Source organism: Ixodes scapularis, unplaced genomic scaffold (assembly GCF_016920785.2).
Source record: "Ixodes scapularis isolate PalLabHiFi unplaced genomic scaffold, ASM1692078v2 PGA_scaffold2__306_contigs__length_199485367, whole genome shotgun sequence".
NCBI classification, from domain to species: Eukaryota; Metazoa; Arthropoda; class Arachnida; order Ixodida; family Ixodidae; genus Ixodes; species Ixodes scapularis.
The window spans coordinates 18,385,846-18,457,690 of NW_024609857.1; the positions used below are offsets into that span (position 1 = coordinate 18,385,846).

Here is a 71,845-nt window from a genome sequence, read left to right on the forward strand (position 1 = left end):
CTATGGTATGCGACATAATGAATTCATGTCACGAGGCGTCACGTAAATATAGTCTATGTGATATCATAGCCTATAAGAAATACTTGCTCACGTAGCCATTGGTATACCTACGTGATAACGTGACCCCACATAACACCTGCGTACGCTGGAACAACATATCGTCTTGCGGAAACAAACAGCTCTGACCAGTAGTCATCCTATTCGCTCAATTGGTCAGGTGAAGAGTTTCAGACAACAGAGCCTCAGGTTCGTAGTGCGATTCCTGGAGAGGCACAAACTGTTTTTCTAAAGAAGCCCGGTGGAACCACAATGGGAGACCATAGTTTCGTCAGGTTTTATATCGTTAGACATGGAAAATAACCCTAGAACGTTTTCTCTAAAATTAAATGCTCATCAAGAGTTTTCTTCTTTAGACTTCACGGCGGACGTAATTCTGGCTCCCTACCCCAAGTGCTCGTTCATGTGTTCCATTATTCTACGCGAAGTAAGAAATATTAATACCCCCAAACATTCGTGTCTTTTTTTGTGTTGATGTATATACCTATAGCCTTCCAAGGCAGCGACTTGCTCGGCACGGTCTGTCCAATCGATGGCATCTTCGCTTTTGTTCAGCCACTTCTCCAGCTCCTTCCTGTTGTCTTCGACCAAGTCACTGAGCACGATGTCCTTGTATCGATTAGAGGACATGAAAGAATACCAGACCAACGGTCCGACGCCCACCTCCAGGAGAGTCTTGCCCTGAGCCAAATCTGTGGAAGGCACATGAGAGTTACTTTTTGCTCCAGCTCACTTCTGAACACACACCGATTTAACATTTCTTAAGAATTTTTTGAAAAATGCTCCCTCTATTTTGCGGTTATGATTCCTGAATCTTCATATTCATTCTCTTCTTCAGGACAGACACTGGACACTTCGCGCAATCCAAATTCATTTAAGAAAACAGGTTTTCGCTCCTATCGCTTTGACGAGAGCTATCGCTGACGTCACATGGGGAACTTTGGTTATTTTAAAGAATCTGCATTTGAACGGAGCGTGAACTATCACAAAAAGATTATGTTGTTTCCGTCTCGTGTATTTGAGCTTTTATTTAGCGAACTAGCAAAAACGTTTTAATTACTCGTCTTTTTTAGAGCGCAGCTCTTAATCGCCGGTTTCCGGCTTGAGCGGCGTCGCCATCGGCGTCGGCGTCGGCGTAACCGCGCGGTGCATTGTGAGAAACGTCCCATAATTTACCGCGCCGAAACGTCACGCGACATTTCGGCATGGTGATGTTTCCGCACCGTGCCGAAACGTCACGGGTGAAGCTTCCGCATGTGATTTCCACCGATACGTCCCGGTGCCGAAACGTCGCGAGTGACGTTCCGGCACGGTGAGGTTTCGGCACGGTGAAGTTTCCGCACGGTGCCGAAACGTCACGGGTGAAGCTTCCGCATGTGATTTCCACCGATACGTCACGGTGCCGAAACGTCGCGAGTGACGTTCCGGCACAGTGGTTTCGGCGCGGTGAGGTTTCCGCATTAGGCCGAAACGTCGCGAGTGACGTTCCGGCACAGTGGTTTCGGCACGGTGAGGTTTCCGCACGGTGCCGAAACGTCGCGTGACTTCACCGAAACGTCGTGTGACGTTTCGGCACCTCGCCGAAACTTCGGATGACGAAACGCGTTTCGCGTGTGAAAGAAGGAGAAGGAGAGGGTACTGATGAGGAGAAGGGGTATACCACCCCTCAGTACCCTTCCCTCCTCCTCCCCAAGAGCTGCGCTCTAATTCGGCGTTACAGGGAGTTGTAAACGTCTGTCTTTTTTATTTCTTTTGCCTTACAACGAATATTTTATTTATAGATTTAAAGGTAGACCGGGATGCGGTCTGACCCCGTCATGAAATATTGATTTGAAAAAAAAAATTATTAATAGGTGTTACGGGACGAGAAGTGTCACCCTTGCGCATGGCTTAGATTGGGGTCAAAGCCGGCCAAGTGCGATATGTGATGTATCCCTCCACCCTCTGCCGGCTGCGATAACGGCACCATTTTCAACCTAAATTTCGGTTTGAAACCGTGTACATGGGCGACATTTCTCGTCAATTAGCATGCACCACAATATTTTCATCAAACTTTCACGGTATTGAGCTCCAGCGTCAATTCCTCATACACATTATATCACTCAAAATTGAAAATAAAGAAAGAAGAAACATTTAACGGGTGAAAATTATTGTGCCTATAATAAATATTTGGTCCAAAAACATATATGATTAGATAAGATCATATAGGAGCATTAAGAACATTATAAAAAATAGGAATGATAAAATATTACATATGACGTTACAAAAAACTTGGGACCAGTTTCTTATAACTTCTTACATACTCTTAAATTATTCTCGTATATACTCATATGATGTTATTTAATCATGTGCGTTTATTGAACCAATAGCTTTCTTGGACCAATATAGGTATTGCAACAGGGTTTATTGAATTCGCCAAACAATTAACCAATTTTTCCCTCTTTTTATCGATCCCTATAGCCAACAACTTGTCTAGAGGGCTAAGAAACAGTAACTAGAAGTTCTCTTTCTACTTCATAATATATCGACTAGAAAACTCTATAAAAGGCGCAACACTAATGCGAAGAAGAGATGATTTGTTTTTGTTCTTCTCTTTAAATATGAAGAGTGGCGTAAACCTCCTGGCTTGCTGGCAGATTAGTGCTCACGGAGAGCACTAACCCAAAAATTGATTATGCGTTTGAACTAACAATCTCGCGCAATGACCGCTCGACACTTTCCACGCGAACACGACATGGGCACTTTTATAGTGTGTATTTTACTTTGAAGGGATAACTGCGAGTCACGCATGCACACGTGACTGAAATAAAGTAACTGGAAACCGTTACTCGCTACTCCCTCAAAAAGTAACTAAATAAATTACTCATTGACGCGATTAAAACGGAACGCTTTACTTCAACTTGTGTGTAAAGTGGTATTTTCTCGCCACTTGAAATCTGTCATTTTTTATTAAGCAGTAGCTGTGTCGTCGTTCATAATTCCTTAATTTTAACGCTTTCACTCACGTGGTTAAAGCGACATGCATGGTGGACATCTTTCTGCGGTCTATCTATCGTTCCCTTGCAATTCAAACTACAGGCGCGAGGTGGGTTGTAACAAGGTTGCCCTCCAGAGGTAACTAAATGCCATTACCTACTTGTTACCTCATTAAAGGAAACAGAAATTATTTAACCATTCCTTTCCTTAAAATGTAACTAGGTCGCTACTTTGTTAACAAAAAAGTAACGAGGTACGAGTAACACGTTGCCCGTAATACGTTACGTAAGGGTTCGTTGCGATAGCCACATTTCACCTCTTGCGCTTGAGTTCGAAATAAGCAGTTATAATCCTAGCAGTATTTTCGATGTTAGCCTGTAGAATCTAAAAGAAAGGTCACACATTATACGACGATTGTCGAGCATTCCAGATACTGCTACGTGAGGGAGCCAACCAAACGATCGTAATGCTTTTGCAGCTGGCTGTCGTAATTACAAAGGTTTGTCGACTCAATTAACGATTGATCATGCGTCTGCTGAAAACTATCAACATTACATCCGTTTTACACGCTCCTTAACATGGTTTCTCTACCTGTATTTAGCGTGTAGAACACAGGATGTTAAGCTCGTTATACAATGTTAAACAAAGAATAAACAGTGTGGTAAAAAAACTCGTTCGTTAAAAAACAACGTCTTCTTTACGGGATTAAAGGAATGTGAAAATGCTTGGTGCGTGTAAAACGTAACGCTTTGCACAAAGTTATCGCGCTATCAAGACCGTTCGCTTTGAAAGCATAACCAACATGGCGATGAGTTCTGTTTTAGCCTGATCCGTTACAGTCGTTTGACCTCAATGCTAAAATGTGCATGGGAATGGTGACATTACAGGGGCTAATAATTGGGATCAATGCGTAACGTTACCAAGGAATCATAAGTATTTATTAAAGAGTAACATTTTATTTTGGTATGTCCTACGAGTCTCACGAACGATAATGCTATCCTCGGGAATATCACGTTGCTTCAATACAGTGAGTAGAAATTAAAATTTTGCAGATGACATCTTTCAGGGGAATGCCAGGAGTTGTGCAGTTGGTCGGATAAAATCGAAGTATGGGACAGCACAGCCGACAACCACCCCTGCGTTACAAATCTTAGGCTTTCCTAAATCAAGGAGAGATCTCATGCTTATGCTTTGTAGGAAATTTATTTCAGCTCATATGCTCTAACCGCTCGGTTTTTGATTGATATGTTAACTCCGGAGACGCACATATATAACACAGGAAGCTCAGTCTTTAGAACGCTGAGCACAGCTTACCTGATTGAAAGATGCGGTGAAGTTCTTCTTGGTGAAAAATATTACCCGGCCCTTTCTTCCGGGCCGCATAAGACTTGCCTACGAAGGTTTTTTTGAAATGAGCAATAAGCTTTTGAGATTCCACGCTTCCCAACATGACCAAGCTTAAATTCCTGCAAGGTCGGATTTCTGTGGTAAAAAATGTAGGCTTGCGATGTAGTGTAGATAAATATATTTTTTTACTGCTTCTTGATTATTTTTTTATTTCTCTCTAAACAAGGGGAGGATGGAGGTAAGTAAAAAAAACTGCCATTTCAGCTTGACAAGGACCTTACCTCCCTGTACAGTACAGCGCGAAAGAGGACATCTGCAAATGCACATGCGGATGCAGTAAAAATGTGGGCTTGCGACGTAGATAGCTTTTTTTCTTTTACCCGCTTCTTGATAATTTTTATTTCTCTCCGAAGAGGGGGAGAAAGGCAGGTAGAGAAAAAAGCTGCCATTTCAGCTTGACAAGGACTCTACGATCCCTTTACAGAGCAGCGAAAAAGAGGATATCTGTAGATGCACATGCAGATGCGGTAAAAATTAGGGCTTTGGACGTATAGTCCGTTGCAACCTAAGAACGAAGGGCGAGGGTAAGACGGGCCGGGGTGGAGGAAGCAGACGGAACGCTAAAGAGAGAAGGAGGTTTCCACCTCTCTTCTCCGGCGTTCTGTCTGCTTCCTCCTCCCAGGCTCTTCTTACCCTCGCCCTTCGTTCTTAGGTTGCAACGGAGTATAGATAACTTTTTTATTTTACTGCTTCTTGATATTTGTTTTTATTCCTCTCCAAAGAAGGGGAGGAAGGGAGGTAGAGAAAAAGCTGTCATTTCAGCTTGACAAGGCATCTACGTCCCTTTGCAGTACAGCCCAAAAAAGGACATCTGCAAATGCACATGCACAACCAAACAAATTCATAATAAACACTTGTACCACGTTTAGCACGATTGAGAAAAGAATACTAGTTACATCAAAAATAATTTTTTTTTTTTTACATTTTGTTCCGCACTCATAAACGATATCACTCTCCACCAGGAGTTTTTTAATATTCCTCTTGAAAATCGGAAAGGAACACTGAAAGTCTACCTTTTCTTTCAATTTTGTTCAGCAAGGAGACAATTAATAATCCAATTGTTGCTTGGCATAATTGGTTCTTACTTTAGGTTTTTTCCACATATTTTTTCTCGATGTATGTTCCAAGCTAACATTCTTTGGGATTAGCTATAGCTTCACTTCTTGAATAAGCTGATGTAATTTGAAGTAATATATTTTATTGCTTGCCAGACCAATCACTCACTTCCCTTTCATCACGTGACCCAGCTCTTCGCGCGTGGGTAAAGCCGGGAGCGTGAGGACGTGACAAAGAGGCGCATGACTGGTCTAACAACGTACTGCAGCTGTCTGACGAAACTCTCGGAAGCCCGTGCGCACGCTGGCGATAACCCGCGGTGTTTAAAGCCAAACTTCCACAGCGAAGGCGTAGGACTTGCTCCACTACTTCGACGAGGTTGTCGCCCGCCATCACAGGCCTGCGAGAGTTTCGTCAGAGACTGTTGCGGTAGGTTGCTTAAACTGTTCGTTGACATTTCATGTTCGAAAGGCGGAAACCACAGCTGCAGCACCATCGCGCACTGCCCGTACAGTTATCTCCAATGCCTCCACCGTGCTTCGATCGGTACCGAGAACGCTTGCCAACATTAAAATTGTGGCGCTCTTAGTGTTGTCAGACCACCATATGGTCGTCGTTAAAATTGTGGCGCTCTTAGTGTTGTCAGACCACCAGACCACCACCAGACCACCATATGCGGTGGTCTGGTGGTGTTGTCAGACCACCAGACCACCGCATAATGTCTAATGAACCTCATTGACTGCTTGCAATCTTTCTTTTTTTGTTTTTAACATGGCATATATCGAAAGCTTTTGGTGCAGTGAATCATATGAGGGGGGATGCAAAAGTAACTGAAATGAATTTCTGAGTGTGGGCAGTTGGTAGTTGAAGCTTCCACCACTAGCAGCGTTCCTTCCGAGCGAGTTTTGCGACATGAATTGTCTGCTATAAATAATTTTTTAAGCGCTTCAAAATCATTCCTTGTTTTTTTTTTTTTTCAATTCCTGATATGAAGGAACATATTGCAGCCGTGAAATCTTGTTTTCTTTTAGTGGAACCGGCAGCGGAAACTGTTGTAACGCATAAGAAAACTTACAAAGAAGATGCTAATAAGAAATCGTAAGTCTACGAGTGGTTTTCTCGCTGGTGAATTATTGATCGACGACCAACCTCGTTCAGGGCGACCCTCAACCTTCTGAACCGATGACAACATCGAAACACTGGGGCATTGTTCAGTCCGAGTTTGTTCCCCTTGGTGGATTTGTTATTCAGGTGTTCTACGTGGGAATTTGGCGACACTTCCAAAACTCGATAACGCAGAAATGCCCCGACATGAGGCAGGCACATAGCCAGGATTTTGTTTCAGGGGGGCCCGCCCATGACAAGATGCTTTATGAGGGGGAGGGGTAGAGGAGTTCCCAGCAAAGGGAAAGATTTTGGGGGGGCCCGGGCACCATGCCCCCCCCCCCCCCCCTCACCCTGGCTATACGTGCCTGACGTGAGGGAAAGCGGGAATTGCAGTCCCATCACGACAATGCCCCAGCACCTTCTGCCCTGTCAGTGGAACAATTTTTGAGCAAAAAGGGTATGACCACCACTTCTCCACCTCCCGCATTTTCAGAACCCCGCCCCGTGTGACTTGTTTTGTTCGCCCATATGAAAGAAGTCTTGAAAGGAAATTGTTTTAGGAATTCGAAAGGTCCTTTAAATCAGATATTGAAGAAAATCGATGAATGATTTTGAAGAGCTTGGGGAAAAAAATTCACATCTTTCCACAAGATCTTTCGCAGACGCTGCCGGTCGGCAAACTGACTCGGGAAGGGTGCAGCTAAGCGCTGCTAGAGGCTGAAAATGGTACCATGAACGCCCCGCCATTATTGTTGAAACTTTGGTTCTATGGCCCTGTATCTTGTTTGGCGTAAATCATATCCCTTTTTGTGTTATACATATTTTCAGATATTTTTTTTAGAATGGTGAAATAACCGCAGGGTTGCATGATTTGATAATTTTATATATGCGTAAAACATAGATAACAATAGCATTATTTGTAGGAGGGGGGGGGTGGTAAATGTTCTTTTTTTTTTTGTTTATGTAAGTTTAGTGCTTTGTTTCATATCTAAAGGTGCCAATAAGAAGGCTGCACGGTTTTTTTTTTTGGCTTCAGAAAGTGCGGTGTCATGCTAAGCCCGCTGTGACGTCATTATCGCGACGGCTGCTGATTAGCTATAAAAGTGGTAGGAGCACGAAGCTCCGTGTTCTTGGTACGGTCACACTTGCCGAATAAACCACTTGACGCTAGTGGCTCTTCCTCTTGTTTCGTACACCGCGGCTACCAACCTATAATTATTATAGTTTGATAGAGCAGTGCTGGAAAAAAACTCCTTTTCAGATTTCCATTTCAACTAGGATTCAGAAGTACCTACAAGGTTGTTTCTAAAGGTTTAATTATTTTTTAAAGGAAAATGTTTTAACTATAAAGTTGTATATCACGCTTTGAAAATAAAATAATAGAAGCAATGGCCACCTGAACACTGTCTCCATTAAAGCAACTTTATATACAAGTTTTTTTTTGTTTTTGTTTTTTTCAGATTTTTTAAAAAAAAAGTCATGATAGCTACACTTATGCGGTTTGTGAGAGAGTGTTATACGGCCAGGGGGACACTCTGTGGGTAGCTAATCTTCGCGATAAGTCGTTCTATAAAGAGTTGATTTAGTGGTTCTCGATGGCCCTCATTAAGTTTAAAACAGGAAGTATGTGTCTATTTTCACTAATTAAAAAGTTAATTAACGTTTTTTAATTAATTTTTCGACTTATCACAAATATTAGCCACCTATGTCATGTCCACCATGCCGTATAACTCACTCGCACAAACAGCATAAGTGTAACTTTCAAGGCTTTGTTTTAAACAAATCTGTAAATAATAAAAAGGACACCCTGTATATATATACAGTATAGTTTTGCTTGTCATGCCCTAATATTTTGAGCTTAACACACTTCTTATATGAAGTGTCCCCATGCTTGAAAAGTACCTAATTTTTTTTTTCTCAACAGAAAACTGAAAGATCTAAATTAATTTGATAAGGGTGTATATGTTCTTCGAATGCAGTAAATAAAAATAAAAGAAAAACTCACCTATGCTAGTTTTGTTTTGTCTAATTGCACCCCAAACCTTTTTTTTTATTTTTACATAAGTGTTAATATTGAATTTAGAGGTTTTTAAAGTCGAGCGAGTGGTGCGACTCATCGGTCACTCGACCACCACGGTAAAGTGTGCAGCTAGCGTTTGCCCGCTACAATTAAGTCGACTATTCTCAAGCACTGAATTTAAAATTGAGCAACACAAGACTACGAATTATGTTACTTTAGACAATTACTGACTACGAATGCAGAGGTTACAAGCGCGGAACGAGCATGGGGCAACATGGCTTAGCAAGCTCATCGCTGCGTGAATCTTAAACCGAAACTGATCGCGAACATGCCGTGCGCTGTTACTTTAGCCGATTACTTTCATATCATGTTGCCCTTCGGAGCGCTAGATTAAGAGAGGTACATAGCCTGCCAATTTAAACACACATAGCACTTGTATACTAATAACACTGGCAAATATTCTTTGTCCTCATCTAGTAAACAGTGGCGCTCACCTACCTAATCGTTGTCAGAAATTGGTAGGGCACATATACGAATCGGGTCGTTAGGGTGCTAGAGTAGGGAGTTGCGGAGGTGTTGTGTTGGTGTTGTTTGTGCCTTGTACTGCTGACATGCTTGTAGATATGTATGTGCCTGTAACAGTGCTCGCTACGTTGGTTGGTAATGTGCAGGTGTATGTGCAGGTGTATGACTGGTTGTCCCGTAGAATGTAGAATAAAGAGAAGACGTTTCTTTCTTTTATCATCAATCGGTTACTACTACTACACTTTCAAGGTAGCGCAAGCTGCCGCCTGATTCAAGAAGTTAAGTGATGAGCAGTCAAGTATATCTTGATTTACAAGCAGCTGACCGCTGACCTGCGGTCCCCTACGGCCGCCGCCGGGCCTCCCTCCCTAGCTCTCAGTCCGATAACAATCGTGATAATTGTACCACATAGCCACCTAAATGCTCGTTCTGTGACCAAGGGCTACGAAGTGCCGGCATACACGCCCACGAATGGATAACCACGTCGGAAGAGGTAGGCACGAACAAAAAGAGCCGTAGCGTCAGTTCGAGCTGAACGCCTCTCGTCGGTGTCGACGAAGGTGCCCAGCGATTCATCGCCGCACACGAAATAAAGTTCGCATGCCCATTACTCGACTAACGATTTCATTTTTGAGCCTTCTCCGCTGGCGGTAAAAATACTGTCAATATAACGAGATGCCGTCGGGGGCAATCACGACGATTTCGGTACACACACTGCCGTCCTTACAGGATATAAGTACGTCACCGGTGTCTGGGGACGGATGTTTAGAGTGTCTGATGGTGCCTGGAAGACGTCGAATATGTGTATGCGCTCTATTCTCTAAAACCCGTGCTGTTCGCTAGGTCTTGCGGGGAAATTCGAGCTTTGCTAACAGGCCGCCAATTTGCTTTAGGCGGTAGTCAGATTTGACTCTCTGCTTTTTGACTGCGTTTGGGGCCGTCACTTTTACCGTAGGGGTCGTTATATTTGGGACAACTTTTACCACACCGAAAGGTAGTCACATATGACAACCTCTTTTCTTAAACTGTTCCTTTTTCTTCGGGTTAAGGCTCAACTTCGAGCACGATGGTGGCACCTGTGATCGACACAGCACCAAGGTAAAACATGAGGTCATCCACTGGCCGCACACACCATCACTCCGCGAAAAAGTTGAGCACGCTACTCCACCGACACCGTGGCCGCCGAGGAGAGACCGAGAGAGAGAGAGAAGTGTTGAAAGGAAAGGAAGCCTGGAACTTATTAACCACACCGTCGATTGGGGGCAAGCCAGTTCCAGGTTGGGGATGGGGAAAGAGGGGATCAAAAGGAAAGATTAGAAAGGTGAAGAGAAGAGAGAGAAGGCATCTTGGATGAAGTCACAGTTACTTGATTAGGTTTGTCCACTACTCTATATCTATTCACAGCACTGTCAGCACTTTTACAAGCGGTCCAGTAGGCAGGTATCTTCCAGGAATACAAGAAGAGAAGAGAATGTTCTTGCGGCATCACGAACGGAGCCGGGGGGGAAAAGAATGTCTTGCGTAGTAGAGCGGGCAACTCCCGCGATCTGCAGTTTGTCGAAGAAGATTTTTCTCTCGTCTGCGTAATTGGGACAGGCCCAAAAGAGATGGTCCACATCCTCAAGAGTGTCACAAGTAGAGCAGTTTGGGCTCATCGTTGCGTCAATTCGGTGGATGGCAGATGCAGTATAGGCACAGCCTGTGCGAAGCCGGTGTAGTACGGAGGCGCTTGCACGTGGTAGCTTCGTAGGGACGCGTGGGGGTGGTCTCCCGTCAGCGACCCGTGGGTCCGGATGATTCTGGATTATCGCTTGGTGAATTAGCAGCTTGGCTTCATGAATCCTCGGCACCACAATAATGGGAGTACCAAGCTGGTGTGCTGCAGCGGCAAGAAGGTCGGCCGTCTCATTACCCAAAATGCCTACATGTGAGGGCAACCATTGGAATGATATTTCCCAGCCCTTCGCTTGGAGGTTTCTTGCAAGGTGTGCAATGTATCGGGCATATTGAGGGGCATCATCAAGATTACCGAGATGTTGTAGCGCTATTTTTGAGTCGGTCAGGAGCAAAGCTTTCCTGCAGTAAGGAAGTTTCTCCAGGACGTCAAGTCCAAGTCTAAGGGCCACCAGCTCAGCGGTTGTTGATGTGGCGTGGAAGCTGAGCTTTCTGGCATGAGACACATTCAGGTCAGGTATATAAACCGCTGCGGTAGATGACTTGCTGCTACGAAGAACTGAGCCGTCGGTGTATATTCGCATCCATCCTTGGTACAGTGTCTCAATATGATCCTCTGTAGTTGTCCGGGCAACGACCTGTGCTGTGTTGCGTTTGCTTTTGAGCATTGGAACAGTCTCATTTATGTTCAGTGGAGGGGCATATGGTGGCGGTGCCGGGTAGTCGGTGTCCGGGTCACCAATAAAGGCCATAAACTCCGTTGCCAGAGAACCAAGGCAAGAAAGGGGGCGTTGGCGAAGGCGATTCAGAAGAGGAGCAGTTGAGCGACAGACAGTTTGCCTCGCTATGTGTCGGAGTGTTAGTTCTCTACCGTGATTTTCCACTAGGTTTACCCTCGCTTCCACTAGTGTTGGAACGTTTGGTGAATATCTGGGTAATCCAAGGCACAGACGAACTGCCACTCTCTGAAAAGTCTCTACTGCTGAACTCTGGGTATTGCCGAGGTTCACCAGTGGCAATGCGTATAGCAACCTTGAAAGAATAAGACCTCTGTAGAGATGCATCATCATTGCCTGTACGGTCCCCCATCTGCTGCCAATGGTCATGCGGATAGCGTTGAGGTGTCGGCGACATCTGATAATGGTTGTCTTGACTGCTGGTCGCCAAGAGACTCGATCATCCAGGAGGAAGCCTAGATAGGAGTATGTTCGAACCCTTGTCACGTTTGTCCCATTGATCGTGTAAGTTCGGTTGATGGAAGACCTGGCCGTTGGGTGGTATTGAAGAGCGGCTGTTTTAGAGGCCGATAACGTAAGACCAAGCCTAGATATCTCGTCAACTATAGCGTCGAGGCCTAGCTGGAGTGTTCGCTGCATGTTACTGTATGAGCTAGTTGGGGCAGTAGCCCAGAGAGCAACATCGTCGGCGTAAATTGCGATGTTTATGACTGGAGAGGGGTTGTTCAAGGGCTGCAGAGCCTCCGGCAGAGCTGCCATTGCTGCATTGAACAAAAATGGGCTAATGACGCTGCCCTGAGGAACACCCTGGGCTACTTGCCGTTGTGAACTGCGCACACCTTCTAAGCGAACGCACATTGTACGCCCTGTCAGGAATGCACGAACGAATGCGAGTGCTCGGCCGGTAACACCAAGTCTGATTAGCTGAGCTAGAATGGTTTCGTGTGGGATAGAGTCAAAGGCCTTTTTGATATCAAGGAATATTGCCGAGGTTGCTTGGCGAGTTGCCTTTGATTGTTCCATGTCTGACACTAGGTCACCAATCGCGTCTGTTGTGCACCGCCGTTTTCGGAAGCCTGATAATTGATGAGGTAGAGCGCCAGATGTCTCAAGCTGCCAGTCAAGGCGTCTTAGGACCATCCGCTCCAGAACCTTGCCGAGACAGCAGGTGAGGGAGATAGGCCTGTAGGAGCTGATGTCACCGGTTGGCTTCCCTGGTTTATGAACGGGAACTACTTCAGATGTGAGCCATGCGCGTGGCAGAACTGCCGAGCGCCAGATGTCATTGAGATATTCCAAAAGGCCCGGAAGGGCCGTTGCATCTAAATTGCGCAAGGCCTGAAAGGTGATCCCATCTGGCCCTGGAGCGGTGCGTTTGCGAGCAGAGCGGCGAAGAGCATGTTGGAGTTCCTTTAGCGTAAAGTCCACGTCGTTCGCGGTCAATGTTGTTGGTAAAGTGATAGTAGTGGTGCTATGCGCGGTATAGCCTTGGGGTGAGACAGGGACAGAGGTGAATTCATCGGCAAGGAATTCTACTGCTTGAGCCACAGTGATGTTCTGGGCGATGACAAGACCAAGAACGGGTGACCGTGGAACAGCGTGCCCGGCAAGGGCACGGGCCATGCGCCACGCTTGTTTTCCTCCACCAGGGGAGTGAAGCGACTCGCAACGCTGCCGCCATTGTCTCCTTTGTAATCGTTTGGTGTGCTTCCGGAATGCTCTGTCTATCTTTCGATATCGCTGAATGTCCTCTTGCTTTGATGTTTTAAGTGCTCGGCGCTGTGCCTGGCGTCGCGAGGCACGTAACTTGAGGTACTTTAGGTCAGGGTTTGGCCGATATATGGGAATGATCACGGTTCTGGTCGCTTTGGATAACGCATTGGAGATGGCTGTGGTGTAATCCAAATTGCCTAGAGACATTATTTCGGCAAACAACACGCGGTAAGCATCCCAGTTAGTCACTTTGCAAGTCTTGTGCGTGGTGGGGCCTCCTTCTAGTGAAGTAATTTTGATTGGTAGGTGGTCACTGCCCCAGCTATCAGGTTCCGCTGACCACAAGGCTCGTACTGGGGACGTAGTGAAGCTAAGGTCTAGTGCACTTCCCTCCACGCCAGGTCGTACGAAGGTGGCCACTCCGTCGTTCAAGCATTGAAGACCAAGGGCAGTTGCGGCATCCTCAAGCAGTCGCCCGCGAGGTGTTGTTTTCTTATCCCCCCAGGTCTCGTTGTGGGCGTTAAAATCCCCAAGAAACAGGGTGGCTGGTGCGCATCGTGAGAGAATTGCACGCAATGAGGAGGGGTCCCACTGAACGTTAGGTCTAATGTAGACTGAGATGACAGTGACGTCTGAGTTCCCTTTTTTGATTGTGACAGCGACATATTCGGCGATGTTGTCGCACAAGTCCGACAGGTCCACTTGTAATTGAGGTAGATCTCGGTGTACGTACAAGGATGCCTTTGGAGGATCTGTTGATGTGAGAGTCGTCCGAGGCGTACTATTGTAGATAACATAGGGCGACAGACGAATCGATTGTGGTTGGCAGTTTGTCTCCTGGAGGGCTAGTACTTCAATTTGGTGCCTTTGTAAATATTGCCGTAAGTCGTCTATCCGATTTCGTAGTCCATTAACATTCCACTGAAGAATCTGAGGTATTAAACAGCGTCTTGCGCAGCGAGGAAGATGATTTTGCGTCGATTGCAGTCCGGCCTTATTAAGGCGAGACTACCTAGACCAGGAGCTGGCAAGTGGCAGGAGCATGTCGATTACTGTAACCAGTGCCTGAGCGAATGGAAAATTTAGAGACGTGAGAAAGGTACGTAGCTGTATGGCTAACGTACAAATCGCACTTCCGAAGCTTTGAGGCTTAGGTGTTGCATTAGGTATTGGTTTAGGATCACCAGGTGGCTCACTGTGCTTTCGGGTTGGCCGGGTCAGACCTCTTGAAGGGCCTTTTTTGGCGGTAGCTGCTGAAGCACTAGATGGCTGAGTGCTTGGTCCAGATTGTACTGGGGGAGCTGCTGAGGAGTCTGGAGCAGTTTTGCCTGTCAAGTTTTCCAAAGGAGGGAAGTTATCCTCGCTCTGGAGTGGAATGCATGATTGCTTATCTTCTTTTGAGCCTTGTGATCGTTTTCGAGGTGTCCAGTGTCTTCCAGTTCCACACGCCTCTTGGTCGTTTTCGATAGCAGATTTAGCGGAAGTGTAGTTCACATTTTTCGAGCTTTTGTAGTTGCTGATTTGTCTTTCTACTTTGTAGATGGCACAGACTTTTGATGTCGCATCATGGCGCTTCTTACAGTTGGCACATTTAGGCTGCTCCGCTGCACACTCATTTACTCCGTGGTCGCCGCCACAACGACTGCAGCGCTGCGCCTTAAGACAGGTGCTTGCAATGTGGCCGAAGCGATTGCACTTCGGACACTGCCTTGGCTTTTCAAGGTAGGGAAGAACTTTGTAACGTGTATGCCCGGCAGTGACATATTCAGGTGAGGATTTTGTTGCGAAGACCAGTTTGACAATTTCTGACTTTCCAAGTCTTCTCACCTGGATTACTGAAGCTTTTTCTCGCATGGCTGCCAAGAGATCAGCGTCCTCGATGTCTGCAGATACTCCTCGAATAATACCCACAGATGCCGATGGTGGAGGAGGTTCGTAAGTTTGAACTTGAACTGTTCCCAGGTTCTTCAGTTGCAGGAGTGCTTTTGTGGATTCTACATTTCTAGCATCGATGGCCAGAAGATTCAATCGGTAGTTGGGCCGAATCTGGATGACACCGTCTGGGGCCAGACTGTCCAGCTTTTGTTTTAGTACCAGAGGGTTCATGTTGGTGATGATCGTGGTTGGGTCGTTAGGCTTAACAATGACTGTGAGATTATAACCCGGCTGAGTTATGATTGTGTCCTCACTTGACTTTGAGCCGTGACGTCTCTTCTTCGACGTTTGGGTTTGCCACCCAGCTTCGTCCTCGAAGTCATCCATGACGCTATCATGAGAGTCTTCAGGCTTGTGATGTGGTTCGGCAGATCCAGATTCATCCTGGATAGGCTGTGGTGGATTCGGGAGGCTCATATTACGTGGCCCCCGTTGGGCGGAGTCGTAGCTCCTAATTGGGTGTGGACAGGAGACGTCTTCTTGAAAAACCAGGGAAATATTCGGTCAATAAACCAGGAAATAACCATAAAATAACGTAGTCTTCCTAGAGCGACAAATTCGATCGTCCTGGCTGGAGCGTCGTCGTCGTCGTTCCAGGAGAGACCGACATACCTAATACCTCAGTGCCTTCCGCGGCGGAGCGGAACTAACTATTCCTGGTTCGAGGCTAGCTCCGAACACGATCTCGTCGCTCGCTCCCCGAGGTAAGAGGGCTAAAGTCATCACCTAAATCTGTTTCTTCCACCGTGTGCAAGGCACTGGACACGCTCTGAGTTCAATACATTGTTATGGTTCTGCTATTGTCCTCATTGCAACGATTGGACACGGCCGAATACCCGAATGCTTCTTGAGCTTTTGATTATCACGAGCCCAAATCGAGTGGCCACGCATTGCTCTGGTCCAATCTGTGAGCTGCATTTAAAGAGCGTCACACGAGGATACTGCGATTCCCCAGTTACGTCATCAAATTTCGTGAAGGAGAGATTCAATGAAAACGCTCGCTTTTGTCATTGAAATTACACCGCAACAATGGAGTTTTTCTGCCCATGGCGTTGCGTGCAAGTATCCTTGAGTCCCAGTAGTGCCTGTAAGCCCGTGTAAAGTGAAGAACCTTCCAACTGAATATTGTTGCACCACCCCTTTAACTGTCCCATAAAGTAAAGCCGGCCTTGTCTGTAGCAGAGAAAACGGCAGATAAATTCCGTCTGTAGCAGCGAAAAACAGCACCTAAGTTCCCATTGGCTGAACGAAACGGCACCTAAAGTTCCATTGGTCAAAAGCACAGCAACGCAGATGCTTCTTCACGGAAGCCGGCGGGGCGCTCAAATGTCAAAGTGGACGCGCCTCAGAAATAAAACACAAAGAATATCACAGCAACGCAGATGCATCGTCACAGAAGCTTTAGAGGCGGTGCAGGCGCCGCGCCTGCGCAGTGGCGAAGCGCGATGCAACCGCCGGAGCACCGTGTAAGAAATGAAGACGTGGCGTGCTGCTTGTAGGAATGCGCTGCGTGTAGAAATGCTTTCGCGTTCCTACAATCGTTTTTTTTTGTAGGCACGCTTTTGTTTTTACAGGAACACCCGTAGGAATGTTTTCGCGTTCCTTCATGTAAGTAGTCTTAAGTGTCTAATTTAAGTTTAATATGTCTCGTTTGAATGTATATTTCTATGAAACAAAGCCATTAATTTCAAAGTATACTTTCTAAAGGCGGCTGATTCGTCCTCTCTTTCCAGTTAATATGTAATTTTAGGCCTCACAAAATTTCATACAAATTCTGCATGCTATATGGAAATAGGACCCACAATGAAAGATCCAGTGGAATAAAAGAACCGAATATTACTCACTTAAGATAAGAAGATAACGGAGGTGACTTATTGCTACGTGTCTCTTGTGATCCGCAATATTGAGAGCCAAGTCTGGTGCACTTCGTCGAGCTCAGACCCTTTTAAAGTGGCCGCTTCCGTTTATGTACTGCTTTGAAACATCTACTTTGTTCAGGGCATTTCACTGTTCGAGTGGTCGTCGTTATATTATTTGTGTTGCGAATAGTTTGGCTGAAAATCGTGAATTCCTTTGCGCAGTTCGCAGATAGGGACAGCATGTTTTAGGAACGTCCTTGCCACATGTGCGCTTTTATCACCGGAAATTGTGTTTTATTTTCGTTAATTTAAAGCGCGTCATCTCTTTTCTCGTTCCATGACCCGTTTCACTTGTCATATGATGCACTTTTGAACACTTGCGAAAGAAAGAGAACCAAAACACGTATGAGGACTGAAACTTGAAGTATATACATGTTTTAGATTATATTTCAAGACACTTGCCGCCCAACAATCGTGAGCACACATTCAAACGAAACCGTGTCTGTCATTTTATCACACCTGATCCTGTGTCAAAGCCCGAAGATGTGTGCGAGGTTTTCAATCATCGACCCGATGGGTGCTTATTATTTAATTAATTTATCTGTTCGGTCGTTGCTTTTATATTTACCTGATCTGGCCCCAGAGTGCGAAATTCCGGAGGAGGGGGTTAAAAATCTCGCAGAAGTTTGAAGAATCATAAGAAACAAGATTCATAAGAAACAAGATAAAAAGTTGCATAGAGAATTGGAAGCATTCTGTACTTAAATTTAAGTACTTAAATTTTTTTTTATTTATTAAAAATGTACGGAACTGTAGCAAAATATTAACCGGGTAATCTTCCCACACCAAAATAAATCGCCTAACAGAAAATGAAAAAAAAAGAAAAAAAAGGTGGGTGTCAGTGTCCCTTTAAAAAAGACCATAAAAACAATTTAATTTTTTTTTTTTTTTTAAGAACGTGTTTTTGGAAGCATTGGGGTCCTGGCATGCCACACAATTTTTTTCTAGAACGTTGTGACTCTTATTTCTGTACCTGCAAATAAATTTGGGAAACCGAAACAATCATTCAGATTTCTTCCCTTTTTCGCCTCTGGAAAGAGAAGTGACGTCAGGGAGCACTGTCGGTATCGGTAGGATTTAGTGCACACTCAGTGTGGTTCCCGTGGTTCGCTCTAGTGCACGGCGGTCTGTGAAGAAAAGCTGGAAGAAATGGACGAGAACGCCGCGCTCGTAAACGAGTTTCAGCTCCCGTTCAGCGACCTCACGCCGACTGAACGGGAGATGCTGCTAAGGACGCAGAATTCTGGATTTGCGACCGATGCAGCAATGCTGCGTATTGCTGCATCGGTCGGCAGTTTATGCAAACTAACGTCGCCCGATCGACCGCACGTCTTTAACCGACCTCTCGCGCAATCTACTACTGCACATAAACGCGGCATGATTGGTGAGACACCAGTTCGCAAAGCGAACACGAGACGATGCACAAATCCAAAACCAAAAGTCCGCCGCCCCCCCCCCCCCCCCCCCCCCCCCCCCGCTCGTACCTCTTTTTCTTTTTTTTTTTGTCCATGGTCGCTCGATGCTTGTTACGCGCCCGAGGTAGCAGTGCGGGATGCGTTCAACCAGTGACAAACGGAGGGATCCCTTCAGATTATGATTTCATACACGGTATGAAACCTATTGATTCCCAACTACAACTTCAAAATATTATCCAACGTTCAAATAAACTTTTTTCATCACATCTCACCACCGAAATCAAAACCAAGGGCGCGTCTATCGTTTGAACCAATCGCCACACGAGGAGCCCGTTGTCGTCACGCTTCGACGGCGCACTTTAGTTCACCTTTCTGCCGCCGCCTCGGTGGGGTCTCAGGCATCGTTCCCGGCGCTATTATTATCGCGCCTGTTTGCTCGATTGGTGCGGCACCCAAACTTCTGTTCGTGCTAGAACTTGGTCAACAGTATCTGAGACGTGCCTGACATCCATTTCAATCGTCGAATAAAACTTCGAAACTGCCTTTATGGTCTATTTAAGGCGCTTCTCAGTGGCGGCCATAGCTGTGCGCGCATGCTGATGGCGAGCTCCCGCAGTCTTTATGCAACGTGGATTGCGCATCAACAAGATTGGCGGTCTTAGCACTCTAAAGGCCAGTTCACACATGTAGCAGAGCGCTGCAAGCGTAGCGCTGACGTCGCACCAAGTGCGAGCTGACGGGAGCGTTCTCCAGCTCTTTGTATCGCACCGTCAAAATTGTTGCTTATGGCAAAGAGGAAGTGGAGGGGCCCTTCAGTTTGAGTGTAGTTTGAGTGAGGTTTCTGAATTCGGTGGTAAGGCTCGCGAACGGAATACTACTTTGCATTTGTGTAGAAAAGTAGTGCGCAACGGGCACGTCACCGACGTTCCCGCCATTTAATCGCATAGCTCGAACCTTCGACTAGCAGTCGAAATTTTTTCGCCGCATTGATACACACGTTGGAGAAATATAGCACGTGGTTCTTATCTGGCTCGTGGTGGAACCGTTGCGTTGAAGGTTACAGCTTCAACACTTCGTCCATTTTTGGGTGAGACGGATAGAACTTTCTACAATAGCTACATTATTTGAAAATGCCGACTGCGTTACTAAAGGCTGTTTGAGAAATAAACCGGTTAGCTGAGTTTGAGACGTTCTCTGTGTCTGTTCCTTCTACTGAAAGTTCTTCCGATTTCTTCCACCGCACTCTCAGGTGCAATACGACATGATTAGCTACCACCAGCTCGCCTGCACTCTCACCGTCTTTTCACTGCGTTACTATGCAGGATTTGGGAAGCGAATGGCGGCGCACAGCAGAAGACTGAACTGAATGAGGCTAGTTTGTTCAAGCGAAATGAGCTTTGTCATTTGTATTCGTTGTCGTTACTTGTAGAAAGAAGTAACAATGGACTTTAGTCACCTTTAGTCCAGTAACTGGAAAACAGCAACAATCCTTGCAACGCAGGTGGAAGAAAACGGCAGAGTGAAGTTGGAGAGGGAGATGTTGGAAGCATGGAGCTGCAATGTATCAACAGTCATCAATCATCTCTCCGATACGCGTTTCCTCTCCGACCTGATTACCTATTTACAATTGACGCAGCTGGTTTACACGAGCTAACGTTCGGGTTTGTCTATACTCCGTTCATCTGTACTCCTAAATGGGAGGGGAGCAGGAGAGGAGGAGGGGCATAGCCCCCTCTCCGTACCTTCCCCTCCTCCTCCTCAAGAGCTGCCCTCTAATTCGGCATTAGGAGGAAATTGTAAGCGGCGTTCATTTTTTGTTTTACTTTTCCTTCTTTCGTATTTTTTGTGTTATTACATCGTCTGATGTAAAGGGACCACCATCACTTTCTGTCCTTGTCTCCCATTTCAAACAGTGCACAAATAATAAAAATCATAATTATCATTATTATTATTATTATTGTTACTATTATGATTAATATTATAGCTCTTATTGCTATTAATATTATTATATGCGATTAGATGAGCACGTGAACGTGCGAGAGACTGCGCGTGTGGAATTTCCAATGAACGATTAGTTGTCAGCACGGTGGAAGAAACAGATTTAGGTGATGAATCTGGCCGCTCTTCCTGCGGGAAGCGAGCGACCAGATCATGTTCGGAGCTAGCCTCGAACCAGGAGTAGTTATTTTTGCGCCGCGGCGGTGGGCGCTGAGGTGTAAGGTCCCTCCTCGGCGGCCATAGTGTCGGCGGCGTAGCGTGCTCGACTTTTCCGCGGTGTGATGGTGTGGTTGTGGTATGCGGCCAGTGGCTGGCCTCGTGTTTTGCTTTGGTGCTGTGTCAACCACACGTGCCACCATCGTGCACGAAGGTGAGCGAAAGAAGAGAACACAGATTTACGGACTCTGTTGGCTTGGTGGCGACGTGGCGGTGGTGAGGTACAACAAGAAGCGGTTAGCGAGGGAATGCGGGACCACCGCTGGGAGATACAACCGGAGCGGTCGGTTTGGGAGGGATCCCATACTTGGGCGCCATCTATCCCCGTGCGGGTGAAGCGCTCGGTGCGCCGAACGTAATCTGGTCGCCGCGTCGGACAGATTCATCACCTAAATGTTAATTCCACCGTGGTTGACAGTCAGCGTCTGTCCTCTGTGCTCCTTCTACTTTTGCCCGCCCTTTTGCGCTGTTTTTAATAGTGTCGTTCAACAACTAGCAACCCAACAATCCACCCTTTTACGATAAAATTGGTGCAGCATGATTATCGAAGCAATGTCCCACATGGCAAAGGCAACGCACTAAGAGTATAGCAATTTCTCGTATTTATGAAATACTTTTCTATGTGTACTTAAAGCATACTATTAGATTACGAATAATATATAATACGTATACACTGATTGCACTTTGAAAGACTAGGTACAAGGGCACCGCTAGAATACGAAGTACACCAAGTGTATATTACTGAAGGTATGCCAACGACGCACTTCAAGTGTACTTTTGTGTTTCATAAAACACTAAATTGACATACATTTACTTCTAGTTTTCGTATGGCTTTTATTGAGGACGGATTTTTCGTTAAGTTAATGGTGGAAGTGATACCTTTAGGGGCGAGGGCTTGTGGGTTAAAGCTGGATGTTGGTGAGGCATGGGGGGCAATTGGCATATTGTCAGGCGTAGTCTTACGAATACTACAGTTTCTAGTGTCTGTAATGGGGCTATGGAGTACAGTTCCATAGGCTCATAGTTGCTTTCTCATGGAGTATAAAACCACAGGGCGAATCCAGGGTACCTGATTGAACTTTTTTCAACCACGTCACAAATGCGCGCCTCACCGAACACATGATCAGCACACGTTTTTTCACCTCTACGCGGTAGAGAAGGGAGGAGGAAAGCGGGAGAGGGGGGTGGCTCGACGGTTGGGTAAAGAACCGCCATTGTTTCACGCGTACATGGATGCCGACACGAGATGGAGATGAGACCTCGGGATATTTGCTCCCTGGCTTATGGCCCTATCGAAATCAGCGCCATTATCTTCGCGTCGTCCTTCGACACGCGATCTATTGTTTCGGGCCCGATGCTTTTAGCTCTCCACCACGCAGTGTTGGGTGGTTCTCGCCGCCAAAACCTGGTTGTTTCCCGCTAAATGTCATGAGCCATCGTGTCACCGCCGTCCTCGGTGGATCGTAAGTAACCATGACACGTCACCATCAGCAGTGCTCAATTCACTGTCACGAGGCTTCTTATCTGAGAAATAAGCGCGAAAGTGACAACCGACACGGTGGTCTCGTGCTTGCTAAACATCGGGACGTTCAAATAGGCCAATCAGGGCTATGAATTTGCTCTGTGGTCTTACTCCGCGTACTTCTGCAGCATTCTCAGCCCGCCAACTAGCCCAACTACATGCCTTGCCGCCATGGAAGTAAAACCAAGATATCGGGGTCGTTGATCAAAGGTAACAGACAAACAATTCCACTGGCCGCGTAACACTTTCTTTGTTTTCCCTGCTGAAAAGCTTTCACTCTCCCTCTATCTTTGATCCTAGTCTTTACGAAAAGCGTGAGGGTTAACGAAGCAGAAGATGTTTTCACTTGCCGCAGAAAGCCGACTTGGGAATCAAAACATGGCTCAGTTCGAAGCTGGAAGCATACGCGATGACACCCTGCATGGAACGGCACAGTCCTAGCTCCCTTTCTGATGTCGCCCCGCTCGCGAGAAATTGATACGGATGATGATGGTGATGTTAATAATTTCATTTCATTTCATTTCATTTTCATTTCATTTATTTAGATACCTTCATAACACTATAAGGTGACGGGTCGGTCGAAGCCAGTAGAGGCTTGAAGGACAGAACCCAGCAAATGAAATGTCACAGATAGCATAGAAGAAGTCCGTAGAGCACACATTTAAAACATGTATCGCACTATGTGAGAAACAGAAAATAATCACTCACAATATCCCAGCAAACATATTAGATACAACCTATAACACAACAATACATTATTGAAATTGTACAATGAATTAAATCGTAAAACTGTTCAATAGATTTTTCAATTTTCTCCTATTTGTAGCTTCAAAGAAGTGGTCGGGGAGTCGGTTAAAAATGTATGGCACATAATAAGAGCGCTCTCGCTTACCATATCTTGTGAAACACCGGGGGATTATGAAGCGATCACAGGTACGCAAATCTCTGCGGGGCACAAAGGGATGTTTAAATTCGCTACACCAGAAATGAGAAAGAACAACACATTGCAAAAAAAGTGAATGGAAGTTAGGTAGTTGTAGAGCCTCAAAAATGTCAGCTTCTGGTGCAAGATCATAATGATAACCAACACTTCTTAACAAATTCCTAAGGATGCGGTCAATTTTAGTTTGCCATATCTCTGCACAGTTACCAAATAATGTGATGCCATACCTTAGTATACTATAAGCAAGAGCAGTAGCAATTGATTTTCTAACGGCAAATGGCAGAAACACCCTATTATTGTAAAGTAAGCAGCACACACTGCGAAGCTTGCCAGAAACATGGGTTAAATGCGTTGACCACGACAAATCTGAATCAAAGAATATGCCTAAGTACTTAACAGTGTCAACATATTTCAGGGAGCTACATGTACAATCAAGGCAGCTGGATCTGTGTAACATAAATGATGAGTCCAATTCTACAGTCTTCAGCGGATTCCTCAAGCAAACAAGTCTGGTTTTGGATGTGTTAATAGTAATATAATTGTCATAAAACCAGTCCATTAGACGTGCAGAATCATGTTGCAATAACTGCACAGCTTAACGGTAATTAATGTGACTAGAGACAAGTAAAGTATCATCCGCATACTGAAATATTTTGCAACTAGTGAGCCTTGTTGAGATATCATTAACAAAAAGATTAAATAACAATGGAGACAAAACCGATCCCTGGGGCACACCGGCTTTTAGCATCAGCCGAGCACTTTTGAAATTTCCTATAGATACGATTTGGGAGCGGTCAAGAAAGAAATTTTTAAGCAATGCAATAAATGGTCCACGGAAACCGTAATTCTGCAGTTTAAAAAGAAGCATCTTATGAATGACCGTGTCAAAGGCCTTGGGGACATCAAGAAAAATTGCACATGAACATAAGTTTCGATCAAAAGCACTGTGTAGTAGGTCAGAAAAATCTTCCAGCAGTGGTTGAGTGCCCTTTCCAGCAACAAAACCATACTGGTTAGGCGACAGGATGTTGTGAGTTTCAATGAAGCTGGACATTACAAGATACAAATGCTTTTCCAAAATTTCTCCAATGCAAGGTAATATAGAAATAGGGCGATAGCACTCAGGCTTGTTAGGCGATCCTCCCTTGAAAACAGGCTTCACAAGTGCTGTTTTGAGTTCAATTGGAATGACCTGATTTATCATGGTGAGAAGTACGTGCTGAACATGTCCAAAGTTTCGGCAGAGATCATTAATACGAATTGTATCAACACCAGGAGATTTATTGCGTTTTAAAGAAAACAAAATGGAGTGTAATTCTTCTATTGTGAGAAGAGGAAGAAACGCCGAGTTTGATAAACTAATACTTGCGCTCGAGGCAAGCGGTTTGAAATCGCTGTCTCGCGCAAAGCCCGATGACGATGCAAAAAGTTTGTTAAAGTCGTTTACTACTGATTGCAGATCTGTGCCGAAGTGTTTTTGAAGGGAGTCAAGAAGCGAAGCCTTTTTTCCGCGCCCTGTAAAAGAATTAATCAACTTCCATGTTTCACGTGGATTCGATCTTGCCTCAAAGAATCTTCGCTGAAAGTAGCATCGTTTGGCAGACCGTATAATTGCATTAGCTTTGTTCCGAGCGCTTCGATACTCTGCTTTTAACTGCAAATTGTTTGGTGAACGACGGGAACGTGACCACAACGTATCTTTTTCTTTGATTGCAGTCATAATATCAGAATTAAACCATGGCTTATAAGACCGTCGTTTGAAATTAACCCTTTTCTTGGCGGCACAATAAAAAGATTCAAATACCTCGACGAAAGCTTTATAAACATTGGAAGGTTCTATGGACCCCAGGAGTTCGTTCCAGTCAAAGGCAGCGACCAAAGCATCGAATAGTACCGTATCCGTTATTGAAATCCACGAACAATCGCGCCTGGTTTCTTGCTCTTCGGGTACCTGAGCGTCTAAACGACATCCAACAAAGTAATGATCGGATAGTTTCTGAGTAATTACGGCGGATTTTACAGACATATCCGGAGCACGAATATTGATATGGTCAATACAGGAAACTACTAATTTTTGAACCAAAAGTTCTTCTCTTGTGGGTAAGGTGATAATATTTTCAATGCCATATTTTGATAGCAGAGTCAGATAATCAAAAACTATTGATTTATTAGGTTTAAGAGTATCGATATTTAAATCGCCAATGACGCAAAATTGTCCTTCCGTACGAAACTGGTTAAGCACAGCATCTAATTCAGCAAGAAAGAGCGAAACATTTTCTGAGGGAGGCCTGTAAACCGCTAACAAAAATAAAGAAAAACCTGCCAAAGAAATTTCAACAGCCAGTGTTTCTGCATGGACAAGAGATATGCTCAGAGGCGACAGTAACCATTTATCTTTAACGTATATAGCAATCCCACCACCTCTACCATGATCACGGGTATAAAATGACTCCTTATATCCATCGAGAATAAATTGATTGCATTGCAAAGATGACACACCAATTTCAGTTAGAACGAAAACATCTATCGACGCGGTAAAGGTATTAATTACTGCACGAAACTCATCCCAGTGTTTACGCAAACTTCGAATATTTACATGAATAAGTGTTAAAGAGTTATTAGAAAGAGGGCCCAAAAGCTGAATAAATGAACTAATGTCTGGAACAGAAAAACAAGTTGTCATGTTTTACACCAGTAGCAGAAGGTCGTTTTTTGTGTTGATTCGAATGGCTGGTGCGCCTTCGGCTTTCCTAGCAAAAATCTTAAAGTTCTTGGTCCACACAAAACGGTATCCTTTTTCTTTAGCCCCCGTCCTCGTCAGCCAAAAAAGCTCCTTATTCGCAGATGGAAGGTTGTCGTTGAAGAATAGCTTTGGTTGGTTTTCTGATTGGCACAGCCTGTGAAGTCTACCACGTGCCGCCATCCAAGCGTCTTTTAGGGTGACAGAGGCGAAGCGAATCAAAATAACCGGAACTGAGTCCGGCTTTTTGGTCAGACGGTGAATTGCCAGGATATCTGACGACTGAGGTGTTGGAAGGTTAAGGGGCCTAGCGAGATCACTTATGACCTTCATTAGATCCTCACCGTGAGAGAGCGGAAAACCATGCAGTTCCATGTTGGAACGACGGCTGTATTGTTGCATGTCATTAAGCTCGTCTTTCAGTCTCTCAATGGTCTCCGACTGCTCTGTCATTGTTGCCTTAACCGTGTTAACCTCCTTTTGAAGTTCTTTAACTGCCTCTTCATTTGTCATAGCCAGAGCGAGCACGGAATCGTACTTCAAGCTAAAAGAGTCAACAGTCGTTTGTAATCCTTGGACCGTGTTGCGAAGCTCTTCGACAGCTGGTTTTAAGGCCAACAACTGATCAACCTTAGATGGAAGAGGCAACAGCGTCTCCACACTTGTCCTCAATGAAAGGAGCTGGTTAAGAGTGGCATTGATTGATGCCAGCTGACTGGTGAAGGGTGCATAATCTACAATCTCCTCCCTGCTGCCGTCGGTACGGGAGGATTCATCTACTGAAATGTCACCGCTAAGATCGGATGGTCTGAGGGTGGCGCCGGTACGGCAAGTGGAACACTTCCAAGTTTCTCGCCTGACAGCGCCCATCCCCGCGTACGTCCCATCTGCGACGCCGGAACAGGACTTACCAAGATGGTAACCCCTTCGGCAAGATGCACACGTCAGGGGTCTGCCATCTGCCGGCAGAGCGCGAGCACATTTGGCACAATCCATTATTAGGGAATGCCAGCACACAGCGGTAAGGCAACACAGACACCAGTCAATCCGCACTTCTCGAACAAGTGTAGAACGAGATGAGGTTGTATACGAACACTCCACGTGGCAGTTTTGTGCTGAGCTCGAGCGCAGTTGCTCACCCGTGAAACTGCACGACACAGAGAATCAATAGGTGATACCTGAAGGAACGGGCTTGCGGTCCTCATAGATCCTGCCAGCCGTAATCAGAACGGTTGTTGCAGTACTTCTCGCCGCCATATATTCTTGTCACTCAGGTCGAACTCGGGCGCACGGTGCTCGGGCGTGAAGCTTCAACAAGAAGAGCTCCAGTCGGAGAGAACTGCCGTAGAGCGTGACGCCAAGGGATGTGGTGGAAGCTTGCCTGTGAAGTCGATGGTCAGATCAAGACGATAGGGGCCTTGGCGTGGGAAATGACTGACCCCGGAGTGACACGGTGCTTGATAAGCAGCATGAATAGCTTGCCCGTCGTAATGATGCTTTAGAAGTATTAATTACAGGGGAAAATATGAAGAGCTCTTGAAGTGAACGACCGCCCTGTTGGACTTCTTCTTCTTCTCCTAATGGTACTTACTACTAATGGTAGTAAGAGTAATGCTAATACATTTATTTGTGACGCAAGAGCATAATAATAATAATATTAAATATTATATTATTAATAGTATTATTATGGGGATTTTATTACGCAGTAATTATGTCGTTTTTGAAACTATGTGCATGTTTCTTTTCATCAAATTTAATTGCATTACAGTGTAGGTGCTGCACGATGAGCTTGATGCTGTTTGTGTGGGGGATATTGTAATGATTGTAAATATGACCAGTAGGGTGCTGTCCCAAAAGCCTTTACTGGCTTTGACAGACCCGTGCTTCGACTTGAAGAATTACCTGCACAAATAAATATATTATTATTATTTATTTCCACAAAACAAACATTTTCCTGGATGGCGTGCCGGCCGGGCAGAAATCAAGGTTATTAGATTACCTTAGCTGCGGAACTCCCTCGGGAAAGGGCACTCCTCTCACCCACTTCAGTCTGTCAGTAAACATTTATTATTTGGCCAAAAAAGGAAAGGGGAAGAAGAAAGTGGAGCGGTGTGATCCCCTTCGCGTATGTCGCGCCGTACGTTCGGAAGACTTGGGCAGGGACTTGCTAGGAGTTGAGGGGAAGATGGAACTTGCTATAACGGCCCCTGCCATGCTCTTGCAGTCCGTAGGTATAAGATTCGGTGTTTCTGAACATGATTGTAAACCTGAGACTGGGGCAGAAAAGAGAACACAACAGAAGGTAGAAAAGAGGAGGCAACACAGTGCCCAGTGGTCAAGGTACAACTACTTTCTGCGTTCAGCAAGCCAGATGACTGATTTCCTCTGGTGGTCCAACATCCCACACCTGAAACATCTCCGCACCAAAAACAAGGAACACCAAGGCGAGTGTGTCACCGTGCTGAGGAATGCGTCGCTTCCTGCACACCTAGGTAAGGTCCTTGAGAAGGGTCCAAAATTCTGTACGACGCCCACAAGGCAAGGCGCCCACTTGTTATCTACTGTTCACGACATCGCGGCAAAAGCTCCAGAAAATGACAGGCCGCGATGCATCGATGACTGCGTTGATGTGTTACTGAGGGTGGGTCCTAATCGTGCAAGCGAGATTAAACTTTCAAGCATTGTGGGCCATTTTCATCGTAACAATATGAAACTGTTACTGTCCGACAAAGAGGGAGGATTCGTTGTGGCACCTCAGAACATCTAACTAGAAAAGGCGGAGGTGGCCTTGGGAAAAAATTTCAACCGCCTGCCTGACTTCAAATCGAAACTTGTCAAGGCCAAGGCTCTACAACTGTGCCACAGGCTGGATTTAAACCAACTACGAAAAAAAATCATCGCATCCAAAGGCAACCAAATGGAAGTTTTTTTCACGGCCAATACCCACAAGGAAGAATGTCCTTTTCGCGTAATTGTGACCGAGAAGGGATCTCGGCAGGGTGAAATGTCGTGGTACCTCCTGCGTCATTTGTCTGTCCTCCAACTTGATGACCCATTCTTGATTTCCAACTCAGAAGCAATGATTCAATACCTGAAAGACGACTCAACCCAAACACGATATGGGTTCTCCCTAGATGTTGAAGACTTATTTTACTCAATACCACACAGAGAATTGTTTGACACCGTCAGCGAATGCATCGACACCAATGGAGCCCTAGGTTTTCAAAACACCTGTGGCATACCAGTTGCGTCTTTCCTAGAGCTTTTGAAGTTTTATTTGTGCTCGACGTTTGTCACTTTTTGAGGAGAAACTTACAGTCAGAAAAGAGGAATATGCATCGGGTCATGCGTAGCTCCCATTTTGTGTGACATTTTTCTTTCAAAGTGTGACAGGGGCATATTCCAGGGTTTGACGTCCTATCCAGTCGCACGCATATTCAGATACGTTGACGACTATCTTGTGCTCATGACAAAAATCCCTGACGCAGACGACATCACCATCATCAAGAACATATTCCTAGGTCAGGCCCAAGGATTGAATTTCACCCACGAGACTCTGACTAACAGCAACCTCCAGTTTCTGGATACGCGACTCACCTTTCAAAATGACCACGTCTGTTGGATGTATACACCTAGATCCAAGAAACGAATACTCCAATATGAATCTGCACACTCAAAACTAGTCAAAAGGAGCATTGTGTCTAGTTGTTTGAGCGCTGCCCTGAAAAAGTCTTGCATTCATTCAGCAAAGGAGAGCTTTGACGCGCAAGTATCAAGGCTCAAGGCGTCAGGCTACCCCACCTCCATCCTGTCTGACGTTGTTGAATGCATGATAAAACCAAACAGAACAAGCAAGAGAAGTGGAGAAAGAAGAAGTCGACCTGCGGTCGTCCCTTATCTACACCGCATCTCTCACAACTTCAAGAAAATTGCCTCTAAATACGAAGTGCCAGTTGTGTTTTCAGCCCCCGACAAGCTTAAAAAGCTCTGCCCCAAAGTCAACACCCCACGCACAAAGCCTGACAAATGCAGTGTTAGGCACGGCAACAAATACGTCAACTGTTGCAGCGGGCTAGTGTATTTGATCCCGTTCACCTGTGGGAAGGTATATGTGGGACAGTCGGGAAGAGGCATCAACGTAAGGCTCAGAGAACATGCGCTATCTTTAAAATCCTCTCCGTCGGGGCATCTTGCTCTACATGTGAGGGACTGTAGATGCGCCCTTCTACTGCCCAGCACAAGGATCCTCAAGAGGTGTCCAGATAAGCGAACTCAAGAAATCCTTGAGGCTGAAGTGATTGCGACCAAAGGAGACGACTGCATCAGTGCTCCTTCGGTGACTTTGACATCAAAAGAATTAGAGTACATGAAATATTTTCCTTAGATATTCTTAATTTGCTTTACCTTCCTCTTTCTTTTTTTCTTAATATATTCACTGTCATTTCTTTCACTGTTACTTTAATCATGCCCACCATTTCCTATTGTTTTTACTAATTTTCTTTTTTTCTTTTTTCTTTTTCTTTTTCAATTCTCAGTCTTTTCAGATCCTTTCACTCCTTTCTCATAAATATTTCTAACATTTAACGTTAGGGTTCTTCATCTTCCTCATCTTCCGAATTAAAACGTCAGTTGCGAGTAAGCGCTTGTCCTGTGTTGTCTCCCTCTTGTCCTTGTCTTTTGCGCTTTTTTAATTTTCATAACTTTTCTGTCCCAGTCTTAGGTTTACAATCATGTTCAACTTGCACTAGCTCGCCTGCACTAACTATTTTTTCGGTGTTACTCTTCTCAATCAGGTGTAGTCTGAATTCCTTGGAGTTCAAAGAGTAATGCATTTGAAGCAGATGTAAGATTGGTTTGATAGATGTTTGGGAGCACGTAAGACATATTTTGTACTCAAGACTCGCAACGCTTGCGTTGCTTTCCTCTCGCCACAAGTTGCGCTCGGTGTTCAGGAAGACAGGGAGAAGGGAAGATTCCTTTCGCCTGCTTTTCTTTTCGAACATGACCATTTGCCAGTATTCGTTGTTTTTGTCTGGGTCGAGTGGCACCGGCGGGGCGTCATCTCGTGTCGACTTGGCTGTGGAGTATGCCTCCATAGAGATTTCAAGCACCGTCGTCTGGACGAACGGCGCATTTCCTGTAGGTTTGCAAAACGATTGTTCGGTTGTAGATAGAGGTGAATGTCATATCGTTCTCCAATGGCGGATTTGAATGCTTGTATTTGCAGATCTTGAAGTAGACCTGTTAGAGCGTTACGCACGAGCAGCGTGGTTCTGCTTAATTGTTCCGTGGAGGGAAAGAACCGTCTCCAGACTCGATGATGCCCACCTTAAAGCTCGGCGGGCCAATGAAGTTTATAGTGGTGATTTCGGGCTGCTTACTGGGCAGAGCCGGGGTAGCCGCGGTAGCGACCATGGGGGTGAGGTCAGCCTGGGTGGTATCCATGTCTTCCGTTGAGGGCACGGAATCCGAAATGTTGTTCGGATCTAGCATTTCGAACGAAGTTGAGCGGTGAGCAGGGAGGGCACGAGTTCTCAGCGAACCATCATCTTCTTCTCCTCACTTTAGTTCGCCTGCCTCCCGTAAAGCCCCTCTATCCTAGGAAAAGTGGCGCCATTCATTGTTGTGGAAATGCCCGAGACACGCGCCGCGCGCCACTTCTGGGAAGAACATGGCCTCTGTATAATTGGGTTGTGTGTGTGTGTTTATACAGCCTAGAACTTGGTCTGCCTCACAGGGGCAACGAGTCTCCCAGCTGTAGATGAGCAATTTAGCCAGTGCGGTACAGCCGCTAGCCTGGGGTCTTTAACGTGCACCACGCAGTAGTGATACACGACCGCACGCCGGTACGATGCTCATCCAGATCGAAACGGGCAGGGGTGGGGCTCGAACCCGGGATCCCTGGGTTCTGCAGCGCGAGCTTTCGCTCCACGTGCTCCGAGCTGGTGTGCGCTAGACCACTCGGCCACCGATCTCCCCCATGGCCTCTGTAATCTAGCTCTGTACTGCGCTGTGCCGCCATGATCTTCCCAAGGGTTGCACGTTGCACATGCCTCGTGCATCGGCGCACCTTGCGCTACTTTTAGAACATGAAGGGGCTTTAGCCTCCTGTAGTTTTAAACTTCATCTGGGGTCAGCGCGTCAAACCACTTGTATCCTTTAATAAAGATGTAATATTTTATGTTGAAAAGTGGAGCAAGACAACATAATAAGAAAAGGTGGTTACCGTCCGGTGACCGAAGCAGACGCCCGGAGGCGTAGAGAAGCAGTCCAGCCAAGTCAAGGGTCAGCGAGCATCTGCTCTCCTTTTTTTCGGCCAGTCCTGAGCGCGCGCCGTTCGCTCGTGTTTATTACATCATAGGCTGTATCTGTCGCCGTGAGACCGGTAAAAGCCATCTCTTTTAATTCAAAGAATACAACAAAAGTATTTCAGAGAGGGCGCTAACTCTGTCCAGCTGCCTCGACAGAGTCAGCGAAGGTACCAGGACAAAATCTTACATATCACCTAATAGAGATGTTATCGTTTCCCGGAGCAGTACCACTTCAAGACATCCGCCCCCAGCAGACAGCAGGCTCTACACCGGACGATATTAGCAGTGTGACGATCGTCAGAGTGTCACTGATACGCCCGCTGGCTGACATCTAGAGCAATACCGCCCGGGATTCAGACGAGATTCCAGTAACCGTTCTGAAATCCCCGGGGAAAGGTTTTAGAGATTAACTTGCAGAAATATTCTATGGTATTGTTTCTGGAATGGAAGACATTCCTCGTGACTGGAAGTCCGGAAAAGTCGTTCTGGTTCCGAAATTAGGCAGCGACTCTCAGTACCTCAGGAACTATAGATTTCCAACCGTGAGTAGCACAATATGTAGGAATTTCGCACACATCATGAAATAGCGTATGACCACATGGGTGGAGGATGAGGGGCTACTTACGGAACTTCAAGGAGGATTTCGACGGGGACGTCGATTGGAAGATACACTCTTTATTCTCACACAATTAATATATCGACGTGGCCAGAAAAGAAAAGAGGAGCCTCATATGTCGCTTTCCAGGCAATGCAAAGGCGCATGACAGCGTCCCTCATGCCCGGGTCATTTTCAAACTAAAACAGCTAAACCTGTGCTCAGATTAGACCACACTCATCTACCGTCTATACCATGGGAAGATGATTAGGGCACAGCTATAGGTGAGGCTAACTCTGAAGATGTGTTGGTGACGAAAAGGATTAGGCCAGGGATGCCCGCTATCTCCTCTGTTGTACATGCCGTTCGTAGCCGTCCTTAAGAAGCAACTCATCAATCGGGACTTGGGTTCTCGCAGACTCACCTAGAGCGGGGAGGCGGCGTAAAATCGGTGGTTCCGGGACTGACCTAAACCGATGTTGGAGGCGGGGGGGGGGGGGGGGGAGGGGGTGTATTACTTGCGAATGGAGGCCGTCCGTAACTTAGCTAATCTTATAACATTGTCAGAAATAAAGCCCCTTGATGAAGGCGTTTTTTACAGATACCGCCAACCTCTGTTAAACGCGCAAGACACGTGCCACGACTACTTGACCACCGTTTTTGTTTTTTAGTGAGAGTATGTTTATAGAGCATGAACCATGGCCTCCTCTATAGTCACAAAGCCTGGCAGTTCTCCGACGGAGCCATAGAGTGCCCGGTCGCAGATATGAAGCGCGAGGATCTGGTAGCGGAGAGAATTTCTCGGAAAAGCTGGAATTCAACGCACAGCTTTTTTCAGTGGTGAGGATACGAAACGTGGTTTCCAAAAACGAGGAGAAAAGAAGCGGTAGCGCGAGCAACGCGAGGAGCACGAGCGAACATTCCAACGCTCGGGATAAGTCGTCTCGCCACAGCGGGCGCCCGTTACCTGACTCTCCTCGCATCCTTTGTTTGCCGCTCTATATTTTCACTTTCGGCGGCCGTTTCTCGTGGTGATCTACCAGGCTTTGTCAGTATAGAGGAGGCTATTCCTGAACTTGGTCTGCCTCTACTGGTGACTTCTTTCTCAGGTGTGGATGGGCAAGTTAGCCAGTGCAGTAGTACCGCTAGAGTGGGGTCTTTAACGTGCACCACGGAGTAATGATACACGACCGCACGCCGGTACAATTTTCATCCAGATAAAAACGAACAAAGGTGGGGATTGAACTCAGGATCCTTGGGTTCTGCACCGCGAGCTTTCAGTACACGTGCTTCGCCGTCATTCGCGTCCAGGGGCCACTCATTTCAGTGCTGCTCTAGAGTGCCTTCATACACTCGCGCGCTTTTGCTTGAGTGGTGACATCTCAGCCATTTTCCCGCCCAATCTTTTTTTATGCATTTTGAAGTGCGGGCAATCTGGTGTCACTCAGCACGAGCGCGTAGCTTTGGCTAATGCGTAGGCGCCATTTTACCGCCCAAGTCACGCACCGAGTGCGCGAGAGCGTCACGCGCTTGCACACTCAGGGCAACAATGGATGTCTTCACCCCGAGACAGACAGACATGTAGGCACCCTATGCTGCTCCACCATTTGCTTCCAAGGGCAAGAAAAATACAATCACATCGACGGGCTTTAGGCAGAAAGGTTAAACTCTTTACGCAAGTGCGCCTGCCAGTCCGCCACCCAAAGTACTAAAATAAAAAGAAATAAAAAAATTAGGAAGGAAATAATATACATGCACACGTGACACTATATACCAGAGACTCCTATATTCTATGCTAGACTCCAGGGAGCCTAGCGGAATTTTTTTACAACCCAGAGTGACGAGACTTTGATTTCTTCTCCTGGAGCAAGCATGTGCAATTCCGAGCTTCTAGGCACTATGCAAATTAAAACAGAAGCGCCTAAGTAGCAGATGCACAACCCATAGTGAGAAACACAGAAGAGCCTTTAGCGAGCTCCTTACAGCGAATAAGTTTCAAGCATATATAAGTCTATCTGTATATACACACATGCATACACGCACAGGCGCGGGTTTATTGCCTGGGAAAGAAGATACTAAGAGAAAATCTGCTATCCTAACTCTACAATCCGTTTCACCTTATGTTGCTCCGCAGCGAAGGCTAGGAGCGCGAGCTCATAGCGTTGGCAGCTGCCCTTAATGCACGAGAGCTTGTGCCGCCGAGATCTGCCCCAGAGCAAGGAGCTCGTGCTTGTAGCCTTTCATGCGGTGCATCGTAAGGTGAAATAAAGGGCACATTGATACTTTAGACCCATGTTGTTGTAAAAAAAACTATCTCCAAACTCCGGTCTAAAAACATGCTTTTCGTGCAAGGCTCGTCAAATTATGAGGCGCTGGAGAAATGCAGCCTTCTGCGTTAAGTCCTTATTTCGAACTCTTTTTGTTCGCCTTCCGCCCATCGAAAAGCATGCGGGAAGGGCCTTAGAACGCACCTGGTATCGCTACGCCGCAGCGTTCTTCCGCATCAAAAAGTTCGTCTGCTTTCCTCGCCGTCACCATGGCAACGAACGCCGAATGAATAGAAGCACGCACGGTACCGCCGCGTGAAGCCAGCAACAGCTGACGCCATTTTACGAACGCCGTCTGCTAGTCAAAGCCGAACCCGGTGTGTCAGATCAACCGCCTCCGCCGGTGCGCCGCTAGCAAAGACGACGAAGCTGAGACACGCCGACGGCGATCGAACAAGCAACAACACCGCGGGACGACTGCAATGGCGGCATTTATTCGGATCAAAGGCCGGCTTCGCCGGTGCGCCGCTAGCAAAGACGACGAAGCTGAGGCACGCCGACGGCGAATGGGCGAGCAACAGCACCGCGGGACAACTGCAACGGCGGCATTTATTTTGATCACAGGCGCGAAATAAGCAAGAACAATTTTTATTTGAATCATAACACCCGATATCCAAGTTGGGGGGACCACATACCTTTGCTGGGTCTTTCCTGTGAACTGTTTACAGAGACACGGGGTGCCGCATTAAAAACACAGCTCCGTTTGCAAAATATGGGGGCCCTGAAAAGGACCGTTTAGACCGCTACCAGAACCTATAACTGACGTATACGAGCACTTGACGAGCGGTTGGCGAATAAGTCGTCTTTATGCATGCAGGCGGGTGACGGGCTCAGCGCAGCGGATCCCTCGAAGTCACCGGGGCCGTCAGAATCCTCGCCTTGTCTGCGTCGGGGCTCTAGATTTTGGCGGCCGCGGCGACGAACGACTGGAATCTATCAGTGTTTCCGCGCGCCTTCTCTCTCCTCCAAAACATGAACTTTGCAAGGTGACCAGTGAAATGGTGGCTCTCGCGCCGTCCAGATGGAAGAGAGTTTTTGACGTGGGCCCAGGTGCAATCCACCGTATTGGTGTGCGCACAAGTGTTCGCGTCGACAAAGTTAAGCTTATGGTTGACGGTGAGGTGCGTGAAGCGAGCGTCATCTGCAAGCTTGCGATAGCCAGCCCAACAATCTGTGATTAATCTTGTTCCAGGGCGGACCCACTTGGCTATTAGCCCTTGCAGAGTTTTAGCGTCACGGGTCTCCACAGGAACAAAAAAGCAGCACCCGCTGCAACGCGCCACACCGCCGAAAACCCACTGGCCAGGCCTTAAATACCCGCGATGGTACTTGTGCCGACCGATCATACTCTCGTCTAGTTCTACAGTCACGCCTTCGCCACCAATCATGTCCGAATGCTTAAAGACGGCATTTACCACAACCTCCCGACAAAGGCTCGCCCAATCAGTTATTGTCTTACTTGCGATATCAGCCTCCCGCTGAATGACGGCGCACGGTAGGTTCTGGCATCCGGAGGATGATTTTCATGAGTTGGAGAAGCGTCAGGTGCGTGCGATCCTTCGAAAAGGGAACCGCTCCGTATCGAGACTTCGCCCCGGCACTGAACTTTGACCGACTTCCTCTTGGGCACCTCACGAATCATCCACACACCGCACCCCCCCCCCCCCCCCTCCCTCCGTGTAGCCATCCGCAGATCTAGCGCGGACTTGCAGCTTGTCATCGCAGCTTCGCACTCTGGACACGCACGAAAACCCAGGAGCCAGGAGCAGGCCAACGCGCTAAAGCAAATTAATTGCTTCAAGAGGGTCTTTCATGGCGCAAGAAGACGGCACAAGTTGAACGCCATGGCACTGCGATGCTCGCCTCTGGAAGAACAAAGCGCCGAGGGGGAACTGCGCGCTTCTTTGCATTTATTATATTTATTTCATCCGCCATATTATACCTCGTGACACAATTCTAACAAACTCATTGGTTGATCGGTCAGACCACACCATCGCGTGACAAAATAAAAACAAAAAAAAAACGTTAAACGTATGTTTACGGTCGGCATCGTCACAGAGAAGGGAGCACACAAAATGAAGTAACAAAGTGAATAAAAAGAAAAAAATAAGAAGGGAGCCGTTGAAGTTTCGGACGGCGTCTTCTTTGATGAGAGGAGCTGCTCTGGCCAGAGCGGCCAGAGAAGCCGTGCTGCTCTGGCTGCTCGGAATATTCCTTTTTGTTCTTTTTCTTACTCTACAGGGTGCCACGACCCTTATTTGAAGCTGATTTGTTAAATTAATAACAAACAACGCGTTGGAACGGAGGAGGTAGAGAGTCTTGGCGTCAGAATTTGACGTGGGAGAAAAGAAAAGAAAATAACGAATGCACAATACATACCGTATGCCAAGACCGTTATACTCCGCACTTGGCGAGGCCTTATGACGCCGCCGACGACCGTTAGGCTATTTATTTTGTTTCTTTTGATTTTTTATCGTGACGACTACTCCGCTGTGCCTCGGAGTCTCCAGCGGAGATCCGGCAGTTTTTAATAATTATTATTATTGTCGTTTGAAGGGCACTCTTCGTATGCTGCTTCGTTTCTGACGCCATAAAAATATGAAGCGGGATTACTTTGCACCACGTATAAACAAAAATAGAAAAGTTTAGTTCATGGTCGGATTGGTTTGTGGATACAATTAGTCCAATAAAATTAGTCCAATAATTGATAAGTACGATTATTTAGCCTCATTATTAGCATCTTTTGTGTGCATGCGTGAAATACAACACCCAACGAGAAGACAGGAGAACAACGCTGCAACTGCTGGACCATAGACCACTTTTGAGAAAATGCGCCGCAAGACAGGGAGGGAGTAAGGGATACAAAAAGTAGACTATTTAATGTCACCAAATTCCTGGGCGGGGAACACTTGGCGGTATCAGTGTATCGTTTTGAAAGCGATACAAAAACACGTCGGGGACACTGGACTTCTGAACCAACTTTGAGTGCGTGCGCGTCTGATGTGTGTTTATGCCATTCTTTCTTTTTAGATGGTAGGCGGGAAAAATCCACACGGACTAGAGCCTGAGTAATGCAGAGTTGTTACTCAGGCCCCAGTCAGTGTGGATTTTTCGCGCCTATAATCTAAACAGAAAGAATATTTTTATGGCGTCAGGAACAAAGCAGCATAGAAAGAGCGCCCTTCAAACGACAATAATAATTACTAAAACCTGCATGCCGGATCTCCGCTGGAGACTCTGAGGCACATTGGAGTAGTCGTCACGATAAAAAATCTAAAGAAACAAAATCTTCAACTTCAAAATCAACTTCACACTGCATCATCTTTTCTCAAATCATTAGTCTCTAATATGATACCACTTTGTACGCTTATGTAAAATGCTGCATATAGTTTCTCCTCCTTTTTACTGTGTGACCGATCGCTCTTTTTATCAATGACCTCATCTGAATAAATGTATATAAAAGATTTGTGCAAGTTTCATGAAACTGGAACTCAGAGTCACTTCTTGTATAGGACACTGCTAAGTGTAGGCTTTGAAAAAGGACCCTACTTTGGGGAGTTGTTTCTTCTTTCACAGTGCAATGATGCAACATTTTTTTATTAGAAATGAATGCCGAAATAGAGTATAACAGGGTACCCAAATTTAAAAAAAAATCGAAGGTGGTGTTTTTTTTTTTTTATTCGCATTGGAATTTTTCTTTGTTTGATCTTTTCCCATGTTTGCCTAAATATATTGTAACTATTGTGTCACTCAGATACCTTATTTATTTTTTCAATAATAGCCATATATTAGTAAAATAATGTCTGCAAGTTATGTAATAATTATTAAATTATTTCATGAGGTGCAGATTTCCAAAGTTTGCCATTTGTCGTTCGAGCAGGCATGTTTGGCAATTTTTAGAAAACTAAATAAATTTTTAATAAATATTATAACTTTATATTACAAGCAAATTGTACCCATAGTTTGTTTGTAAAAAGTTATAAAATTCTCCTAATTTTAGTGTTTTAATTATTCACTTTCAAACTTGCCCCCTCCATCAGTGCGCGTTATTGCAACTGTCCACCTCTCCCTGCCTTACGATTTTTCTTGTCTCCAAATTTTTTTTCTGGTCAAAACTAAGTGTGGATTCGTTTATACCAGACACTAGACAATGTCATATAAAAACATCAGTTGATTTAAAAATGTCGACCAGCCACCCTTTGGTCGATCTTCTCTGAAATCACCCAGTACAGTGTAGCCCTAGTGAAAAAAAACAACCGCATCTCCACGTGGTGATTGATGTTGATTGGGGCGAAGCTCTGGTGGTGCTTGTCTGCGTAGAAGCTAAGCCGCAGCATGCCGAGCCTTTCGTTCGTTTTCATCCATGTCACGCTGCGGTCAAATGCTCAAATGCGTATGTAAGCACGTTCCATACCACACATTCTCTTTCTGACATAGATGACAACGAACGAAAGGCTCGTCATGCTACGGCTCACCGTCTACGCAGACAAGCGCCACCAAAGCTTCGCCCCAATCAACAGCATTCACCGCGTGGAGATGCGTTCTTTTTTGTTTGCCCTACACGAGCACGTGCTCACGTACTCGTGAACACGAGCACTTGACGCCGGATATCGGACGGACATACGGACATGGCTAGCCCCTAAGGAGCTTCGCCCCTAAAATACACCAGGTCGAGGGCTGGTGTGACTTGATGTTACACCAGATTTTTTCGCAGATGTAATTTGGGACATTTTCACACCAGCAATCTGGTGTTCTGGTGGGACAACAGAAATCTGGTGTGTTGGTGTGACACGAGCAATCTGGTGTTCTGCTGTGACACCAGCCATCTGGTGTTCTGGTGGGACACCAGGTTTTGCTGTTGTGTGATACCAGAGCAGCTGTTGACTGGGTGTTGCTTTACTCACAAAATAGGTACAATGATAAGTTCGACAACAACGCTGCTGTCATAATTACTTTATTCAAAAAAGCAAAAAAGCACAACAGTAAAGCTTCGGAAGCTTTACTGTTGAAGAGAGTCGTCCGTGATCAACTGGAGTTTGTCCAAAGCCACTGCCCTGCTTCGAAGGACCGGACGCCCTCTCGTTCCGAAATTCTTGGCCTTTCAGCTTGCGGTTGACTCGTGTCTTAGTTATGCTGATCCGTTCCGCGTACCCATCCGCGCCGGAAATCTCTTCTGAGACATGATATTCAACAGATGGCTCAATTTTCTTGTCCAGCTCTTTCAGGGAAGCCTCCTTAAGTAGAAGAATATATAATGTTCCTTCGGGCTTACCGATGTCGGTTGGATCCGCTGCCAGCAGGACGCCAATCTCGTTGATGATCTTTGTTGTGGCGGATCGCAGGGTAACCCTCTTTCGCTTCAGGCGGTCGACGCCCTCCTCGCTCGTAGTAGGCATGATCTGGCCGTTAATTTCCGGTTTTCGGCACTAAAAACTGCAATAATTACTAGCTTTATTTGTTGTTTTGCTACCAAACCAAGCTCGCCCGAGGTCAGGAAAGCGCAGCAACACACATTTTTTCGGCTTCGACTCACAAAGAAGACTCTTTTATTTTCTCAAACTTAAACAAGAATACCGGCGGAAAGAGGAAGAGGAACCATCGAAGAGGCGAGCCGGCGGGCGCCCCAAGCTGCTCAAGGCCGCCCGGGAATGTGCTGGGGACGAGGGGGACACTTCTTGAGCACAAAGGAGCCCGCCGCGGGGTCTTCGGCGACCACCAAGACGGGAGGAAACAAGGCACCACGTCTGGGGACAGGGGGCGGCACACATACTAATAGAAAACACGCTCACGGACCGGGGGGGGGGGAGTCAGCAAGAACACAACTCTGGCACATCAAACTGCGTGGTGTGGACACCAGGCTGCCTGGTGGACACATGAGCCCTTGTCGTGTGACACCAGACTCTCTTGGTGTATTCATCAGGCTGGTGTGCGGGTACACCAGCATTTCTGGTGGGCGCACAAGGCTGGTGCGCTCGATACACCATCATTGCTGGTGGGCACACCATATATTCTGGTGTCACAACAGGGTTCTCTGATGCCACACCACGATTGCCTGGTGTATTTTTCCTTGGGGAGTTTTGGAATTTGTATCCTCCAAATGAGAATACACTATTGTTCTCTCTTTTAAGGCGCTGCCGGCTGTTGATCAGCAAAGCATTTTGTCTTTGGTCCTTAGTTTTTAGTCTGTACTTATTTGACTCTGGAAAGCCGCGGAAAGGCAGCAAGCAGCCCGTACCATGGAGGCCCGCGGTGCAGCGTCTAGTGAACATGATAATATGATAAGTATATACATGCACGATAACGACGGCATGGATTGTTGGTATTGGGGAGGATGGCAGTCCGATTCGCAGAAGTCCAGATTTCGTGGAGGTGGGTTGCGCGGGTCAGCAGCGAGCCATGGGGATCTGGCACGCCGTTTGATCGGTGCATGAAGGAGCCCCAGGAACATGATGGCGCTGTTGGTCACTGCAGCTGCGTCCACTGGGGCCGACGCAGCAGGCTCCAAGGGGGTAGTCCAGTCAAATACCAACGTGTCGATTGAATGTTGGCAAAGAAATGTTAGCCTACCGAGTCTCAAGACTTCTCAATTCACTAATTTTACACAATATTGATATAGATAAATTGAGTTTAAATGAATTACGTACTGTCATGTATAGCTTTGATATAGTCTACTGATATTTGGTTTTGTATATCTTCGATGTTGTATCTCTATGTTCTCGGTAAGTTGCTAATAATGCCTCCTCATGTCCATGTATTTCTATTTATTATGTAAACGTAGATTTTCCACATCGATATGCTTTGAAGATTAACAAGGTAATTGATATCCGTTAAATGTGCTTGTTCTTTGATTGAATGCCTTTGTATCTTATTTTGTTCCCTCTGAGTGCTGTTGAATGTGACTGGGGCCGAGAGCTTGTCAAGCCGTCTATCGCGGCTTCTATTCTCGGCCCCATCATTACCTGTAATGGGAAATGAAAATAAAGCTTATTATTATATTATATTATTAAGTAGAAGCTGCCGCTTCCCAGGAACCAGTGGCCCTATGTTGAGCTTTTTGGACTCCCACGGCGACTATAGGGAGAAGGAAGTGACCTTAACAAAATAGCAAACGCAGATTGGATGTTGATTGGTGAGAGTCGCTAATGACAAATTTCCGCAGAAGAAAACAAAGAAAAAGTGAGCTTTGTTCTCTTCTGCGGAAATTCGTCATCAGCGACACTCAGCAATCAACATCCAATCTGCGTTTGCTGCGTTGTTGACGCCACTTCCTTCTCCCGAGTCGCCGTGGGAGTCCGAAAAGGTCAACATAGGGCCCATGGGCTCAGATTGAGGCACCGCCGTCGCCCGGTGTTTCGTCCTCTCAACGTCGTCGTTGTTGTGTTCTTTATTTATACGCGTATATTTGTATAGATAAAATAAGATAGATAAAAATACACACAACCGAACGGCCAGCGGCGCGCCGTTCTAGTTATTTCTAGCTATACACGCCTGAAAGAATTTTGTTCAGTTTGCATCTGTAGCCGAGCTAAAACATTATGTATACAGGCAAATTCAAAGGAAAATATATACAATGCAAGTGTTTCTGACCCTACATAACAATTGCTTATATTTGAAATCCAGGGCACAAACTTTGGTTGTAAACACCTAATTATTATATAGTCATATTATAGCCGCCCCATTCTTAGTCAATATGCTGTCGAAAACGCATCGTACAAATCTTTTCTATTGATAAGCCTATTTAAAGGTACCCTGGCCGCAAGCTTCTTGGGGCACGGCGAGAGTACTAACTTTACAGGGGTAAAAAGCGGGCCGAATTTGAAAGTCTCGAGGAATAAAAAGGATTAATTAAAATATTGAAATTTTAACTGCGGTGTGTGCTATGAGTCGGCAGCTTTTATATTGCTCGGGAACTTTACGATTCTTCACTTTAGTGAAAAGAAATTAAAAATTTTGTCAAAGTGGCCCTTAGAACTCAATGAAACAATATTATATCGGGCACAGGAATAAAAAGAATACAATTTCGAGGTATAAGAGGTATTAAATAAGAGTGTATTAGTGCCCTCTATAGATATCCCGGAAAACTTAAGAATTTCTGCAGCAGTTTGGCTGAAATTATCATTTTACTGCGTTTTTCTGAGAATAGCCAAGAGAGGGCGCAAGGAGACCGTGTCCAGGAATGGTGGGGATGTGGCGGCCCGCGGCTTTGGCCTTTAGTCCATCGTGGGATGAGACCAAGTATAAAAGTTTGGATATGAGGCATTAAAACATCTGCTATTAGCTGTATATAATCAGGCTAGATCAATTGTGCATGAAAAGAATGAGCATTTTATTAAAAGGCTTAAAGAACGTCTTGGCATTGCCAATTCGATGTTCAGAGTCGCTGTTTATCTTCAAAATTTGTTTCAAACTGGTTCACGTGTTCTACAAAGCCACACAATTATTTGATTGCACAATTTTTCATCGATTCCTTAAAGAGTCTCTCAACATGATTGGTCTGAATGTAGTGTACTTTAAGGTGACCTCGTGCTTCACTTGGGGCACAATAACTCCCGTGATATTCAGCTCAACTTCTTACTGTGGAAACCTCGGCACACAGTGGCCGGTGCCCTCACCGATGACATTAACTTTGTGTGTGTTGCAAGTACAGATCACTGACCGTTGCAACAATGCCGAGCAGGTCCTCTTTCTTCATTGTAGCATTGTCGCACTATAGAGTTTGCCGGAAATGAGCTAAGAAGGAAATGCTAATGGAAAAAAGCCACCGCTGAAAATAAGTCTTCCATGTTGCGGTTATACCGTCACATTCAGAGCTTTGGTTGTGGCGTGGCGCTTACACCATTGTTGATAACAATTTCGCCGTTGGTCTCAGTCAGTCTTGTACACGTTACTTAAAAAAAAGTAATCGATTACAATTACTATTACTCTTGGCTAAAAAGTATTCGATTAGATTACTTGATTACTCGACGGCAAAAGTAATTGGACATTACTTAAAGAAGTAATCGTTACTTTTCCGATTACTTTATTGTGTGAAGACACATCCTTAGCGCTCATAACAATGAACTACTTCCAACCTATATTTCACATTTGCACAAGTATTGACGAAGAAAAACGGGTTCCCTCTTCGTGGTCGTTGCGCCTTCACAATGCGGACACAAGCATAGAATTCGTTTGAAGACGTTTAATGATTTGGGCGTTCGCCAGTGGGGGGGGGGGGGGGGGGGGGGGGAGCGGAGGGGGTTCTAGATCTTGTGAAGCTTGAGCAAGGGTTGTCGCTCAAAGTTTGCGTCGCTCATTTTATTATTCACATGTGGATGAGCTCGCATGTTATACAATAGAGCAGCAGCTCCAGGATTTAAAACGGATCATGTGTAGTATCCATTAGCGGAAGAGATCGCCCCGACGACTTCTCAACTCGAAACATTGCTTGTCACAAAGACCACGTAGGGGAAATGGGGAAATATTTCAACTGCCTTTGTTATATTTTGCATCCGCTTTAGGCATTCTTCGGTTCTGGTTCTCCTACGGACTGCGAGTAGGTACCCTAAGCAGGATTTTTTTAATTTTTTTGTTTCTGTGTGTGTGTGCGTGAGGGGTCTAGCTTGAACGAAGGACTCACAAAGCTACATTCTGCTTCCTCAAACTTCACCCTGAATGGCCTTTGTCACGCACTGTGGCTTTCCTGGGGCTTCCCACTCCCAGTCCCAGCTCGAAAAAAAAAAAAAAAGGACATTCCACAGAAACTGTATATAAAGAGATTGACCTCGTTTCTATATAAAGAGATTGACCTCGTTTCCTACAGCTCCGCAGAAATCTTTCTTTTTTCCGATTGAAAAAAAAAAGCAAATTTTATTTTTGTCATTCCATCAAAAAAAGGCGTGTGCCCGGGGGGGGGGGAGGGGGGGGGGGACCCGTGGACAAATTGTAACGGTTACAAGTAATTTTATTACTCCAAAAAGTAATCAGATTACTCTTGTGATTACTGCCTAATAAACGTAATCAACTGATTACAAAATTACTCGAAAAAGTAATCGATTACTAGTAATTTGATTACTTGTAATGCGTACGGTACAAGTCTGGTCTCAGTTCGGCCCAGGAGATGAGTTGGCAAAATCACGCTTCAAATTTGTTTGCGTTCGTCTCCTCGTTTTGTGTATGTTCTTTTTTTTAATCTACGGAAGACACTCAGGCAGCCTGCAGCAGAGAATGTCATCTTCTGCATAAGCGACTGTTACTCTTTGTCCCTGAGCCCGGAACTCAACTCGCACATGACTGCCAGGCTTGCTGACATACACTTTTGTCGGTGAATACTTCAACAGTTTTAGTGCCGGCGCTCACTCAAGTTTGACGTTCGACATATATCGTGCTGATCTCTGTTTAGTGTTTCCTGGGCGTCTGATATCCTTTCGTCACTACTGGAGGATGATCTCCTTTTCCATTAGAGAAGAGTGGAGGCTCCGTCTCAGCTTCTCGAAGCCTAAATTACATCAGCAAACAATACAAATCTTTGCAGGCTTAGAAATTGGCGGCAGTTCTACCCTTTTTCTCAAATCAGTGGCGCTCTTCTTCAGTGTTGTGATCTCTTCACAAGAAAAACTTGTGGTTGTAAATTACAACAGTGTGATGCACGTTAAATGCCCCAACCGAGTAGTCGTACTACACTGTCAAAATTTCTCATCTACGGCGTGTAACCATGTTGCCAAAAACTGGCAGACTAAACTCTCGCTCCCTAAACATCAAATGACAAGATTTATTACTGAACTTTTTTTCCGAGGGAAAATGTATTGACAGGTACTCACAGCCGCCTGAATGATAGCTATAGGTTGCCCTCTTCTGTCATTTACCACGCTGAAGCGTCACTAACCGAGTGTTTATAGCTTTGTTCCCACGTTCTAGAGTACATTTTGTTTTCGTAGATGGAACTAAAATTTCCACCTTTAGCACAGGCACAGGAGTTAGCAGCCTCATATTCCTTTTTAATCTCGCGGTACTGCCTGCGCATCCAAGAATTCCCGTTTAAAACCTGCTTTACCCTTAGGAGAACCACTAGATTGTCGTCTCTGGCTGGGCAAAATATTTCCCTTCACATCGCGTTTACATTTCTTAGTTCATTAGATTAGTGTCAGTTGTATTAGAAATACTTTGATTCATGTTGCCTAAAATAACAAGCTTCGACAAGCTTAACAATGCTGACATTTGTGACAACTTATTTATTAGGACAACCTTGCTCATCACATTTGCGGCAGCGTGGTGCCCTTAAGCACACACGGAAATGCCGTTTTTTTTTTTTTTTTATATATCTTTTGTGAAGACATTTTACGAAAAGCTTTCGGGCGGTTCGGATATCAATTTTATACCAATCGCCTGCAATGGGAAATTCGCATGGTGATAGATATACTTGGCCTTATTTTAATGAACTCTTCACATGGCCAGTCGAACTTATACTTAATACGTATATTCCTTTGCAATCAGCCAGCATCAGCCGCGCCCTTGGGCGCTAGCTGTCTCGAAGTTTTATCTTTCCTGGTGCAACCCTTCCCGTTAGGGAGACAACAAGTCACGTGCGCGCCCCGGTCGGCCTCCTGTTGAATTTACCGATTTCGGCGGGAGCGGATTTTGTAGCGATCCTTTGCAGATTTGCAGGCTGCGTCACCGAAAACGACGTCTTTTAAGGTAATCCGTTAATTCGGGTTGATCCAGAACTCTGCTCTGGATCAACTGCTGCTCGTGGGAAACATGCGTTGCCGCAAAGTCAACCTGAGATCACACAAAAACGGGCCGCCGAATTTGCGAGATGACTTAGTCTGTGAAGTGATTTCGAAAATTCGTGTGGTGCAATCAGCCCCCGATCCACGATGACGACTCCCCGGGAATGTTTGGTTGCATTTAGAAGGCGCAAGGAGACATCGAGGCCTCTCAAGCATCTGCCACAAAGCGGAGGAATTGAGTCGGGAAAGAATTTCTATTTAATTTAGCGGGAAATTTAGCGAAAATTTCCCGCTAAATGGAAGGGGAGCAGGAGAGGAGGAGGGGAGGGTACGGAGGGGGTGGAGGAGCATACCCTTTCCTCCGTACACTCCCCTCCTCCTTCTCAAGAGCTGCGCTCTAATTTGGCATTACAAAGAACTGTGAATATGTCTCGCTTTTTTTAATAAGGAAATTGGCCGCGCGTCGTTACGATTTATGAATTTCTAGGATGCTTAGACCTCGCAGAGTGAGTTTTCACCATATTTAGGCGATTTCAGAAACATCCTCAGTGCACATTGAACATTATAACTACTTTTTATTAAATATATTTTTGAAAGAAGTAATATAATCACACATGAAACTCATTACAGTACAAACATTTAATGGTTCTATCTGGAGTATAACATGCTCAAGTCAAACTTAAGATGTATGTGCTTTTTCGTTGACTGGAGTGCTGAAAAACTGCAAAGCCCTTGGTGAAATGGTGCGCAGAAAAAGAAAGTGTGAGAAAAAAACTTGCTTATTTACAAAGTGACACTTGATTACTATACGATATCTTTGTTTCAAAATAAGCATAACGTTCTTTTTTTTTTTGTTTCTTAACTTGGTATAATTTTGATATTCGTACCCAAACTGCAAATGTGCCAGTGGGCCTTCGATTTACATGCGCCTCCTCCACCAGCTGCACTCGGCGCGCGCTGCCGTATTCAATTTAGAGGTGCAGCCTGTCTCAAAACACAAACGAAAGTACGTTGCTCTGTTATTTAGTCAACTCGGCTGCACTTTTTTTTGCACAGGTGAATGCTTGTGCAGGTAAATCAAACCAGCCCAGTGTCTGCTAACACTCCAGAAGGGCAGACTTGTCTACGAGTTGTTGCTCTCATCAACGACGTCCAGATTGATCCGATTTCAGCCCATTTCGCTTTCTGGCGGGGAATAATTAAACATTTATTTCTGTTTGATCGCGCGTTGTGGTAGGGAGGGGTGCGTAGCAGCTGTGAACGGAACTACGCCGCACAGAGTAACGCATGTCACCCTAAACCGACTTAAGACTTACGGGCCGCTAGAATAAAAGAGAATGCACCTGGGTTCCCAGCAATCTCAATGTTTTTGGTGCGGTATACTTTTAATTGAAACCCGGCATTAGTCACTGCTCCTTTAATCAGATCCTCGCTGAGGTCCTCCGCATTAACGCCGATATTTTTCGGAAAGAAACTCTTCACACTACTCATACCGCCCAGGAGGAACAAGCCGCCGGGTTTGACAAGTGATCCGACGTTGTTAACCACACTTCGGAAGGATTCGTGGTCCGCCGTGGCACTTTCCAGGCAGTTGCAGGAAAGAACGACGTCGAAGGTTTCTTTGTGTTCTTCGGGGAGCACTCCAGGTTCCAGGACATTGCAGGGAACCACCTTCCGGATGGAGGAACGCGTGCGCTCCATTATTTCGGACGCCCCCTTCTTGACGTCGCTGTAAAGCAGAACAAGGAAGATGCCATTAACCTGTATTTTGCTGCGATGCCTCACATGATGCTTGAGGACATATTGAAAATCTCTGGGCTCAAGATAATTTTTTTAATAATAATAATACTGCGTTTTTGTTTAGACACCTTGAGGCCAGTAATCCTCAATCGGTTTCTGATGGTCTGTATATGAAAAATTTCGCGAGTAATGTACCACGGCTAGCCTGAGGCCTTTCCCGTGCATCACGCAGTTATGATAACCTACCACACGCCGGTGCGATGCTCATTTATATCGAAACGGGAAGGAGAGAAAATTGAAGGGGATCTTTTAAAGGTTTCTTGAGCATGAATATTGTCACTAGACGTCTCCGAGAGTTTCCTAGAAGTCTTGCTTGGCACATATGGCCGCTTCATTTAGGGCAAAATACGATTATACTGCAGGGGCGAACATATTTAACTATATAGCTTGGAAACTACCATAAAGTGATTCAAACTCAGCCTGCACCGTCGTCATAATTAACATAAATTAAAATTTTGTTCGAAGAAATTCAACTGATACATAATTATGGCTTAGTAAGGAATATTATTGGGAATTTAACAACCAGTGTATTCTCGGTGGCGAAGACAACTATTGAGCTGATGGTTGCATACTTCTTCTGATGAGTTAGCTGCACGGAAGTCCTTTGCATTACGCTCACGGAAGAAATGCTTGTACGTAGAAAAATATTTTACATGGTACATTAAAGACAATCTTAGATCCCAGGTCAAAGATTCTCCCAATGTGAAAACAAATTACTTAATGAGAAAACCATTAAAAGGAATACAAAAGGTTTATACTCAAAATTTCTACACACTGTTCAGACACAACCGATGGTATCGTCAATACATGAGACACGCGACCGCTTTTACATTCACCCCGCATGTTCGCCGCAACAACGAAGAGTCGAGTAATACAATTGTTGGACAGAAAAGAAATATAGCTGTTTTTCTCAGGGTGGTGTCGCCAATGTTTGTCCCAACTGCGCACCGGAGTTAGCCAATATCTGAAGCGTGCTCCAGATATTGTTAGCGTTGGAAGCCATCTGTCACTTCACAAGTTGGACGCAACTCGATTATTCGTCGATGGATGTAGATTTACCAAGTGCTAGCGATCAAGTCACCGAGTGATCACGTTTTATTTGTGAGCCACAATCAACCCTCTGGACAAACCTGTTCGGTTAAATATTAAGTTAATAAGGAATTTTACGATGAGAAAAATATGATTCACCTTAATACTTCGCTTTAATCTGATTGACACAGAATGCTTAATGTGTTCCGAGTCAAGCTGTTTGAGTTTGTTTGAAACTGCTTCACAAGTTTTGCAAGTTTAATTTTTAGGACCTTTTTGTTAGGGATATCGACAGAAAGATGCGGCGCTTTTTTCTTCAGTCGGCTTTTTCCGAAGTATTATGGTGAGATAAATGTTTTGCGACTGACCAATCACGAGCCACCCCAGCTGCTCTTAAAGACAGCCAAGGCGTTTCGCGCAATGCTACCTAAGTGGCGTGATTTTTTACGCCATCCGTTACTATGGGCCACGTTGTCACGTTATTTGTGCAACCGTGACCACATGACGTCATGTGATAATGCAAAATACCCTTACGTGATCAGTTTAAATGACACTATGGTATGCGACATAATGAATTCATGTCACGAGGCGTCACGTAAATATAGTCTATGCTATATCATAACCTCTATTGAATATTTGCTCTCGTAGCCTCTGGTATACTTACGTGATAACGTGACCCCACAAAACACCTGCCTACGCTGGAACAACATATCGTCTTGCGAAAACAAACAGCTGTGACCACACTCATCCTATTCGCTCAATCGGTCAGGTGAAGAGTTTCAGACAACAGAGCCTCAGGTTCGTAGTGCGATTCCTGGAGAGGCACAAACTGTTTTTCTAAAGAAGCCCGGTGGAACCACAATGGGAGACCGTAGTTTCGTCAGGTTTTATATCGTTAGACATGGAAAATAACCCTAGAACGTTTTCTCTAAAATTAAATGCTCATCAAGAGTTTTCTTCTTTAGACTTCATGGCGGACGTAATTCTGGCTCCTTAGCCCAAGTGCTCGTTCTTGTGTTCCATTATTCTACCCGAAGTAAGAAATATTAATACCCCCAAACATTCGTGTCTTTTTTTTTTTTGTGCTGATGTATGTACCTATAGCCTTCTAAGGCAGCGACTTGCTCGGCACGGTATGTCCAATCGATGGCATCTTCGCATTTGTTCAGCCACTTCTCCAGCTCCTTCCTGTTGTCTTCGACCAAGTCACTGAGCACAATGTCGTTGAATCGATTAGAGGACATGAAAGAATACCAGACCAACGGTCCGACGCCCACCTCCAGGAGAGTCTTGCCCTGAGCCAAATCTGTGGAAGGCACATGAGAGTTACTTTTTGCTCCAGCTTTCTTCTGAACACACACCGATTTAACATTTCTTAAGAATTGTTTGAAAAATGCTCCCTCTATTTTGCGGTTATGATTCCTGAATCTTCATATTCATTCTCTTCTTCAGGACAGACACTGGACACTTCGCGCAATCCAAATTCATTTAAGAAAACAGGTTTCCGCTCCTATCGTTTTGACGAGAGCTATCGCTGACGTGACATGGGGAACTTTGGTTATTTTAAAGAATCTGCGTTTGAACGGAGCGTGAATGATCACAAAAAGATTATCTTGTTTCCGTCTGGTGTATTTCAGCTTTTATTTAGCGAACTAGCGAAAACGTTTTAATTACTCGTCTTTTTTAGAGCGCAGCTCTTAATCGCCCGTTTCTGGCTTGAGCGGCGTCGCCATCGGCGTCGGCGTCGGCGTAACCGCGCGGTGCATTGTGAGAAACGTCCCATAATTTACCGCGCCGAAACGTCACGCGACATTTCGGCACGGTGACGTTTCCGCACCGTGCCGAAACGACACGGGTGAAGCTTCCGCATGTGATTTCCACCGATACGTCACGGTGCCGAAACGTCGCGAGTGACGTTCCGGCACGGTGAGGTTTCGGCACGGTGAAGTTTCCGCACGGTGCCGAAACGTCACGGGTGAAGCTTCCGCATGTGATTTCCACCGATACGTCACGGTGCCGAAACGTCGTGAGTGACGTTCCGGCACGGTGAGGTTTCGGCACGGTGAAGTTTCCGCACGGTGCCGAAACGTCGCGTGACTTCACCGAAACGTCATGTGACGTTTCGGCACCACGCCGAAACTTCGGGTGACGACACGCGTTTCGCGTGTGAAAGAGGGAGAAGAGGGTACTGATGAGAAGGGGTATACCACCCCTCGGTACCCTTCCCTCCTCCTCCCCAAGAGCTGCGCTCTAAATCGGCGTTACAGGGAGTTGTAAACGTCTGTCTTTTTGTTTTTTTTTTTGCCTTACAGCGAATATTTTATTTAGAGATTTAAAGGTAGACCGGGATGCGGTCTGAACCCTGTCATGAAATACTGATTTGAAAAAAAAATAATCAGTAGGTGTTACGGGACGGGAAGTGTCACCCTTGCGCATGGCTTAGATTGGAGTCAAAGCCGGCAAAGTGCGATATGTGATGTATCCCTCCACCCTCTGGCGGCTGTGATAACGGCACCATTTTACCCTAAATTTCGGTTTGAAACCGTGTACATGGGCGACATTTCTCGTCAATTAGCATGCACTACAATATTTTCATCAAACTTTCACGGTATTGAGCTCCAGCGTCAATTCCACATACACATTATATCACTCAAAATTGAAAATAAAGAAAGAAGAAACATTTAACGGGTGAAATTTCTTGTGCCTATAATAAATATTTGATCCAAAAAACATATATGATTAGATAAGATCATATAGGAGCATTAAGAACATTATAAAAATAGTAATGATAAAATATTACACATGACGTTACAAAAAACTTGGGACCAGTTTCTTATAACTTCTTACATACTCTTAAATTATTTTCGTATATACTCATATGATGTTATTTAATCGTGTGCGTTTATTGGACCAATAGCTTTCTTGGACCAATATAGGTATTGCAACAGGGTTTATTGAATTCGCCAAACAATTAACCAATTTTGCCCCTTTCTATCGATCCCTATAGCCAACAACTTGTCTAGAGGGCTAAGAAACAGTAACTAGAAGTTCCATTTCTACTTCATAATATATCGACTAGAAAACTCTATAAAAGGCGCAACACTGATGCGAAGAAGAGATGATTTGTTTTTGTTCTTCTCTTTAAATATGAAGAGTGGCGTAAACCTCCTGGCTTGCTGGTAGGTTAGTGCTCACGGAGGGCACTAACCCAAAAATCGATTATGCGTTTGAACTAACAATCTCGCGCAATAACCGCTCGACACTTTCCACGCGAACACGACATGGGCACTTTTATAGTGAGTATTTTACTTTGAAGGGGTAACTGCGAGTCACGCATGCACACGTGACTGAAATAAAGTAACTGGAAACCGTTACTCGCTACTCCCTTAAAAAGTAACTAAATAAATTACTAATTGACGCGAATAAAACGGAACGCTTTACTTCAACTTGTGTGTAAAGTGGTATTTTCTCGCCACTTCGAATCTGTCATTTTTTATGAAGCAGTAGCTGTGTCCTCGTTAATAATTCCTTAATTTTAACACTTTCACTCACGTGGCTAAAGCGACATACATGGTGGACATCTTTCTGCGGTCTATCTATCGTTCCCTTGCCATTCAAACTACAGGAGCGAGGTGGGTGATAACGAGGTTGCCCTCCAGAAGTAACTAAATGCCGTTGCCTACTTGTTACCTCAATAAAGGAAACAGAAGTGATTTACTCATTCCTTTCCTTAAAAGGCAACTAGGTCACTACTTCGTTAACAAAAAAGTAACTAGGTAGGAGTAACACGTTGCCCGTAATACGTTACGTAAGAGTCTGTTGCGATAGCCACATTTCACCTCTTGCACTTGAGTTCGAAATAAGCAGTTATAATCCTAGCAGTATTTTCGATGTTAGCCTTTAGAATCTAAAAGAAAGGTCACACACCATACGACGATTGTCGAGCATTCCAGATACCGCTACCAAATGATCGTAATGCTTTTGCAGCTGGCAGTCGTAATTACAAAGGTTTGTCGACTCAATTAACGATTGATCATGCGTCTGCTAAAAACTATCAACATTACGTGCGTTTTACACGCTCCTTAACATGGTTTCTCTACCTGTATTTAGCGTGTAGAACACAGGATGTCAAGCTCGTTATACAATGTTAAACAAAGAATAAACAGTGTGGTAAAAAAACTCGTTCGTTAAAAAACAACGTCTTCTTTACGGGATTAAAGGAATGTGAAAATGCTTGGTGCGTGTAGAACGTAACGCTTTGCACAAAGTTATCGCGCTATCAAGACCATTCGCTTTGAAAGCATAACCAACATGGAGATGAGTTCTGTTTTAGCCTCATCCGTTACAGTCGTTTGACCTCAATGCTAAAATGTGCATGGGAATGGTGACATTACAGGGGCTAATAATTGGGATCAATGCGTAACGTTACCAAGGAATCATTAGTATTTATTAAAGAGTAACATTTTATTTTGGTATGTCCTACGAGTCTCACGAACGATAATACTATCCTCGGGAATATCACGTTGCTTCAATACAGTGAGTAGAAATTAAAATTTTGCAGATGAGATCTTTCAGGGGAATGCCAGGAGTTGTGCGGTTGGTCGGATAAAATCGAAGTATGGGACAGCACAGCCGACAACCACCCCTGCGTTCCAAATCTTAGGCTTTCCTAAATCGAGGAGAGATCTCATGCTTATGCTGTGTAGGAAATTTATTTCAGCTCATATGCTCTAACCGCTCGGTTTTTGATTGATATGTTAACTCCGGAGACGCAGATATATAACACAGGAAGCTCAGTCTTTAGAACGCTGAGCACAGCTTACCTGATTGAAAGATGCGGTGAAGTTCTTCTTGGTGAAAAATATTACCCGGCCCTTTCTTCCGGGCCGCATAAGACTTGCCTACGAAGGTTTTTTTGAAATGAGCAATAAGCTTTTGAGATTCCACGCTTCCCAACATGACCAAGCTTAAATTCCTGCAAGGTCGGATTTCTGTGGTAAAAAATGTAGGCTTGCGATGTAGATAAATATATATTTTTTTTACTGCTTCTTGATTATTTTTTTATTTCTCTCTAAACAAGGGGAGGATGGAGGTAAAAAAAAAAAAAAAAGCTGCCATTTCAGCTTGACAAGGACGTTACCTCCCTGTCCAGTACAGCGCGAAAGAGGACATCTGCAAATGCACATGCGGATGCAGTAAAAATGTGGGCTTGCGACGTAGATAGCTTTTTTTCTTTTACCCGCTTCTTGATATTTTTTATTTCTCTCCAAAGAGGGGGAGAAAGGGAGGGAGAGAAAAAAGCTTCCATTTCAGCTTGACAAGGATTCTACGATCCCTTTACAGTGCAGCGAAAAAGAGGACATCTGTAGATGCACATGCAGATGCGGTAAAAAATAGGGCTTCGGATGTATAGTCCGTTGCAACCTAGGAACGAAGGGCAAGGGTAAGACGGGCCGGGGAGGAGGAAGCAAGCAAAAAAGCGCCGAAAAAATACAGGGACACAGACGAAGGGAAACAGGACAAGGCGCACTCTCAACTGATGTTTATTGAAACATTCACACGTTATATAGCCATACACACACACACACACACACAAAAAAAAAAAAAAATTCTTTTCTTTTCTATTCACTCAGCCCGCGTTTCAAAAATTCAAACTCATTTGTAGATAAAGATACCGACGTGTCACTTATACAATTCTTGTCTCTGGTCCTAATTGCATACGCCTCGTGTAATTCCCGCGACACTTTATCTTTGTATCTAGCCAAAATCTTGGTGTCATTGAAGGCCGGGGTGCAAGAGCATCCATTGCAATGAATTGCAAGGTGCCCCGAAGGCGTCGTTCTTGTAGAGGCAGCGTGCTCTCGGGTGCGATCATTAACGCACCTGAGGAAGCAGACGGAACGCTAAAGAGAGAAGGAGGTTTCCACCTCTCTTCTCCGGCGTTCTGTCTGCTTCCTCCTCCCAGGCTCTTCTTACCCTCCCCTTCGTTCTTAGGTTGCAACGGAGTATAGATAACTTTTTATTTTACTGCTTTTTGATATATTTTTTTATTCCTCTAAAACGAAGGGGTGGAAGGGAGGTAGAGAAAAAGCTGTCATTTCAGCTTGACAAGGCATCTACGTCCCTTTGCAGTACAGCCCAAAATAGGACATCTGCAAATGCACATGCACAACCAAACAAATTCATAATAAACACATGTACCACGTTTAGCACGATTGAGAAAAGAATACTAGTTGCATCAAAACGAATTTTTTTTCACATTTTGTTCCTCATTCATAAACGATATCACTCTCCACCAGGAGTTCTTTATTATTCCTCTTGAAAATCGGACAGGAACACTAAAAGTCTACCTTTTCTTTCAATTTTGTTCAACAAGGAGAACAATTAATAATCCAATTGTTGCTTGCCATAATTGGTTCTTACTTTAGGTTTTTTCCACATATGTTTTCTCGGTGTATGTTCCAAGCTAACATTCTTTGGGATTAGCTATAGCTTCACTTCTTGAATAAGCTGATGTAATTTGAAGTAATATATTTTATTGCTTGCCAGACCAATCACCCACTTCCCTTTCATCACGTGACCCAGCTCTTCGCGCGTGGGTAATGCCGGGAGCGTGAGGATGTGACAAAGAGGCGCATGACTGGTCTAACAACGTACTGCAGCTGTCTGACGAAACTCCCGGAGGCCTGTGCGCACGCTGGCGATAACCCGTGGTGTTTAAAGCCAAACTTCCACAGCGAAGGCGTAGGACTTGCTCCACTACTTCGACGAGGTTGTCGCCCGCCAGCACAGGCCTGCGAGAGTTTCGTCAGAAACTGTTGCGGTAGGTTGCTTATACTGTTCGTTGACATTTCATGTTCGGAAGGCGGAAAACACAGCTGCAGCACCATCGTGCACTGCCCATACAGTTATCTCCAATGCCTCCACCGTGCTTCGATCGGTACCGAGAACGCTTGCCAACATTAAAATTGTGGCGCTCTTAGTGTTGTCAGACCACCAAAAAGTTCCGCATAATGTCTAATGAACCTCATTGACTGCTTGCAATCTTTTTTTTTTTTTTTTAACATGGCATATATCGAAAGCTTTTGGCGCAGTGAATCATATGAGGGGGGATGCAAAAGTAACCGAAATGAATTTCTGAGGGTGGGCAGTTGGTAGTTGAAGCTTCCACCACTAGCAGCGTTCCTTCCGAGCGAGTTTTACGACATGAATTGTCTGCTATAAATAATTTTTTAAGCGCTTCAAAATCATTCCTTGTTTTTTTTTTTTTCAATTCCTGATATGAAGGAACATATTGCAGCCGTGAAATCTTGTTTTCTGTTAATGAAACCGGCAGCGGAAACTGTTGTAACGCATAAGAAAACTTACAAAGAAGATGCTAATAAGAAATCGTAAGTCTACGAGTGGTTTTCTCGCTGGTGAATTATTGATCGACGACCAACCTCGTTCAGGGCGACCCTCAACCTTCTGAACCGATGACAACATCGAAACACTGGGGCATTGTTCAGTCCGAGTTTGTTCCCCTTGGTGGATTTGTTACTCAGGTGTTTTACGCGGGAATTTGGCGACACTTCCGAAACTAGATAACGCAGAAATGCCCCGACGTGAGGCAGGCACATAGCCAGGATTTTGTTTCAGGGGGGCCCGCCCATGACAAAATGCTTCATGAGGGGGCGGGGGTAGAGGAGTTCCCAGCAAAGTGAAAGATTTTGGGGGGGCCCGGGGCACCATGTCCCCCCTCCCCCCCTCACCCTGGCTACGTGCCTGACGTGAGGGAAAGGGGGAATTGCAGTCCCATCACGACAATGCCCCAGCACACTCTGCCCTGTCAGTGCAACAATTTTTGAGCAAAAATTGTATGAACACCACTTCTCCACCTCCCGCATTTTCAGAACCCCGCCCCGTGTGACTTGTTTTGTTCGACCATATGAAAGAAGTCTTCAAAGGAAATTGTTTTAGGAATTCGAAAGGTCCTTTAAATCAGATATTGAAGAAAATCGATGAATGATTTTGAAGAGCTTGGGGAAAAAAATTCACATCTTTCCACAAGATCTTTCGCAGACGCTGCCGGTCGGCAAACTGACTCGGGAAGGGTGCAGCTAAGCGCTGCTAGAGGCTGAAACTGGTACCATTATTGTTGAAACTTTGGTTCTATGGCCCTGTATCTTGTTTGGTGTAAATCGTATCCCTTTTTGTGTTGTACATATTTTCAGATATTTTTTTTAGAGTGGCGAAATAACCGCAGGGTTGCATGATTTGATCATTTTATATATGCGTAAAACATAGATAACAATAGCATTATTTGTAGGAGGGGGGGGGGGTGGTAAATGTTCTTTTTTTTGTTTATGTAAGTTTAGTGCTTTGTTTCATATCTAAAGGTGCCAATAAGAAGGCTGCACGGTTTTTTTTTTTGGCTTCAGAAAGTGCGGTGTCATGCTAAGCCCGCTATGACGTCATTATCGCGACGGCCGCTGATTAGCTATAAAAGTGGTAGGAGCACGAAGCTCCGTGTTCTTGGTACGGTCACACTTGCCGAATAAACCACTTGACGCTAGTGGCTCTTCCTCTTGTTTCGTACACCGCGGCTATCAACCTATAATTATTATAGTTTGATAGAGCAGTGCTGGAAAAAGACTCCTTTTCAGATTTCCATTTCAACTAGGATTCAGAAGTACCTACAAGGTTGTTTCTAAAGGTTTAATTATTTTTTAAAGGAAAATGTTTTAAATATAAAATTGTATATCAGGCTTTGAAAATAAAAGAATAGAAACAATGGCCACCTGAACACTGTCTCCATTAAAGCAACTTTATATACAAGTTTTTTTTTGTTTTTGTTTTTTTCAGATTTTTTTTTTTTAAAAGTCATGATAGCTACACTTATGCGGTTTGTGAGAGAGTGTTATACGGCCAGGGGTACACTCTGTGGGTAGCTAATCTTCGCGATAAGTCGTTCTATAAAGAGTTGATTTAGGGGTTCTCGATGGCCCTCATTAAGTTTAAAACAGGAACTATGTGTCTATTTTCACTAATTAAAAAGTTAATTAACGTTTTTTAATTAATTTGTCGACTTATCACAAATATTAGCCACCTATGTAATGTCCACCAGGCCGTATAACTCACTCGCACAAACAGCATAAGTGTAACTTTCAAGGCTTTTTTTTTAAACAAATCTGTAAATAATAAAAAGGACACCCTGTATATATATACAGTATAGTTTTGCTTGTCATGCCCTAATATTTTGAGCTTAACACACTTCTTATATGAAGTGTCCCCATGCTTGAAAAGTACCTGCATTTTTTTTTTCTCAACAGAAAACTGAAAGATCTAAATTAATTTGATAAGGGTGTATATGTTCTTCGAATGCAGTAAATAAAAATAAAAGAAAAACTCACCTATGCTAGTTTTGTTTTGTCTAATTGCACCCCAAACCTTTTTTTTTTTTTTTTTTACATAACTGTTAATATTGAATTTAGAGGCTTTTAAAGTCGAGCGAGTGGGGCGACTCATCGGTCACTCGACCACCACGGGAAAGTGTGCAGCTAGCGTTTGCTCGCTACAATTAAGTCGCCTATTCTCAAGCACTGAATTTAAAATTGAGCAACACAAGACTACGAATTATGCTACTTTAGACAATTACTGACTACGAATGCAGAGGTTACAAGCGCGGAACGAGCATGGGGCAACATGGCTTAGCAAGCTCATCGCTGCGTGAATCTGAAACCGAAACTGATCACTAACATGCCGTGCGCTGTTACTTTAGCCGATTACTTTCATATCATGTTGCCCTTCGAAGCGCTAGATTAATAGAGGTACATAGCCTGCCAATTTAAACACGCATAGCACTTGTATACTAATAACACTGGCAAATATTCTTTGTACTCATCAAGTAAACAGTGGCGCTCACCTACCTAATCGTTGTCAGAAATTTGTAGGGCACATGTACGAATCGGGTCGTTAGGGTGCTAGAGTAGGGAGTTGCGGAGGTGTTGTGTTGGTGTTGTTTGTGCCTTGTACTGCTGACATGCTTGTAGATATGTATGTGCCTTTAACAGTGTTCGCTACGTTGGTTGGTAATGTGCAGGTGTATGACTGGTTGTCCCGTAGAATGTAGAATAAAGAGAAGACGTTTCTCTTTTTTTTATCATCAATCGGGTACTACTACTACACTTTCAAGGTAGCACAACCTGCCGCCGTATTCAAGAAGTTAAGTGTTGAGCAGTCAAGTATATCTTGATTTACAAACAGCTGACCTCTGACCTAAGTTCCCTACGGCCGCCGCCGGGCCTCCCTCCCTACCTCTCAGTCCGATAACAATCGTGATAATTGTACCACCTAGCCACCTAAATGCTCGTTCTGTGAACAAGGGCTACGAAGTGCCGGCATACACGTCCACGAATGAATAACCACGTCGGAAGAGGTAGGCACGAACAGAAAGAGCCGTAGCGTTAGTTCGAGCTGAACGCCTCTCGTCGGTGTCGACGAAGGTACCCAGCGATTCATCGCCGCACACGAAATAAAGTTCGCATGCCCATTACTCGACTAACGATTTCATTTTTGAGCCTTCTCCGCTGGCGGTAAAAATACTGTCAATATAAGGAGATGCCGTCGGGTGCAATCACGACGATTTCGGTACACACACTGCCGTCCTTACAGGATATAAGTACGTCACCGGTGTCTGGGGACGGATGTTTAGAGTGTCTGATGGTGCCTGGAAGACGTCGAATATGTGTATGCGCTCTATTCTCTAAAACCCGTGCTGTTCGCTAGGTCTTGCCGGGAAATTCGAGCTTCGCTAACAGGCCGCCAATTTGCTTTAGGCGGTAGTCAGATTTGACTCTCTGCTTTTTGACTGCGTTTGGGGCCGTCACTTTTACCGTAGGGGTCGTTATATTTGGGACAACTTTTACCACCCCGAAAGGTAGTCACATATGACAACCTTTTTTCTTAAAGTGTTCCTTTTTCTTCGGGTTAAGGCTCAACTTCGAGCACGATGGTGGCACCTGTGATCGACACAGCACCAAGGCAAAACATGAGGTCATTCACTGGCCGCACACACCACCACTCCGCGAAAAAGTTGAGCACGCTACTCCACCGACACCGTGGCCGCCGAGGAGAGACCGACATACCTAATACCTTAGTGCCTTCCGCGGCGGAGCGGAACTAACTACTCCTGGTTCGAGGCTAGCTCCGAACACGATCTCGTCGCTCGCTCCCGAGGTAAGAGGGCCAAAGTCATCACCTAAATCTGTTTCTTCCACCGTGTGCAAGGCACTGGACACGCTCTGAGTTCAATACATTGTTATGGTTCTGCTATTGTCCTCATTGCAGCGATTGGACACGGCCGAATACCCGAATGCTTCTTGAGCTTTTGATTACCACGAGCCCAAATCGAGTGGCCACGCATTGCTCGGGTCCAATCTGTGAGCTGCATTTAAAGAGCGTCACACGAGGATGCTGCGATTCCCCAGTTACGTCATCAAATTTCGTGAAGGAGAGATTCAATGAAAACGCTCGCTTTTGTCATTGAAATTACACCGCAGCAATGGAGTTTTTCTGCCCATGGCGTTGCGTGCAAGTATCCTTGAGTCCCACTAGTGCCTGTAAGCCCGTGTAAAGTGAAGAACCTTCCAACTGAATATTGTTGCACCACCCCTTTAACTGTCCCATAAAGTAAAGCCGGCCTTGTCTGTAGCAGAAAAAAACGGCACATAAATTCCGTCTGTAGCAGCGAAAAACAGCACCTAAGTTCCCATTGGCTGAACGAAACGGCCCCCAAAGTTCCATTGGTCAAAAGCACAGCAACGCAGATGCTTCTTCACAGAAGCCGGCGGGGCGCTCAAATGTCAAAGTGGACGCGCCTCAGAAATAAAACCCAAAGAATATCACAGCAACGCAGATGCATCGTCACAGAAGCTTTAGAGGCGGTATAGGCGCCGCGCCTGCGCAGTGGCGAAGCGCGATGCAACCGCCGGAGCACCGTGTAAGAAATGAAGACGTGGCGTGCTGCTCGTAGGAATGCGCTGCGTGTAGAAATGCTTTCGCGTTCCTACAATCTTTTTTTTTTGTAGGCAGGCTTTTGTTTTTACAGGAACACCCGTAGGAATGTTTTCGCGTTCCTACATGTAAGCAGTCTTAAGTGTCTAATTTAAGTTTAATATGTCTCGTTTGAATGTATATTTCTATGAAACAAAGACATTAATTTCAAAGTATACTTTCTAAAGGCGGCTGATTCGTCCTCTCTTTCCAGTATTATGTAATTTTAGGCCTCACAAAATTTCATACAAAATTCTGCATGCTATATGGAAATAGGACCCACAATGAAAGATCCAGTGGAATAAAAGAACCGAATATTACTCACCTAAGATAAGAAGATAACGGAGGTGACTTATTGCTACGTGTCTCTTGTGATCCGCAATATTGAGAGCCAAGTCTGGTGCACTTCGTCGAGCTCAGACCCGTTTAAAGTGGCCGCTTCCGTTTATGTACTGCTTTGAAACCTCTACTTTGTTCAGGGCATTTCACTGTTCGAGTGGTCGTCGTTATATTATTTGTGATGCGAATAGTTTGGCTGAAAATCGTGAATTCCTTTGCGCAGTTCGCAGATAGGGAGAGCATGTTTTAGGAACGTCCTTGCCACATGTGCGCTTTTATCACCGGAAATTGTGTTTTATTTTCGTTAATTTAAAGCGCGTCATCTCTTTTCTCGTTCCATGACCCGTATCACTTGTCATATGATGCACCTTTGAACACTTGCGAAAGAAAGGGGACCAAAACACGTATGAAGACTGAAACTTGAAGTATATACATGTTTTAGATTATATTTCAAGACACTTGCCGCCCAACAATCGTGAGCACACATTCAAACGAAACCGTGTCTGTCATTTTATCACACCTGATCCTGTGTCAAAGCACGAAGATGTGTGCGAGGTTTTCAATCATCGACCCGATGGGTGCTTCATATTTAATTAATTTATCTGTTCGGTCGTTGCTTTTATATTTACCTGATCGGGCCCCAGAGTGCGAAAATCTGGAAGAGGGGGTTAAAAATCTCGCAGAAGTTTGAAGAATCATAAGAAACAAGATTCACAAGAAACAAGATAAAAAGTTGCATAGAGAATTGGAAGCATTCTGTACGCTCACTGCGCAATTCTCAACATGGCGTCGTATCGCGTATCGTGTGGGACTCGTGCACCACTCTAAGAAAAAAGGGTGTATACGGGTACTCCCCTCAGGGGAGTTAGACCGTGTCCCATATGTGACTCCCCTGGGGTGTTTGTGGTATCCTCTCAAGGTGGGGATTTCAAGTACTCCCCAGATATACGGGATCAAGTAGCACCCCCCTCAAAGTCCACGGGCCTCAACCGACACCCCTTACTTCGGGTGCTGTTTGGCGCCCTCTGTCACATTCAGGTACTTATGTTACACCGCTAATTAGAGGGATTGTTTGGAACCATTTTCAACTCTCAGGGAGTCAACGGATCCCTTGTGAATAGGGTGCTTTTCGACGCCTTTTGTTACACCCAGGTACTCATGTGACACCCGTAAATTCAGGCATTATTGAGAACCGCGTATAACTCTCAGGGAATCACTTGATCCCCCTAAATTGGGTGCTTTTTGGTGCCCTTTTTTACACCTAGAGACTCGCGTAATCCCCATAATTGCGAGTGCCGTCGGACACTATACACTATACATACATTTTCCGCGACTCCCCACTTTGGGGTCACTTTTGTACACCATGGATCTCGCGGAGCTCCAAACAGTGAGGGCACTTTTTCAGACCCCGAGATTCAGCTAACTGGCTCGTTCAGGTGTGCTGGAGGGGCGATGATTCCTGAAATCAGCTGTCATTCGAGAGAGTTCTGAATTCTTTGCGTGTCAAGTTCCTTAAGGAGGCACTTCGAGGAGGTTTCAGGGATAAGAGAATAATACCCACGGGCAACGTGCCGGCATCAAAATTTAACTGAAAACTTCTAGAAACACACAATCCAGATATTTGAAAAAAAGTCCTGCCAGTCATGTCAGCCAACAATATTGTCAACCACGTTTTTATTGTAAAATCAAAAACTTGATACAGGTCAAATGCTTAAAAAATAATTAGTAAAAGCTTGTAGCCTGCCAAGAAGCTTCAGGGCAACCTTTTCCAGTGGTGTTTCTTTCAGCCCGATCGTACGTTCAAAAAGAGCCAATGCGGACTTGATCCCCGTTGCATATTAAATATCCAAAGTTCAATAGATCATGAGGCTGAAGCCATGGATGACGTCGCCAACATCCACCGACAGGTCCTCCACCTGGACTTGGACAGCTGCAGAATAGAAGACGTCCTCTGTAGAGAATAGGACCGTCGGATGAGTTTATCTTTCTCCTGGAACCTGCAATATAATAAAGTACCACACATAAAAAAAAGTATGCAAACATGGGTCATGATTATACGTTCTATTATTTTTCATATTTAGATATAATAATCAGTGATTGCCTGCTTCCGTATGCTGTGTGAGTGCATAATTCTTCTTTTAATGTCACGTAATGATTTCGATGTTCGCAGCCATTAACTTTGCATAGACTGTTGAGGCCTTTCACCAAATGCTCACATATCACAAGATGAAGTGAACAGGTAGTGTTTAAATTATTTTAACATACATATGACCTTCATGTGCCTAGTACGAAGCGGGCACATGTTTAGGGGAGGCATATAATTCGAATATGAATTTAGCTCAATTTGGACAATTAATGCTACGCCAATTCTCGAAACGTCGCACACGATTTGGTCATGTACTAAGCTAGAAAACTGGGCCAGTTTAACTTCGTAATTTGTCAGGACTCGTAAGGAACCCCGCCAGGCACGCACAGGAAAAGGAAAATATTGTCCTGCGCAGATCGCGTTTTCGATTCAAACAGAGTTATAAGCTGCGTCATTCGCTTGAAGAGCTCTGTAGATCAAAGTGAATAACCCACCGCGTATTCTGTGAGGACATCGACACGAGTTTCGCTGCATTTTTGTGATGGGTAGGTTTTCTTGGTCGGTTGCTTTAGCTATACTCTGCTCCAGCTGCGCATGTCTGAGGAATAGCGAGGCGTCCTTTGTGAGCCCACCTTCTCCATGTCAGTTCAAGGATCTGCTACGACTTTGGCTCAAAAAAAAAGTGAGGCTTTCATAAGGCATCTTATCACTGCGCTGCTCAAATTTGTTGAGAATCTGTGGAAACAAAAATGATTGTCTGAAATTAATATTGTTGTTAGAAATAATTAGTATAAATCTGAAGAAGAGTAAAAGGTTGAATATAGTAGATGTTAAGCATAGATAAAACAAGGACCCTACTACCTAGTGAATAAAACAACAATCTCTTCGCATTCCCTCAAAGTCCTGAAGAGATCACCAACGATAAACACTTCTTCGCCGTAATGCAAGTGGAAGATACACGTGTCCCAGTAACGTACAGCGCCTGGCGAGAGTCCGTTTAGCGCATAATCAAAGCAGTTCGCTATTGCCGGAGAATATGAAGGAACCTCTTTGCCTCCGCGGCTGGAGTAATAAATTGGGAGTGTGAATGCCTTTTGGCTGATTTCAACTACACATCAAGGTTGATTTAAAATCCTGAATTGTATATTGCGCCGTTTATAAGAATATTCAGCGAAAGCAAAATATCCCATTTTGACTTTTTTAGTCTATTATTCATGGTAATCAACGAAACCGATTAATCAATTAGTTAATTGAATAAGAGAAAATATTTAATCGTGCTAACATGTTTTTTTACCGACGTTTTGCCCTGCTAGTAACCAAGCGATTGAGATGCTTTGAAAGACTAATACATGAATGGTTTACTGAATTTCCCCTGAGAGCTTTTCCATTTTGTAGTCTTTTTATTTAAGTAAGAATTTTCTAGACAAGCCAATATCTATGTCAATATTTCGGTATTTAACATTTTGGAACCTAAATAAATATTCCGAGAATATTCCTGCTCACAACATGAGCTCGCCAATTTCGGCAAGCCATTGACTATGCGACTTTTGTTTTCTAGCACGAATTATTCGACTATAACACCAGTCGACACCAGACTATTCCAATGGCCTTAAATATAATTTGACGGAACCAGTACGCTCTAAGCAATTTGTACTAAGAGAAATATGAAGCGCCACATCTTACCTGAATCATCAGTCTCGTTGACGAGCACCTTGAGGGCCGATTCTAAAAACGCTTGGCGCACTCCTTTCTCTGTTCGACTGCCACCAACAACGATAATTTTTGTAGACGTCTTGGAAGTCACGAACAAGTGACACTGGTGCACGCCGTTAAAGGTAGGACGGGAGGAGGAAGCAGACGGATTGCTGGAGCGGAGAAGAGGGAACATCCCCTCTCTCCACCGTTCCGCCTGCTTCCCCCTCCCCAGCGTACTTTTCCCTCGCCCTGAACCTCTAGTTGTTGCTTTTTTATTTTTTATAACTTTTTTTTTTCTTTTATTACAACACCCGTAGCCGTACCACGTCGCCGGTGACGCCATAAGGGTACGGGATGACACGGCTGTGAACCGGACTTTAGAGGAAAGTCAATGCTCATCCAAGGGCAGAAGGGAACAACAAACCTGTCGAGTCCGTCCTTCCCCTAGCTTAGCGAAATCGGGTTGGAGGACGTCAGGGATTATAGAGGAGCGGACGGGTGCTGGCGCACCTGCCTCCATTGTGAGCGTACGCTGGGAAAGCTTCAGCGAAAACATTTTAGAGCCTCGGGAGAGATCACCTTGACGTTAGTTTTCATAATTACTTCGTCTTCTTTAGGACGCGCTCTGTATTCTCCATCGTGATTTTATGGGAGAGCAGAGCAATTAATAAAACATTGACCACACTTGTTCTGACGTTTTCTATATGGAACCACGCCTGTGTAAAAAAAAAAAAAAGTTTTTGCTTTGAGAAGCAAATATTTATGGAAGTTTTAAAATTATTTTTAGCTTTTATTAATTATTACAAAAATTATTTTTGTAGAATTACTGAGTTACATCCCGGCCACTGCCCGTTTGGATTCGGATTATCACCGTACAGGAGTGCGATAAAGGGACCATAAAGCTGCTTCCTACTATCGTCGGATACCTCCAGTTTATAACCTATCAAACACTTATTAGCTTTTCTGGCCGCGCACGTGTAGTCGCAAAAAATGTTGAATGAAAACAACTTGCTCTTGCACTTTGAACCGAAAAAGCGGCCACGAGTTTGAGACTATGAGCAGTGTTGTCTGTTTTTTTTTTTTTTTCTATTTTCTCCGTCTCAGGGTTTACAAATACAGCATGTTCTTTTCGAACCAGCTCGCCTGCCCTATGTATTTCTCTCAGATGATGTGCCGTGAATGATCATTACGGCAATGCACAGCGGTTGTCAATAAACGGTGCACGCGCCGCACTCCGCGCTCCGTACATTTGGCTGTTCCTGCCGTCACTGCAGTGATTGGGCTCCAGCCAATATTTGAATGTCCCGCAAGGCATCGACTGCGGCTAAGCCCAAGTGCAGTGTCAACTCAGTGCTCAAGTCCAACACATGAACCCCATTCAAATATCAGTCACGACAGTTCAGAAGGTATACCCGCGGTATATCATTATCGTGGTTTCCCGAAACTGCGTCAGCAAGCTTTGCGTAGGAGCGACTGCAAGAGAAGTTCGCTTGTACTTTTGAAACTAAACGAAGAAAAAAAAAAACGCACCGTTCAGAGACACTGTATGTTAGAATACAGTTCACATACTTCTGTCAGCATTATTTTTGAAGTGCTTAATCTTTAAGTTCAGTATCGTTTCATGGCAAAATTTATAATTATTGCATCATGAACGTTAAGATCTCACGTTAGCTTCCGCACTGCGGTGGCAAAACTGTCAGTCTACAGTAGGGACAGTTTCAATCCAGAACAACTTTTCACTGCCTAGACCTCCTCACAGAAAATATGTCCTTTTGAGTTTGTGACATGTCAAATAGAGTGCATTGCAGCAAACACCCGAAAACATAAACTGAATTTTTTCAACTTAATCACGGTGTTGTTTTTGTTTTGTTTTTAGAGCATGTGTTTCGAACTTTCGATGAATGCGTGGGATTCCTAGATTGCTGTAAAATAAGCATCTGAATAGCCGGTCATCGCACTAAAGCGAAATGTTTTAAAAATAATGGCGTTAAGTACGCAGAAAACATTACGTCATCCAAATTGTCTCCTTTCAGCGGACACATAAGAAGCCTTGTTTCTTATAATGAACGCCGTGTAAATATTCTGATATTTCCCATCTCTTATGACAGCTTATACCACCAGAAATAATAGCCGAAGCTAAAGTAGTGGAGACAGTGTATGAAACTCACAAGTAGCACAAAATTAGATGATTTTATTTGCATTTTAACATGGTTGTTTATGGGGTCCTTTGAGTGGCAAAAAGAAAGTATGGGACGGCCCAGTACCTCAAATGAAATAACAATCAATATATTGCCCACAAGCAGTGCCCATAATGGACGGAGTGACGTTGATCGGCCGCTACAGGCTGCATCTCTCCCGAAAGCAGTTGTCGAAAAATGTGAGCTTGACCCACTTCGGCCTTTATGCTGAGCAGGTGCTGGACAGATCCACCGTGCATGCTGCATTGTTCATACAGGCTGGAGGGCCCCTCGCGCGTTCCCCCCAGGCGACGGGAGAATACAAGTCTGAGCCGACGCTCACTCAGCGGTCGGGTATGTCAGCCGAGCGCTGCGCCATTTTTGTTGTCCTCATCGGTTTAGTTCTAAAATAAGCCACCTGGGAAAATACCCGCATTATTATTTGCCCACACGGTCATTATGTCGTGGTTGTAAACACATATGACCTCGAAATATCTTATCTGAGTCAAGAGGTGTCCTCACTAAACAGGACAGTCTTCAACTTTCGTCGGGATTTTTTTTTCTCTCCGCTGGTGCGTACGCAAAGCGGAACGACGTCCAGGGAGCACACTTGCATGCGCTCCCATGAAGCTTGAAGTCTTTTTTTGGCAGAAGTCAGAATAAACTGTATTCTGTGTCGACATTTTTTTTACGCGAGACAGCAAATCCCAGTAAATATGACATGTAAAACGTTTTTTTTTTTTGCTTCGGAAAGATGATATCGCTTGAGCAGTTGTAGTAGATTGGTGTTTTATGGCGCAAAAGTAACATCGCTTGAGAGTTTGAGCAATTCAGGCAAATGTTATTTGTGCACAAATCCACCATTCTAGAAATAACTGGTGCAACCTGACCGAAAGCGAGGTTCGGGGATTTTCAGGACGAAACTATACTCTCCTTAGAAAGGAGAAGAAGAAGCGTTCCAGAACGACCTCGGGGGCCAAAGATAGCCAACAATAAGCGCAGACTTGGACGTAGTTCAACTACTCTACTCAAACTACTGTAGTTTAACTACTCTTTTTAGTAACTTGGTAACTTTCAATTGCAATTTGATTTGGGTAATTAGTAGTTTAATTTAATTACTTTTTTCAGGTAACTTCTACTCAAATTACTAACTACTTTCGAAATTATATAGTGCTAATTTTGCCCATCACGAAGGTTTGAGCGCAGAAATGAATAAGACACCGGCAGATGAAGAGGCATTCCGAAACATGGAGCCCCCTTGTTCGGGAAGGCGTCCTTGGTTCAAGGTGGCGACGAGCAGCCAAAACATAATACCCCACGCACGAATGCAGGAAGAGATGCTTAACAAGCCTTGGTCGGGTATTGACCTAATCCGGTAATGCACGCAGGCGCCGCGTTTCCAGCTGCAACCGTGAAAGACGGGGGCACTCCGAGAGTGGTTGTCTGTCTTTAATGAGTTCTGACTCAAGCGGTAGGTTCCACGGGAGGCGCCACTGGAATGACCTCGCAGCTGGGCGCCTGTTCCCATGGTCGCCTTGTCGTCAGTGCATACGCCTTTGCAAAGCCGGACTCCCCCGCGCACAAACCCTGGCACGAATAATCCGTTCATGGAAGCACGTTCCCGCTTCCAGTTGCAACTGTATACGAGCGACGATGCTTGTTCACGTAATCCTTCATGTCCTTCCGACCATCCACGCCAGGGAGACCTCCTCTTTGTTAAAAAAGATTTACTTGTCAGGCGTGTCAGACGCGTCAGAATATTGTAGACGCCGGCGAGGAGTGCGAGTTACCCTTGGGAAATCCTTTCGTTGAACCCGGCGTCAGCGGCGAAGTATACTTCCGTTCATCTTCTGTTAGACCAAAATATTTCTTTTTTCAGTAGCGTAGCACTAGCACTACAACGGGACGCGCAGATGACCTCATCATCGTGGCGCGAAACTTGAACCCTTGACGGTCTTCTGCACTCGCTCAGCGTACTCTCAGAACGACGTCGGAATAAAGAGGGGCCAGTCGTAACAATCTCAACTTGACGAAGAAAAAGAAAAAAAGAGGAAAGTTTGTTATAAAAGACCCTCTACCCGAGGCAAACCTCACATGTTTCGTCATGGACACCTAAGATGCCGACACTCGCTTACTCGACCCTGCACAGCCTGTTTCTCAAATTCAACGCTGCCGTTCCATTCAGTGCCACGGTGGAACGTCTATTTAGCTTGGCTGGGGACATCTTTAAAAGGAAAAGGGGAAAACTGTCCTATCAAGAACTTTGAAAGTCAATTGCTTCTGCGAGCGAATAAACTATTTTGGCGAAAACGCAAGCTATAAATAGACTGCATTTATTTTAGGCTCGCAGGGTTTTTCATTGATCAAAACTGCTGTTCATTTCGCCACCACAAAAATATAAAAAAGTAACTTCGAAGGTAACTTGAAAGTAACTCGCTACTTTTTAGAGTAGTTAGTAGTTTACTCAATTACTATTACCAATCCGTAATTTCTACTCTACTCCAATTACTTTTGGTGTCGATACTCAGTAACTTAACTTAACTACCTTTTTTGAGTAATTTGTACATGTCTGGACAAAGGAATGTTGGGGGTCACTGCAGCTCAATAGAGCCAATGGGATCTAGCTTTCATAATCGAGGGAGTGCCCGCGCTCGCTTGAACACGTACTTACATATTTATCTCTTGCACCGGCGATGTTATAAAATGGTCCACTGTGGAATACGCCCACAACTGTTGAAACCATTGCAATTTTTAATAATTAAAAATAATCATATTTCTTATCTTGGTTGCAACACCACAGCAAAAAGGTTTCCCGTTGTCGAGGCCAAACTTAGAGATGGGTTCCTAGTTAATGTGACTTAGGGATTATTCTTAAAGGGGCACTGACACATCAAAATCATATGTTTTTTTTTTATTATCCGAAACGATTGAAAACGATGCCTGGACATTACCCTCAAAATTTGAAACTGGGGAATTCCGTATTTCTGAATTAAAAAAACAATTTCCAAATGCCGAATTTGAAGTTCCCGCGCGATCCGCGCCAGTGCAGTGAGTCAAATTTTGCGGTCTCCTGCGACTTGACTTTCTTTCGGACCTCCGCTCCACGCTGTGAAGCTAAGCGCCGTTGCTACCGCGGCCCGAAGCGAGGAGGAGGTGAGCAGGCGGGATAGAAGGGTGCCGGCGCGGGAAAAAAAAACCGGTTTCGTCCCCGACTCGCCGATAATCCTCTGCTCGAGCGCCGCCAAGTTTTCCGAGGGAGCACACAAATCCAGGAAGCGACATCACACCGAAATCTTTTTTCGGTATTTCAAAAAGAAAGGCCGTAGTGCGTTCGCAATTGCGTTAAAAACATGTTTTACGATTGCCGTTATTAAATGTTACAGAAAGGTCGCCTACAAAGCTTCTAAATTTCCTGATTTTTGACGTCACCGATCAAAAGAAGCAAGGAGGTGAGCGCGGGAAATATAAACGCCAAAAAACAAAAGGCGCGCGCGCGCTCGGGGAAATTTTTTTTTCGCGATGCGGTTTTTTTTGCGTGTTTATGACTACACCTTGCATCGTTTTAGACAATAAAAAAAAATACGACCTTTGGGGCCCCTTTAAGCAGCCTGCTCCCCGACTCGATGAGGAAAGGCGTTCTGTTAACGTTATAATATTGAACGGGACGCAGAAAAGACGGTGGGCGGACATGAACGCCTGAGAAGCTGGGAAGACTGAACTTAAGGGGCTCGGGCCCTTTGTTTCTCTTGGGGAATGCTCGCCTGCAGGCCACCTTCTATCGTCGAGGA

General features: G+C 45.0%; 3 protein-coding genes and 1 pseudogene across 3 annotated transcripts; all 4 read right to left on the reverse strand.

The window, feature by feature from the left end:
- The window catches only part of LOC115309423, a 6,559-nt pseudogene extending 2,076 nt beyond the window's left edge, over positions 1-4,483 (reverse strand).
- A 9,707-nt stretch (positions 4,484-14,190) lies between these two features.
- On the reverse strand, positions 14,191-15,534 carry LOC115316507. Its single transcript, XM_029975878.4, has one exon. It carries the CDS (start codon positions 15,532-15,534, stop codon positions 14,281-14,283), a length of 1,254 nt encoding a protein of 417 aa, XP_029831738.4. The 3' UTR covers positions 14,191-14,280.
- A 4,465-nt stretch (positions 15,535-19,999) lies between these two features.
- Positions 20,000-27,217, reverse strand: LOC115313456. The gene is made up of 3 exons (XM_042291223.1): positions 27,139-27,217; positions 26,138-27,012; positions 20,000-20,095 (listed from the first exon to the last, which is right to left on the reverse strand). The coding sequence occupies exons 1-3, from the start codon at positions 27,215-27,217 to the stop codon at positions 20,000-20,002; spliced, it is 1,050 nt and encodes a 349-aa protein (XP_042147157.1).
- Positions 27,218-31,063: 3,846 nt separating this feature from the next.
- On the reverse strand, positions 31,064-54,686 carry LOC115331631 (indolethylamine N-methyltransferase-like). Its single transcript, XM_040218914.1, has 5 exons — positions 54,551-54,686; positions 50,826-51,033; positions 48,215-48,627; positions 31,289-31,446; positions 31,064-31,201 (listed from the first exon to the last, which is right to left on the reverse strand). Exons 1-5 carry the CDS (start codon positions 54,684-54,686, stop codon positions 31,064-31,066), a joined length of 1,053 nt encoding a protein of 350 aa, XP_040074848.1.
- Between the last annotated feature and the right edge of the window lie 17,159 nt (positions 54,687-71,845).

Excerpts from the sequence above, each read along its gene's own strand:
- LOC115316507 (XM_029975878.4), bottom strand. The coding sequence starts at position 15,534 with ATGGATGACTTCGAGGACGAAGCTGGGTGGCAAACCCAAACGTCGAAG.
- LOC115313456 (XM_042291223.1), bottom strand. The coding sequence starts at position 27,217 with ATGGCGGCGAGAAGTACTGCAACAACCGTTCTGATTACGGCTGGCAGG. Across the intron at positions 27,013-27,138 it reads CCGCAAGCCCGTTCCTTCAG|TGCGGATTGACTGGTGTCTG; the intron begins GTATCACCTATT and ends TTGTTCGAGAAG. Across the intron at positions 20,096-26,137 it reads TAAAAGACGCTTGGATGGCG|CTCCATGCTTCCAACATCTC; the intron begins GCACGTGGTAGA and ends GATACATTGCAG.
- LOC115331631 (XM_040218914.1), bottom strand. The coding sequence starts at position 54,686 with ATGTTGGGAAGCGTGGAATCTCAAAAGCTTATTGCTCATTTCAAAAAA. Across the intron at positions 51,034-54,550 it reads TCACCGCATCTTTCAATCAG|ATTTGGCTCAGGGCAAGACT; the intron begins GTAAGCTGTGCT and ends TGCCTTCCACAG. Across the intron at positions 31,202-31,288 it reads TTGGCCCGCCGAGCTTTAAG|GTCTACTTCAAGATCTGCAA; the intron begins GTGGGCATCATC and ends ACGCTCTAACAG.